The 72089-nt window shown below is 43.9% G+C and overlaps 1 protein-coding gene across 1 annotated transcript; it reads left to right on the forward strand.

Annotated features, from left to right (window-relative positions):
* The first annotated feature begins 19127 nt into the window (after positions 1-19127).
* On the forward strand, positions 19128-47302 carry LOC144827091 (ly6/PLAUR domain-containing protein 2-like). Its single transcript, XM_078685534.1, has 3 exons — positions 19128-19188; positions 36852-36971; positions 45875-47302. Exons 1-3 carry the CDS (start codon positions 19137-19139, stop codon positions 46102-46104), a joined length of 402 nt encoding a protein of 133 aa, XP_078541660.1. The 5' UTR covers positions 19128-19136; the 3' UTR covers positions 46105-47302.
* Positions 47303-72089: the final 24787 nt, after the last annotated feature.

A 72089-nucleotide genomic window follows, 5' to 3' on the forward strand; every position in this document is an offset into this window, starting at 1 on the left:
AATGGCATTATTTTCAATAAAGCCATTCAATTGGCGTTGTACCAATTTCTCAAGCATTTTTCCTGGCACTGCTAATAAAGAGATAGGTCTAGGATTACTAAAGTCCTCTGAAGCTCCGTTAGGTTTTTTTTTCAGGGGGAGTAGTGTGGCATGCTTCCAACAGTCAGGAAACACCCCTGAGGCAATAGAGGTGTTCCAGATATGTGAGAGTGTATCTAGTAGAAAGCATGACATCACATTCCAAAGCTTAGGAGGACATGGGTCATCCGGGGCACCCGATTTGCATTTTTAAATTTCTTTCAGTGCCTCTTTTTGTGAAATAGGATGGAACCGTGCTAAAGACGGAACGGGCGCGCTGACCGAAACCGAGTCCGATCTTACTGTTGCCACAGGGTCCGAAAAGTTGTCATATACTTTTACAATTTTATTGTCAAAAAAGTCCGCGATATCTTCGCATAGGGCCAATGACGGAGTAACTTCTGTCTCGATTACTCTCGGTTTAAAAAAAGACTGAACTATCTTAAAAAACTTCTTTGCTAGATTGCTCAGCTGTCTGAATAGACGAAACAATAAATTGTTTTTTGGCCGATTTTATCGATTTATGGAATTTATTAAGAGCTTTTTTATAGCATGCTTTAGCTATCTCACAGTAGTTCGCTCTCCATTGCCGCTCCAATCTCTTACAATTGCTCTTTTCTTCCATCAGTGTCTTAGAGAACCAAGGGGCTGATGGTGATTCTCTACGTGACATAGACATTTTTGCTGGAGCGACAACATCCATCGTTAGTTCTATCCACTGACTCATTCCCAACGCGTCTATATTTGCGTCTGTCGTAAGAGCTGGAGGATTAATAGCCAGGGCAGGGCCTAGGGTATTATCAGATAGATTTTTCCACTGTCTACGCCTAAAAGAGCATCTACCATTGACCTGGTGACAGAAGGATATTTTTACTGAAAATGAGATCAAATAGTGATCAGACCAGACCAATGGTTGAGGTGTCTCCGCTACAGTTTCCTGAATATTTGAGAAAATCAAATCGAGAGTATGTCCTGCCCTATGAGTGGGATCAGAGATTATTTGTGTTAGGTTGGCTGCTTCCAAGGTTGTAATTATTTGGGCATCCTGGGGGCCACTGGGCCTGTCAGCATGGGCATTAAAATCACCCAATACCAAAAAACGAGAATGAGCTAGAGATCTTTGAACAATGTAATCAGAAAGCTCACAAGTGCTTTCTAAAGAGCAGTCTGGGGGCCTGTAAATTATCAACCCGGCTAGTGATACCTTTGGATTGACTTGAAGGCAGAAATAAAGACCCTCAATGCCTTTTATACCGATGGACATAGAAGAGGCTACTGCATAGCTTTCTTCAAAGATAAGAGCCACCCCGCCACCCCTTCTAACCCCCTCCCTATTAGAGAAAATCATTTTAAAGCCCGTCGGGACAGCTAGTGAAATAGAGGCCATATTATCTTCTTTCAGACAGGTTTCCATAAGAAACAAGGCATCCCAATCTGAATCTGCGAGCAATAGCCAGATGTCATCTACATGCCTGGGAAAAAATCTGCAATTCAGTAAGCCTGCCCGGAACAATGTCTTGGGATTGCCTACAACAGTGTTAGTCTTATGTTGTATTATCGGATCAGCTACTGTGGAAACGGTACCCATTGCCATACCACATAGTAGGCACTCCGGATGCAGCTCTGTGTTTGCAAGGTCAAATCTCTCTGCCTTACACAACATACCTGTATTCATAGCTATTAAATCAGACCTGGACCAGTATACCCTCTCGACTTCCCTGCTCATACCGGCAGAATGGCTGGCGCTGGCCGCGATCCGAAAGCGGACGGGCGCAGACGAGCTTGCCGAAGGCGCGCCATCGGCGCGTCCGCTGCACGCGTCCACTGCGCGGCCGAGCCCCCATCTCCCTTTATCAGGCAAGAACAGGAAGTGAGGCGAATGAGGGGGAGGAGTCGCGTCCCTCTGTTCAACCGGCACCAGGAAGCCGTGATGGACCGGGGAGCGACAAATAGCAAGGGTGAGTGGAAGGGGGATGTGCAAAAAAGCAAAGCACACAGTATTTTTAAAAAGCTCGGGCCAGCTCCTATTCGCACTCGTGAATCTGTCAAAGAGAACTATGTCAGATGCAGAAATATCAATACTAAAGCGTGGTTTAAATGTTTGCCCCATACAAAAAATGGATATAGCCTCAACACGAATTGATTTATATCAATACATTAGGAAGATCAAACTGGCAAAAACTTTCTCAGAAAACCAAAAAATGCGAGAATATAAAAAAACAAAAAAAAACAACTTCTGGACTCACTGCAAATGATGCGATACCTTTGCTCACCCTATTCAATCTGGACGCAACAAACAATGATGATAGTGTGGACCTCAACACGATATGTCCACAATTAGGATCAAGTTTGAGTAGAATGTAACCTAAACGACTTGCGCCTGGCAAAATAGATACCTTTCATGAGGCGGTGATACCTGACATCTATATTATCAAAACATTTAAATACACAGATAATCTCAATGAACAAGAAAGAAAAGCATTAGTAGACCTAACCCAGGACAATCAATTTGTAATAAAAATATCACAGATAAAGGAGGAAATATCATTATCTGGAATAAAAAAGAATACATAAAAGAGGTTCATCCAGCATATCCAGCAAAGGAGAGCTAAGTTTTGTCATTTGAGATGTCATCAGTGATGCCACTGACCAAGTCATGAATGATGTAATATGTGATGTCATCAGCAGTGCATTGCGGGGGTGGAGTTATTTTTACCTGAACTAAATATAACAGCAGAATTTCTATGGTTTTGTACAAGTGAAATGTCCAACTAACTATAATGTCCCTGAAACCTATGTTTTTTTTCTGTGAATTTGTAAGGTTTTTTAAATGCTAATTTTTAACTATAACGTGCCTGCAACCTATGGTTTTTTCAGTGAATTTCAATGTTTTTTTACCTGCTAATTTCTAACTATAACGTCCTGATGCTGTGAAGATGTTGCTGAAGACGATAAAAGGCTGAGGAGTCACTGCATCGCATTTCTGGTAAGGAGCGATGTGATGAACATTCCTTCCACAACAAACGGTGGACGGCTGAGCACCTTCTAGAGACTAGGTGAGGCTTTAAATATGATTGCCACACACAAAACGGCTGCTACGTTTGTTACGCGTTCCGACGTAACGCAAGGGTGATGACATTTTTCCCACTGCTTTGGCCGCTAACGATTGGTGTTTTCAGCGCTCCTCAGCCTCAGGTTTCAATCTTCCTGAGTCCTGAGAGCGCATTAGAATCGCTGCTTTGAACTCAGCGCTTGAGCACAAACGGAACAGAAATTAAGCGGTCAAAAATAAAATACAAACAAGTAATTACGTTCCAGTGTGTTTTCACATTTAAGGCTCACAAAATACACTTGCAATAATGAAACGAACCATACATACAATTCTCAATAAAAGTTTACCCTGCTACAATCATATGGTGGTGCTGGAATGCATGGGAAAGGGGTGGGTGTTTTAGAGGGATGAATCCTGTCCTGTCAGAGGGACGGGGGAATCATGACATCGCCCCACCAGCAGTGCACCAGAAGCCGCATTTGCAGAGTCATGTAAAAAGGGGCTTGCCGTCGGACAACCTCTCTACAACGCAGCTCTGTGGCACTTACTGAAGGTACCTGGCAGGCTAGCTGCTCCCAAGGGACCCTCAGGTTTCAAGAGGGCTTAATCCCCCAAATTACAACACGCCTGGGGTGTGTTTGCACCCTTGTAATATTAGGCCGCCCCCTCCCTCCACCATTGTGCAAACGTGCCCCCTTGCGCGTTGTAAGTTGGGGGATTAAGTCCCCTTGAACCTGGAGGGTCCGTGGGGGCCAACTAGCCCACTCGGTACCTCCAGTAAGCGCCACAGAGCTGCGTTGCAGAGAGGCGTGAAAAGGGGCATGTCCTCCGACCACCTCTCTGCAATGCAGCTCTGTGGCACTTACTGGAGGCACCTGGTGGGCTACTTGGCGCCCAGAGACCCTCAGTGTTCAAGGGGACTTAATCCCTAATTTACAAAGCCCCAGGGGGTGTGTTTGCTTACTTGTAATATCAGGCCCGCCCCCTCCCTGCAACACTGTGCAAACACGCCACCTGCCGCATTGTAAATTGGGATATTAAGTCCCCTTGATTCCTTAGGGTCCCTGGGGGCCAACTAGCCCACCATGTACCTCCATTAAGCACCACAGAGCTGCATTGCAGAGTGGCGTAAAAAGGGGGCATGGCCTTGGACCACCTCTCTGCAACTGAGCTCCCTGGCGCATACTGGAGGTGCCTGGTGGGCTAGTTGGCCCCAGGGACCCTCAGTATTTAAGGGGAATTGATTCCCCAACTTACAATACGCCAGGAGACGCGTTTGCAGAGTGTTGCAGGGAGAGGGCGGGGCCTCCAGTGCAGTGACAGTTTTTTTTTCGTTTTCCTGTTTTCGGAAGGGGGCTGTGTGGCCCCTATTCTTTTCCCTTATTTGGGGCCCTGGTGACTCCCAGGGCCTGACTCATATTTAAAAAAAAAACAGGAAGGGGTCCATATGGCCACCAACAAAGGCCAATTTCTGCCCCAGGGACCCCATCCCCGGGGCATGGCCATTAATATATATATGTATATATATTTTGGTATTTTTTAAGGAGTGAGGCTGCGTGGCCCCCACCTGAGGCCTCTGTTAGCCCCGGGGACCCCATCCCCCAGTGCTCTGCCTCCTTTTAAAAATTTTGATTGAGGGAGGGGGGCTGCGTGGCCCCCCTCCCCGGCCACCTCTGGCCCTGGGGACCCCATGCCCCAGGGCCGGCCCTATCTGTTGGAGTCCTCGGGGGAGCACTAATGCCCCCACAGTCTCTCCGGCTCCCTGCCTCCTGCGGGAGCCAGCATTGATTTTCCACAAGGGGGACTGCTGACATGCAGCTCCCCTTGTGGAAAAGCAATCCTACTTTGATTCTTTGAAGCGAGAGCAGGTTTCACTGAAGCAAAGCAGCATTTGCAATGACAGGGCGGGAGCCGCATGGTTCCTGCCCTGTCATTGCAAACAGCAGTGTCCCGGGGGTGGGCACCCCATGACACTGCAGGACCCGGCCCTGGGGGGTGGTGGTCCCCAGGGCAAACAAGGACTTCTGGAGGGGGGCCGCGCAGCCACCCTCCCTTTGTCAAAATAGCCCCGGGGAGGTGAGGGTCCCAGGGACTGTGGGTGTGCTACGGACCCCTGAATTTAAATAAGTATGTGCCCCGGGGAGGTGGTAGTCCCTGAGGTAATGTGGGGGGATATTGCCCCCACACATCTATTTTTTTTTAAAACAAGAGTTTCGGGGAGGTGGCAGTCCCCGGGGCAGCGTGGGGGGGTTGGGACCCCCATGCATATATTTAGCAAGAATCCCCGGGGAGGTGGTAGTCCCTGGGGCTGCAGGGGGGCGTGTGCCCCCTGCACATTATTACCATAGCCCCCTCGAGGTGCGTTGGAGAGTGGTATAAAAAGGGGGCGTGGCTGGTACCACCACTCTTCAATGCAGCTTCCTGGCACTTACTGGAGGCACCTGGTGGGCTAGTTGGCCCTCAATGACCCTTAGGATTGAAGGGGACTTAATCCTCCAACTTAAAACACGCCACAGGATGTGTTTGCACACCTGTCAAATCAGGCCACTCCACTCCCCTTCCCTGCGCAACTGTGCAAACGCGCCCCCTAGTGTGTTGTTAATTGGGGGATTAAATCCCCTTGAGTCCTGAGGGTCCCTGGGGTCCAACTAGCCCACCAGGTACCTCCACTAAGCGCCACAGAGCTATGTTGCAGATAGGTGTTTAAATGGGGTATGGCCTCGGACTACCTCTCTGCCAGGCAGGCCTGTGGCACATACTGGAGGTACCTGGTGAGCTAGTTGGCCTACAGGGGCTCCCAGTATTGAAGGGGAATTAATTCCCCAACTTAAAACATGCCACAGGGCGTGTTTGCAGAGTGTTGTTGGGAGGGGGTGGGACCTCCGGGACAATGTCGGTCTTTTATTTTAAAAATAATTTTTTTTAGAAGGGGCTCTGTGTGGCCCCCTTTCTTTTTCCTTTTTTTGGGTCCTGGGGACCCCATCCCTCAGGGCCTGACCCCATTAAAAAAAAAATCTGAACTGGAAGGGGGCCGCACGGGCCACCCCTCCTGTGGGCAATTCTGACCACGGTGACCCCATCCCCCGGGGCATGGCCACATATTTTTTTTCAGGAGTTGGCTCATGGCCCCCCGGGGACCCCATCCCCTGGGGCTGTCCTTTATTTATTTTGGGATGGAGGGGGACCACGTGGCCCCTTACCAGGCCACTTGTAGCCCCGGGGAGTTGTCAGTCCCGGGGGCGTATGGGGAGGCTCAAGCCCCCCAGGCAGGTTTAATTATTTTAAAAAAAAATAGAAGTCCCGGGGGGTGGCGGTCCCCAGGGCTGCGGGGGGCTGTGTGCTGTGCCCCCACAAATATTTCAGAAAAGCACCTGGGGCTGGCGGTCCCCGAGGCTTGGGGCGGCCTTGGAGGCCCCCCACAAATAAACAAGCTCCTGGGGGTGGCTATCCCCGGGGCTGCAGGAGGGCCGTGTGCCCTTCCACATTTTACAAACATAGCCCCGGGGAGGTGGCGGTCCCCGGGGCTGTGGAGGCCCCTGCTAATATTTTTTACAAATGCCCCCGGGACCTGGCCCACCCGGCGGCCTCATTAAAATGAAGCCCCCATGAATTTCGCCGAAATTGAAAAACAAAAATATGCATTACTTGGGGAAAACACGTTTTGGGACCCTTTTTTTCTCAGCCCCCGCTTGTCAAATCACCCCAAAACTTTTAAGACAGGAACTGCCCAAAGCGGGCCACTAGTTAAAAAATTTTCGCTAAGATTTGTCAACCGGCACCAAAGAAATTAAGAAAACTAAAAACACTTTTCCTATGGAAACTAGGTCCTAACTATAACTACCTACTGGCGTTTTAATTACCTATAATATACAAACCATTTTGTTATAAAGGTACGCGTGGTAAAGGCACATGTGTGGTACAGCTTTGTCTCATAAACCCAATGCGTGGTAAAGGCATTGTGAAGTAAAGGATGTGTGCTAAAGGCATGCATGTTAAAGGCATTTGTTGTAATGTCTTACAACCCATTCCACCATGCTAGAGACTCACTAGAGACTGAAAGTGTTCTTGGTATAGAAGAATTTTGTCTTTATAGGAGTCCTGCTTCTGACACCATTGATCTTTGTTATAAAAGAATGTGGCATTACCCAAAACATTACCACATGGGATGGGTATGGTACAAATAATTAAAAAGGCTCCTGCTGGCAGGCGTATTCTAATATTAAAACAATACCAATTCACGTGCAAGTAAACAAATACACAATATCGCAGAGACACGCAAAAAACAGGGGATCTGGTTTGGTCTATTAATATTGGTGGCTAATTTTTCAGTGAATTCTCTGAATAATTTAGAATGAGTCAGCCTGGGCCCTAGACATCTTTCTTTTTTTAGTTCTTAGTACTTATGCTTCTGTTTGGCCAAAAGTGGATTGAAATTAATGCCTTTATCTTTTGAGCAATGCTATAAAAAAGATGAAGTGCCACTCGTGGCTCTACGATGCTGCCTTTATATAATAACTACTTTGACCCTTACTCTTATATGACTCTCTTGTGATGGCAGGTTTTTACACTGGTCCTTGGCTTATTCAGTCCTGATGATGGTTTTGTTGAAAAACTGAAGAGATTGAATTGCTAAGGCTACAACCTTTTGAAAATGTACAGTGCCTCATCCTTTACGACTCATGTAGGATGTTGCCATAGGGCGCAACAATGTGTTTGTATCTTTAAAATGTGTTTTATGTGATTGAAAAAAATATTTTCAGACACTTTTTTGTGTAGCCTTATTCGAAATTATTTTTGTATTAACATATGTTGGAAATACATTTGATGTGTTGCTGTGTATTTATTGCTCGATTTCATGTGATTTGTTATTGTTATTGTTTTAACATTAGAATACTCCTCTGGGAGGGGGATAACTTTGTTCATTATTCCACTCATCTTCCTAGCACTGTTGTATAGGGCCGTGTAAAATCTGATATTTGGAACTCTAAATATGCACGAGTCCCTAATCTGAACATTGGATTCTACATCACTTGTAATTGGCGACATTTGCAGAGTAGATACTCTCTTCACCTAAAAAAAACATTTTCATTCATCAATAAACTTCAAAGTGAATTCAAAAATCTTTTCTCACTTTCTGCTGGTTTCCAGCATTAATTAGTTGATCATTTTGGTAGGGTTGTATAAAGACTCCCCTTTGTCATAGATGTGCTGCAACTACTACCATGTACTCAGGGCTGACTTTAACCTGCAGGGTAGGGCTCTGTATTGGTAATGAGTTCGATCAACTACAAATCTCGGGAATTTCCTCTCGTTGTTGGGAATGTGGAAATACACATCCTTTAGGTCGACAGTACACAAATATTATCCTTTATTCAATACAGGAAACATTTGGTGACATGTAAAAATGCAAAATGTTTCTTTATTGATGTATTTATTGGTGCCTCTGAGATCTAATATTGATCTTTAATCCTAGTTTGTGCTCTTTTTTGGTACCAAAGAATGCCTTTTTCTTATTTCCGATCTTTTTAGATGCTCTGTAATTTCCTTTGAAAGTAGCATTTGAATATATTTCTTATATTCGTAATTGAGAACTTGTGGTCTTCTTTGGTGGAATTAAAGAATGGGGTGCTTGAAAACTTGAAGCATAATCATTTTTCACAGCATTCAGCACCCATCTGTATTTGATTGTGCTTTGCCAATCTGTGTTTGATTTGTAATACTCCCCACACCAGAATGATGAGAAGAGAGGGTTTGTCATTCTAAATGGATCATTATAACACTCTTCCTTTCTCCATTGCCTGGACAACAATCCACATGTTTCGAGGAAGACCAATATTAGGAATGTTCCTGTGCCATAGCTATTACACCCTTGTGGTGTCAATCTCAGCTGAAATGCAAAAGAAATTAAAACACAGAAGCAATGATATTAGCAATCAATAAATCAGTCAGTAGATTTGTAGATCGCTTCTTGTCACCCTTGAGGGTATCCTGGCGCTGGCAGAGTCCAGTTGCTTAGCCAAATAGCCAGGTCTTCGTGGACTTTCAAAACTTTGGAAGAGATGAGGAGATTCAGAGATGAAAGGGTAGCTTGTTCAATATCTTTGCTGCTAGGTGAGAGAAGGAGCGACCTCCACATCTGCTGCCACGCTGGCAGCGGGTGACTGTTAGGGAGATGGAAGTGGAGCTGAGGTGTCTGCTGGGCTGTTGGAAGTTCAGGCAGTGGTTCAAGTAGGCTGGTCTGCAGTTGTGCAAGGCCTTGTTTGTGTGGGCCAGTAGCCCAAACTGCCATCCTTTCTGCACCAGAAGCCTGTGGAGTTGCCTGAGGTCAGGGGTGATAAGGGTTCATCTAGGGAGATCCAGGATGAGCCTTGCTGTGGTGTTCTGTATGGATTGTAGTCGGAGGAGAAGGTGATCTGTGATTCCTACATAGAGAGCGATGCCATATTACAGTTAGCTGGAGATGGGGGCTTTGGTGATGGTGTATCTTGAGCTTTAGGGTAGCCATTTGAATATCTTACCAAGGATGCGGAGGATGAAGAAGCTCAAGGAGCAGGCGGAGTTGATCTGAGTTGTCATGGTTAGGTTGCTGTCCAGGATTATGCCTAGGTTGCTAGCATGTTCTGAATGCAAAGTGTGGCCAAGCAGATATTTTATAAGTCTGGTGCACAGATATCTGTGAGCCATCTGACGAAAGGCCCAAATTGAAATAACTAAGGCTTTATAAGTGGGAAACGTCCTTAAGGACGAAGCCAGAATCATGATGTGCCTTCAGAGTGCCGGCAACAGTGGTGTTGGAATTAAAATCCAACAGCTTCCCTACTGTTGCACAGACTGGAGTTGGAATAGTAAGTAAACAAATTGTTAAAAATGACTTGTGTGTGAAACAAATGCATGCTAAAGACGTATTCGTTCAAATGACGGAGTTCCTAAGAGATGCGTGAAAAACGCATGCGGAATTCCATCATACATTCTTTATAAGTGATATGTTTACTGACAGGAAGCCAGTGAGGCGCTTTCAGATGTAAATGGACTAATTGAGGTTCAGGCAGACCAAAAACCTGACTGCATTTTGCAAAATCTGTAACTGATTAAGTAGATAAGCATAAAGTTCAGTCTTGTCTTGGCTCGTGCTCGTTTGTATTTACTGCTGCCTTTGTCGATCACTTTGCATTTGTTGTGCTTGTTTTCTTACTGCACCTCTTGCATTTGCTCGTGCTTGTTTGGTGTCTATCTCTTGCATTTGCTTGTGCTTGTTTTCTTATTTCACCTCTTGCATTCGCTCGTGTTTGTTTTGTGTCTATCTCTTGCATTCGCTTGTTTTCTTATTTCACCTCTTGCATTTGTTTGTGCTGCTTGTTTACTTGTTTAGCCTCTTGTCTTGGCTTGTGCTTGTTTCCTGGTTTCCCTTTTGCATTTACTCGTGCTTATTTATTGTGAACTCTTGCACTTGCTTGTGCTTGATAGCAAAACTGGAGGTTGCCTGACTTCAAAATGGCCGCTCCTTGTCCCCAACAGGGGATTGGTGGTAACAGCCTGATCTCAAGATGGCCGCCGTACTTGAAATCTCGTTTCTCACGAGATTTGGCTCCCTCTAATGAAATTCAATTACCGGCAGGCTTCAGACACTCACCGGGCATGTGAGGTCCACACTGGATGGTGGGGCCTCCGCTCTCTGCCGCTTTCACTCGCGCAGGATCTCCTCCCAACAGGTAGGACCCGGGTGGGCTCCCAACGTCGCTACCGCGCCTGCAATTCCTCACGCATCTGGGGTAGGCACCCAGTCCTCAACGCTCGATCGCGCCAGCTGCAGTACGCTCCACGCAGCTTCCAGGCCACGGAGCTCCGGGACAATTACCGCGATGCCGTCGCCTCCTGCTCCGCCGCGGCACTCGCTCAGGGACGGTCAGTGTGACGGCGACTCCGCTCACACGCTCCACTTAGAGATGGTCTTAAGGCCTGGGGATCAGCGCACTGGAACAGCGCAGTAGATCCCATCCTCGTCGCCAGCTGTAGCGTCGTGCTCCACAATAACGACGCTGCACTAGATTTAATTCTAAAAGCCCTTTATTACACGTCCATGCTGTTCCCTGTCCCTACTCTAACTAACTTCCCCTCTGTCCCTGACCCCTCCTGTTCCTGTCTTAACTCCACCCCCCAAGCCCTAGACTGCATCGCACAGTCTTACACCTCGGAAGGAGGATGACCTGTAAGCACTCTCTCTCTCTGACAATGAAGATGCGGAATGTAGAGTATGCTGAGCAAGACCAAAACTCCTCAAAATAACGTGCTTGTTGCAATTCTTTCAAAATAAAAATAGTTTCCTGATCAATCTCTCCCTTTAGCCCACGTCAATAATACACTCCAACCTGGTGAAAATGTAAAAAACGATTACAATGGCATGGAAGAAATCCCCACAATCGCTGATCGAAGTCTTGTGTCATATAGTGACAGTGTCCATTTATTTTGTCAAGTGCATAAACCACCTTTATTAACCAATTAGTATTACATTCCTCCCAAAATTAGGTAATTATTCAGATTCATTCATTTTATCATGTTTTCTGTTGACCTTTCTGAAATATCAGTTCTTGCTATTTTACACAAGTGTACTGCTCGCTACAGGGAGTCCTAATGTCATCCAATTTCTCCCAGCCTGTTTTTTTGATGTTCAAGTTACTTGATCCACTGACATCTGTTCTGGTTTATTCAAAGCAGAGTCATCAAGGTGCAAAGGTTTATTGATAGTGGCTATGGCTTTTTTAACAACATTCTATAAAACTGACACTATTCCCCCAATGGCTACTCAACATAGTATATCTCAAAAAGTAATGGTCTGAATCACCATTATCTTGAAAAAAGTGTTGGTCAAACGGGATTATATGGCTAGTTAGACATATACCATGCAGTTTTGCTTCGATTAAAGATATTGTTAGCCATCTATCATTTTTGCTTGATATGATCACAAACAATGTTTTTCTTGTTCCGCTGCAATAGACCAATACTTATTTCGGAGATCACTAATATTTTATATTAGCTTTGTTAAATTGCATAGGTATGAAGTCAACATGTTTTGGAGGTCAGATCTGCCACATTTTTGCAGGATGGATCCATATTATAGATTACCATTTTCTGAAAAAAAGCTCTTGCTCCTTCTTTTTGCCTAAAAAATAATCCAATGAGGATTCAGCTGTAATTGCACAACACGAACATTTAAACTTGTCACATAAAACATTAAAAAGCCAGACTGTTTTCCTAAAATTACAAATTCAGGTGGTAAACCTGGGACTGATTGTATCAAGTAGTAATGTATACCCTCGAGTAAAAATTTGATACATCCACTGAGATAGATTCGTTCCATATGTGATTGTAGTATTTAGAATATGGGGCCAAATTATAAATTATATTAATAATTTATTTAATTATTTAATTTAGTGTCCTTATATCATTTATTTGGGTACTATTATTCCCCTGGAATATGTGTAAAATCTGTGTCTATCCCACTTTCTTAATGTATCTATTCATGACAACCACACTATATGCATCAGTAAAGACATAATGCTTGTTGTTGGTGTTTTGCGTAAATTGGCTGGGTTTTGTAGTCTAGAACAGTGGGTGTTAACCTTTCGACTTTTGCAGATCCCACCTAAATCCCTACTGGAAGCCAGGGAGCCCCACCTAAACAATTTCTACGATTTGAACCTCAAAATAGCGTAGAAGAATACAGAAATAAATATACATCAAACAAAAGCACAGGCTATGAATATTGTATCCAATTCCCAAACAAAAAATATGCAAAAATCTAAATTTAATTTTGGAGCTTTTCAAAATGTAGTTTAATTTCTAAAAGAAGTGATACAGTTGGGCCTGGTTCACAAAGGTAAACAAAGATGAAAGCCTAACTTCACGACTTTCAGTATTCACAAAGGACATTTACGAGTAGTAAAGTTAGACTTTTGTCTCAGTTAAACTTTAGTTTTGGTCTTAAGTTTTAACTGAGACCAAAACTGAGAAAAAAAAATGAACTTTACTACTTGTAAATGCCCTTTGTGCATACCGAAAGTTGTAAAGTTCGACTTTTGTCTCAGTTTACACCTCGGTCACAGGCCTGCACTCTCCCTGCACTCTCCCCGGCAACTCCAGTCGCTCCATCGCCACGGCTGAGCCCCCGGCCAGGGATTTCGAGGCTGCTGTGGCCCGCCTGCCGCATCGCGGTAACTGTTGACTCTGCTGTATTGTTATACTCTTGCTCATATTGTGCTTTTCTTGCCCCTTTCACTGCATAATTTCCTGCTCATTTTGTGCATTTTTTACCACTTTCACTGTGTATTCCCCTGCTCGTCTTAAATCTGCTGTATTGTTATACTCTTGCTCATATTGTGCTTCCTTGCCCCTTTCACTGCATATTTTCCTGCTTATTCTGTGCATTTGTTTGCCCTTTTACTGTGTTCCCTCTTGCTCTTCCCCTACCTATTCATCCTCTGTACTCACTGCCACTCTCTCCCCTTGCCGTTCCCTCTCCCGGATTCCTTCCACAGCTGAGCCGCAGCCCCTCACCCTGCCCTCACCCGTTTCGCGCCTCCCAGTTGAGTGTCCCTCCCCTCCCCTTCAAAATGCCAACCACTGTGCGGTCGAACCGCTGGCGTGCCGAAGGCAAGCCCGTCTGCGCCCATCCGCGTCCCGACCGTGGCCACTGCCAGGAACCCTGGTCCCCAGAGCCTCACCATTATGATGCCGCCACCCTCCTCACTCTCATCCCCGGAAGACACTCAGACTGCCAGAACTCTTACTGAAAACCACCCACGGACCTTTCTCCTGCAGACTCTGCCATCGTTCCTGCACCATCAACACTGCCCCATCCCCCCGCAAGCTTACGGGACGCCCAGGACACTGAAGGCCTGACATGCATTCTCCTCAAGGTGCGCTCCCTCCACAGATACGCTGTAGAGATCTGGGACCTGATCGACACCCTCACGCCCGACGTTGCCTTCTTCATTGAAACCTAGACCAACACCACCTCTGGTCCAAACATTGCCATCACTATCCCCGATGGTTACAAGATCCAGAGGAAGGACCGCCCACACTGCCCAGGAGGTGGACTCGCCATTCCGCACAAGACCTCCCTCCAACTCTCCACCTCCAGCATGAGCGACCCCCACTCCAGCACAGAACACCTCCACTTCCAGATCCAGACCTCCCCCAGGATGACAATTCACGGCACCCTCACCTACAGACCCTTGGGACCTCACTCCTTGGCCACAACAGCAATCACCGACCTCGTCGGACCCCATGCCATCACCTCCACAGACTACAATCTACTCAGAGACCTGAATTTCCCCCTCCACAACCGCAGCGACCCCGACTTCACCAGCCTCCTCGACAACCTCTCCAAGTTTGGACTGAAGCAGCTCGTGAACACCTCCATGCACAGAGCAGGACACACCCTCGACCCCATCTTTGCAGGAGGGCTAAACGTCCACTTCAGGTACACCATGCAGTCCCCCTGGACCGACCACCACTGCGTAGCTTTCACCTTCAACACCACCACTGCACCCAAACCGGCCCCACGCCCACCACAAAGGAACTGGAGCAAAATCACGGAGGTACACCTCAACTCCACCCTCCTCCTAGACCCCCCTCCGCCACAACAAACGCCAACTCCACAGCCAAAGAACTCCCTCAATGGATCTCCATATGCGCCAACAAGATCGCCTCCCTCCGCAATCCTGCCAAACAACGCCCCTCAAGGCCACCTGGTTCAACACCGAACTCCAAGCCGCCAGGCGCACCCTCGAGAAAATATGGCAAAGCTGAAAGACCACAGAAGACCTAAACCACCATAGGAGTGCCCTGAAGAACTACCACCAGCTAATAAGGGACACCAAACGTTTCTTCATCAAGAACAAACTCAACACCAACACAACGAACGCCAGAGAACTCTTCAACGTCATACAGCAATTCACCAAACCCGCCAGTGAGGCCAAGGACATCACACCATCCCGGGAACACTGCAACAAGCTCAGCACCTACTTCCATCAGAAGATCAAGAACCTCTACGACCACTTCAGTGACCAATCGCCGTTCACCACCCCTTCCCCCTCCGCAGACGACCAGCCAATAATCACCACCTAAACCCCCACCACAGTGGAACTCATCACCACGACCATGAGGAAAACCCGGTCTGGAGCTCCACGGACCCCTCTCCACCTCACATCTACCAGAAGGACTCCAACAACCTCTCCGCCGAACTAGGATGGACCATCACCACCTCCCTCCAATCCAGCACCTTCCCTGATGACTGGAAGCAGGCAGAAGTCAAACCCCTCCTTAAGAAGCCCACGGCCGACCCCATCTCTCTACTCCCGTTCGCCATCAAAATCACTGTAAGAGTCATAAATGCCCAGCTGGCCGCATTTATAGAAGAGCACGCCATCCTAGACTCCTCCCAGTCTGGATTCTGCAGCAACCACGTCACTGAAACCGCCCTCCTCACCGCCAGTGACAACATCTGCATTCTACTCGATCAGGGACAGACAGCGGCCCTCATCCTAATAGACCTCTCCGCAGCCTTCGACAACGTCTCACACCACACCCTCGCAGCCAGACTGAATGACGCCGGGATGCAAGGAACCGCCCTCAACTGGATTCGATCCTTTCTCTCCCGCAGAACCCAGAGGATCAGACTCCCCCCTTTTATCTCTGAACCCACAGAGATCAACTGCAGAGTACCACAAGGATCATCGCTCAGCCCCACGCTCTTCAAAATCTACATAGCCCCCCTCGCCGCCATCGTCAGACAGCATGGTCTTAAGATAGTATCCTACGCCCATGACACCCAACTGATCCTCTCCCTCATGAAAGATCCCGAGGACACCAGGTTCAGCTTCCATGAAGGAATGAGAGACGTCCCAGCCTGGATGAAGGACAGCTGCCTGAAGCTCAACACTAAGAAAACTGAGGTCCTCATCCTGGGACCCTCGAACTCCGCCTGGGACAACACATGGTGGCCCCTGGCCTAAGGAGTCCTCCCACCCAGACAGACCACTCTCAGAACCTCAACATCATCCTTGACTCCTCTCTCACCATGACACGCCAGATCAACGCCGTTGCCTCCACCAGTTTCAACTGCCTCCGCATCCTCTGAATGACCTTCAAATAGATCCCTCCTGAGTACAGAAAAACCATCACCCACGCACTCATAACCAGCAGACTGGACTACGGAAATGCCCTCTACGCCGGCATCAACAGGACTCTCCTACACAAGCTCCAAACCATCCAGAATGCCGCGGCCAGACTCGTCCTCGGGACCCTACGAACACATGACGAACACATGACACAACACCTTCGAGACCTACACTGGCTCCCGGTCGAGAAGAGAATAACCTACAAGCTTCTCACCCACACCTACAAATCCCTCCACAACATTGGACCCGAATACCTTAACAACAGAGTCTGTTTCCACGCACCCAAAAGAACTCTCGGATCCGCCGACCTCACCCTAGCAGAGACACCCCGGATCCAAAGAAGCAGAGCAGGAGGGAGGACCTTCTCCTACATTGCAGCCAAAACCTGGAATTAGCTCCCAGTCAGCATCAGATGCTCTCCTAACTTGCACATCTTCAGGAAGGACCTCAAGACCTTGCTCTTCAACTGAGCTGGAGCTGCCTGAGCGCCTTGAGACCCTCACAGGTGAGTAGCGTGCTTTATAAACCCCTGATTGATTGATTGATTGAGGTTTCCTTTCTGAATTGAACCCATAGGCTGTTTTGCTCCTAGTGCACACTCTATTTCTGTTGGTATCAATCAGTGTTGATTCAGTCGAAGTTGAGAATCGTCAATACTAAATCTGTTTGCTGTACTTACGCTGCTCCCAAAAATCATATAAGGAAACAAACTGAGCGGCTCATTTACATGCCCATTAGGCCACCAGTGTATCACTTATTTTGATGTACCGGCAGAGCAATGGGCTTGCCCATACTTACAAGGTCCCATAAAGTCACCCTGCTTGACTTTTAATAGCCTTGTAAATATAGGACCTTCTCTCGCATTACTCTGCTTGAAAGGGGTGTTACATGGGTGTTACTGTGGGTGTAACCATGCATCATCCATGGAACCAGACACATTCCCAGATTTTCAATGTTTTGCAAAGCTGGGAATGCATCAGAATCCTACACCTCCCCGGGGGGGGGGGGCGGCATAGGAGTGGCACAACGAGGTAAAATACTTCTTTATTACTCCTTGGTTTTTCCTCTTTCTATGTGTGCTGCATTCTGCAGCATGCATAGAAAGAGAAAAATGCCATCAATGATTGATTTTGTGCAGGAAGGTGTCCCTATTCGCACAAAAACAATCATCACACAACGCAGACACCCTTGCAAGGGTGTCTGTGTTGTTGCACAGCTGCTGTTTGTGCGTTGGCACAGGGAAGACGGACAAGAATGTGCCAAATCTTGTGGATAGGGCACATTCCAGACATTTTGTTTTTACGCACAGGAGCACAGCAGGATGGCTTGCTGTGCTGCTGTGTGTCAAAATATAGTAAATGAGGCCCTTCATTTTTAGTTTAAAAATTGTTCATTCATTAACATTTACAGAACAATTAAAAAGCTATAATTTTTATTTGTATGTGTACTTCATTAATCTCCTAATGGTATTTAATTTTCTAAACAGTGGGATGCCCACTGAAAAGGCGTCGTGAGCCCCTAGGAATCCACGTACTACAGGTTAAAATCCACTGGTGTAGAAATTACAATGGTCACTGACTAACCTGCTCTTGTCTCCTAAGACCATTAATAGTTTGTAGAACTGGTGAAAAGTAAGCAGATGCTTTGATTTTTATGAGTGGGTCTTGTAGTGTTTTGCAGAGTTAGGGGTCATGGGTTTACTGCGTACCAGTTCGTAAGGACCAGAAACCAAGCTTTCCTGACAAGCACATTCATTGTTCCCAGTTACTTGTCTCTCCTTTTGTCTTCCCGAGGAGAAACAGATAATGCCACACATCTTTTAGAATGACATTATATTTTTGACTGGTGCATCCGTATTTTGCTACAATCAGCACATAACAACTCAGGTAAAATACAAATCAACACTTTTATGTTTTAGTCTCGTTTGTGGATAAATCTCTCTTTCATTGCTGTGAGTATATCTGATTGGCAAACTTGTAATAGTACCCATAAGTAATTCGGTTTACAAATACTACTCCCACTAGAGACATCTATGGGATGAGAGCTGAGTTTTTTAGATGCGTGACTCCAACCACCATTGCCTACTTCCAAGTATGGCGGCAAGTTCAAGAGACCAACATATGATTTAGACTGTCCGGGGACGGGGCCTATCTATTATTGGATATAACAGTGTGATCCTGAAAATCGTCAATTAGCACAGTAAGGCTTTAAATAAGGAGATTGAAACAAAAATAGTGTGTGGTGCATTGAAGATGTTCTTTTTATATATGATTGAATGAATTACATAATTAAAAAAGCGTGCTAGATATTCAAAGTAGGACACCCTAGTGCTTATACAGAAGTGTAGATGCCTGCAGTGGAGCACCTATAGAAGAGAGTAGCACTCAATACATTGAAAGAAAATGTAATTTATGAACTAGATATTGTTTGCGTTTGTACAGAAGGGAATTGGGTGATTAATTAGGAACCACTGGTTATGAGAGTACATGGCCTTATTTTTATGGATTGCCACATATACCATTAAACAAGAGTGGTGGAAAGGGGACAGAGGTGGAGAGGCATGGAACACAAACCTGTTCTTCCACATCCACCTTAGGCCCTCAAATATGAGAGTTTGGCTTGGTAATGGAAAAAATACATATTGCAGGCTTAGGGTGTAGCTTGCAATTTAAGAAACCACAGGGTGTTTAGCTCGGCCTGATTAATGTCATATTTCATCATGATATTTGTTTATGGCTACATGTCCTAGTAAGTGTTTATTAGGCATGACCTATAAACTCCCTGGAGCTCACAGTTCTGAGACATCAGTCCACAACCTGACTCCGAAGATGAAGCCAAGCCTGATTGTGCTGCTGGCAGCAGCCCTGCATGCCCAGCTAGGTAAGACTTACAGGCTTTTTATGCTGGTATGAAATCAGAGAAGCAGGCGCAATAAATAACATTGAAGATATAAAACGCATTTTTATTTAGGCATAACATTTCTATGAGTAGTAGTGATGGTAGTATTAATAGAAGTCATGTGATAATAGAAGTAGTGATATTATATAGTAGCAGTAGACGTTGTACATTATTAGTAAAACTTAGCTATGGTTATAGTGGTAGTAATGGTACTAGTATACTTTTTAGCAGGAGAGGTAGGACTCATAGTCATGAAGGTATGCAGTCGTAGGTGTACTAATAGCAGAAGTTGTGTTAGTGATAGCAGTAGTCTAGAAGTACTAGAAAAGCACAAGTAAACAAAGTTGAATAACATTATTAGAAGTGGTAATAACAGTTGAGTAGTATCAATAAAGGAAGCAGCAGTGATTATTTCTTTTTTTATAGCATTAATTACTGACTAATGCCTGCATTTGAGTTCTTTTAAAGGAGTGTCAATGTTTGCTCCAAGGAATTAGGTTAACTGGCTTTCTAAATATGGTGTGTCTGTGAAGGTTTGTGCATGCTATTTGCAACAGTTTCTGGGGAAGAGGTGATAGTTATTTCAGTGCAGTTATACTGGCAGAACATTGTCACTGCTGGCACCCGCACGGTCCACTGGGCACCATAGCATTGTCAGTATCTTATCTTTGTGCATTAAATGCAAAACAGAAGGCATTTAGTAGTAGTAAAGTTAGGATTTTGTCTTAAGTTAGGATTTTGTCTTAAAACCAAAACTTAAGACAAACTTAAGTTTAACTTAAGACAAAATCCTATAACTTAAGACAAAATCCTAGCTTAAGACAAAATTCTAACTTTACTACTACTAAATGCTTTCTTTGAATAGCAAAAGCAATAGGTTTGGGATTTTGTCTCAGATTAGTTCTGCAAATCAGCCCCCTTAATATCTGTGAGCCTATAAATTTGAAACAAAGTGGTAAAGCCATGATTGGAACTGGGGTCCCCAGATTCCAAACTTAGAAGATCTAGCCACATCTCTTCCCCATGAACTGAATAGCCTACAAAAGTGATTTCACCAAGTTGTGGAAACAGCCACCTGCTGTATACTGTTACAGGATGTGAGAAGTGTGCCGTTTCATGTGGTTTACCCCCTTTTTTTTGCAGAGTTTTATTGCTGGTGTTCATACTTTGCACACTGGGGCACTGCTGTCCAGTGCCAAAGGACATGCTTTGACCCCTAAAACATTTAGAAATTGGCTAATCACTGATGGGTGTTTTTACCGCTCTTAAAAGGTGATAGTATATTGTGTCGAAACTGTACCCAGGGTATGAAAAGTTAATTGTCTCATGTGGACTGCTGCCCTTATTGTGCCTTCCACTGCAGTCCTTTTTCTGACAAACATTGTAGCTTGTCATCTGCATCCTAAATCTGAAGTGTACCCTGTTAAAAAAATGGATTTTTGACAGGTGAAAACCTACTTTTTAGGTATTAGTAAGTGACACCATTAAGGCTTTGTAGTTCACAAAATAGAGTAGTGGCATTTAAAAGTTTGACATGTGGAAAATAAATGTAACCATGTCTCGACAGTGACACTGCGTCTGGATTAAAATACTAATACTGTATAATGTGAATGGAACCAGCTAAACAAATAACTAAACCACTATTATGTTTGTCATAAAAATCCAATGCAATGGTGAAGTTACAGTTGTAATTAATATTATGGCAAAGGCGAGTAAATAGGATGTTAGGACAACTCTTGTGTATCAGTCTTGTTGCTGAAGGGGCATTTTGTCCAACCAGACTTCTTTCCTTGTGGGTACAGTGCCTGACTGCCTGCCTCCAACTGGATTTTAGTGTTAATGCAAGAGGGTGAAAGGATTACACTGATACACAACTGGCTCATACCCCCAGACACAGAGCCCAAGTTTAGTGTGGCAGAAGAACTTTTCCATCTTTGGTTTGCCCTGCAACATTGCATTTTGGGCCTGTTTGCAGTAAAGCAAACAGTAACAAATGTAAACGTAGGTAGGTCAGGGGCTGGAAACATTTACTCCATTAGTCAGAGAAGAACTAGTGTCTTATGAAATTACCCTCCCACATGTTGATGAGCTGGACCCTCACCCAGCCTTCCTTAAAACTGCTAGATTTGTGAAAGTATAGCAGGTGGACTGAGACTGATGCACTTTACATCTGTGACCTGTGATTATGATCTTAGGAGGTTGGACCCCCTACACTTGAAAACCCGAATCAGAAAGATTTCTAAGGATTAAAAGACTGCTCCCTTGGGCCAGGAACACAGAAAAGCCGAAGAGGAGAATCCTGTGAAGTATCCCAGCTGACCAGAGACAACTGAACCTAATCTGGACTTTGCTGTTGCCCTTTTTCTGAAACCCTGAGTTTCCTCCAGGAGTTCCTGGGGGCCTCGGAAGTGTACTTCTTTTGTCATTTGTGCACCAAAAGAAGTTGGGGAACTGTAAAACAACTTTTGGTCCAGAGTTTCATTGAATTTCAAGTTTGTTCCACGCAGAGGAGAGTTTTTCCTCAGAAATATGAAAAAGTCTTGTTCTAGATAGGGACTGACAAATGTTCCTAGTGGGGCCTATCTACATAGTGTATCTGGACCACACTCCATTCTTCATTAGTTGTGGTGGACACAAATCCACCCCAGGTAATTACATAACTTTTTTACGTGCATGATATGTTTGAAGCTACCCAGGAACCTAACATGTCCGCACTAACCATCAGTTGCAGAGCACAGTTCTACCATATGTTAGCTACCACTTTTTACCAACTCTATCACATGGCCTTTCCAAGTGGTTGGACATTGGCATGTTGATGCAGTACCTGACATCAAAATAACAAAAATCTTCTCCAGTAGGTTCCTCTTAAGAGCTGTGCTCAACTACATTTTCAGAAATGCATGTGGATTTCACACTGAATTTATTGGTCATATCTTCTGTCCAAATTTATATAACAAATGATTTCCATCAGAAATTGAAAGAGATTTCAAAGTTCTCTTACCAATGTGGCTAAAATGCCCATCTGAAATTCCATCCTTGCCAAAGTAATCCATAACAGGGTCAGCCACGCATCACCAGATGCATGTTATTGTGACATTCGTAGATTACAAAGTCATTGATAAGGTATAATTGTTTTAAAATATTTATTTGTAATTCATCCAAAATTGGCTATTACAGTCACATGAGAGCATTTTTGCTAGTTCTAAATAACTTTACAAAACACCGTTTTGACATATTAAGGCTGAAGCCATAAGCTTTGGGCGAATGAGTAAACATCTAAATAGAATGAAACAATGATTGACACATGGCATTCACCTAATATTTTCCATAAATGTAGTTTGATTTACCAAGCCAGATTGCAGTATTTGCAGTGGACTGTTTCAATGTGTGAAATTCATGTACGTATTGGTGTCTCATGCCTAAATATTTCAAGGAACAACATTGAACATCTTAAATGAAATTTCACTCTCAATGACTTGGATATTCATCGTGTGTTGTGGTAATGTGACAAAAAGCTCTTTGCGTTTAGTGATGCATTGCTGTGAGAGACCTAAGCTTTTTTCTGTGTAAATAGCCTTATCGAATACAAAAATTGTACAAAAAACATCTCCTGCATAAGAGATAAATATTTTGTACTTATTTTCCGAATAATACGGCTAATATATAAATGAAAAAAGATTATATTAGTGACTAGGGGCCATATGTATCAAGCTAATTAGCATTCGCAAAGGCGATTGCACTTAAGGAATCGCAAAATCTGCGATTCCTTAAATGCAATGTATCAAGGAAATATTCATGCAAAAATGCCCATAAGGATTCGCAGATTACCACCAACTTGAAGTTGGTGGTAAATTGCGAATTCTTTTAAATAAGAAATTTATTTAAATTCCAAATGTGCCATATGACGCTCAAACATGCCCTTAGGGCATGTATGTGCGCCATATGCCCACACATGTCAATTTCAGGGGTGCAGCAGGGTGTTCTTGTGACACCCCTGCACCCTTGAAAATAATCGCAATTTGCGATTAGCAAATTGCTAATCGCAAATATCCCCTTCATTCCTATGGGCCTCCTGGCCCTTAGAAATGAATGGGAAAATTGCGAGTAGCAATTTGCTAATCGCAATTTAGGAATGTGTAGGAATCGCTAAATATAAGCGATTTCCTACATACATACCGTTTTGCGATTTCTAAATAGCGATTCCTTAAAAATCGCTATTTAGGAATCGCTAAACGGTATGATGATACATATGGCCCATAATGTATTATTATAGCCACAAGGATTATTCTTAAAAACAACAATATTTTACCAATTTTATATCACAATGAAAAATAAGGTATATTGAAAGGGTATAAGGGACAAAGAATTACTATTACTCTGAAATGAACATAACACAAATGCATAATGATTATGTTCAGTAATTCAAAACCAAGACAAAGAAACTTTCTTTAGCTATATAAGTTCAAGGAGCTTTAGCAACCTGTCCACCTTCCATGTGAAAGACTTATCATCAGGGAGAGGTGTGGGACAGCGCCAGGGCGGCTGACACTGGAGCTCCAGGCTCACGGTTCAGTTGCCGGCAGCAGCTCAGCTCAGCTCAGCTCAGCTCAGCTCAGCATCATGTGACTCTGGCCAATAGTTCAATTAATCTCCCCCACAGACCCCAGTGCCTTGAGACCTTAGGGGGGATTAGTTCGCTTTACAAATACTGAGTTATTTTGTGTTAGAACTGGCAGGGTTTGAAAAGTCATGCAAATGTTATCTGGCATGTAGGTCTAGTGACTTAAATAATCTTCGCAACCTAACTGGAATGCGCGTGACACATAAATCTTATTTCACAAAGCCGCCTTTTTCTTCATTATCACAAAAACACCTTCAAATATGTGCTTTCAGCATGTCTGCTGCACAAAAAACAAAATGAATAATACAAATCTAGTCGCATATAGGGTATACATGACCATTGACTTGCCTCTTAGTTTGGTAACAGCAATGTCATCAGGGCGGGGGCAGGAACGTTTCTCAGTTCATGTTTAAGAACTCTCACTTTTAATAAATATGTTACTAAAACATGGTGTTGTAGTGTACTATCATTTACAGTTAGCACATTTTCCATTGAAGTGACCTCAAAATTCCCACTGACATGCAGTTTTACTGATAAAACTATATATCTTATAAATGATAATGTTTGAAAATCAGGTTTCTGCAAATATTTATCATTTTCACGTGACATCACCAAGTAAAATATGCTGGTTTGTTTTGATCCTACTAAATCTTTGCTTCCATCACACTTCTTTGCAAAAAAGTGCTCTCCTAATTGCTGATATATATTTTGAAATAATTGTGCTGTTCATTTACAAGCTATGTAAATGTTGTATGCCAGAAAAAGATTGACATCCTACAGCGTTTCATTTCACAAAGATTGCCAGACAGTTCAATTTACAAAATCCTTTACCTGTGCCATCAGAGAAAGAAAAGTAGACACCAATCTCAAGTATAAAATAGGCAGCAATTTGTAAGACGGCATAAGCTTACATTTGACCTCTGTCTTGAATTTACAGCAAATGTGGCAAGATAAAAACAAGATTTAAATGTGTCTTTGTTGCTCATTCACTTTTTGAATTAACAGAACACCTGTTTTCTGTTAGTTCAGGCTCTATTGCAAGAAGTGGCCAGTAGGCCATAAAAATAGCTCGAGCTGATTAAATATGACTCGTTTGTGTGGAGTGAGAAGCAGCGGTGGGGGCAGGCAACTTGTCCGGACTCATAGCCCCAGGAACCAGCGGGGCTGCGAGCGCACCAGCAGCCCCTCCCCCTAAGCGCCAGGGGCTTAATTACTTCTCGCGCCTCCCGCTTCGCGGGAGACGCTTCGTTTGTGTGGAGTGAGAAGCAGCGGTGGAGGCAGTCAACTTGTCCGGACTCATAGCCCCAGGAACCAGTGGGGCCGCGAGCGCATCAGGAGCCCCTCCCCCTTATTATCTGGATTTAATCGCCTGCAGATTCCCGCGTCGCGGGACGCACGCGGGTGGGCGCGGGGCTAAGCCCGGGCAAAGGGCGGGCCGTCTTGGCCGTCGGGGGCCGGAGGAGGCTGGGCTGGGCCACCCCCATTTTTATCGCCTCTAGAAGGTACTGTTGACACTGCACGAGTGCTTTAATAGCACAAGGACCCAAGTAATGGGGAAAAGAAAATGTATGGAGGGAGGGAGTGAGGGCTCAAGTGTGTTGACAAAGGGGAAGAAGCCAAGAAAGTCTAAGAAAGTAGTAACGCATGCAGGGGGGAACTGTGTTATGGACTGCATTGACAAACTAATTGAGGAATGTGGAGCACTACTTACAACTAACCACCTCCCAAATTGGAAGCCAGAAAAGGGTCCTAGGAGCCCCGTGGAAGTACTGAGGGGGGGATTAAACAAGGCCCAATAGTGGTCCCTGACATGTTCCTAGGGAAAAAACAAGGTGATAGAGCTGAAGAACAAGGGAATGCTGAGGGGGAAAATGAGATCACTTACACTGGTATAGAACATAGAGCTATTTGCCCCCCCATGGTTTATCCAATTATTGTTTGTAAAAATAGGTTTTCAGCCCTAGCAAATACTGATAGCTGTAGTTCTACGATTGATGGTGAAATAGCCCAATCCAGCACACGTGAGATTGATGTTCCCCAAGGAGCTAGTAAACTATCACTGGGGGGTCTTCTTGATCCTTTTGTTCCTGCAGAGGAAGACAGCACTGCCCTGACCATTGTGGTCAAACAATTATATAAACTGGTTGAGGGCATGCAGGTTAAGATCGAAAGCCTTACCGCCACAGTAAATAACACCATGTTGGGTTGTAGTCCCTGTCCTACTTGCTTAGTAAATAAGAAAACAAGTGGTATACCTATAGATCAGGGAAATGTGGCAGCCCAACGCATTGTGTCTCACACAAGCAGAGACAGTGTTTTGAGTCAGGCTGGTGTTTTGTATAGTGAAGCGGCTAGGGCAAGGAAGGGGTTGTCCCAAATCCCTTACACTAATGTTGTCAACAATCAAATGCAATGCCAGGGGAAACAAAGCTAAGGGAAAGAAGTGGTGATTCCAAACTGAGCGGTAGACATTGTAACCAACCGAGCATGTCCAAACAAGCTAATAATAAAATTGCTGCAATGGACAGAGGTGATCAACAGCACCATACTTATCTGAATGAAACACTGAAAGTTTATGTGGTGAATGTTCCAAAATTGGACCCTGGTAGGGACCGAGAATCAAGTGAATCTCTAACTAATAAGGCAATTCACTGGATTAGGCATACCAGGGGTTGTCAATCGTGATAAGAGATGATAATGTCAGGGCACAAAGGCTTATCCACCCAGGGGACAAAACCGACTGTATTGAATTGGTCTTTAAAAAGGCAAACATGGCAGAAAATGTAATACTGTTGGAGTTTAGAAGTTGCTCCCCAGATCATTCTGCCATACAAATGAGATCTTCTCCCCCCTAACATTGGCTGGCTAAAACTGAAAAGCGAGTACTCGAAAGTGAACAAGGCTGTTCGGGCTTAGAGTCTAATGATTGACTACTAGATAAAGGTGACCAAATAGGCCTCTCAGTCTGCATTGTAGCAGAAAGTCTGCATGTAGACCCTAACCCAGGCATTCTTTCCACACCAGTAATCCGGTGGTTATTGGAAGATCACGATAACCCCATGTCAGGTTGTGTTCCAGAAGGACCAAATTTAAATATGAATCCTAACCTTCTTGATGGCCTTGATAAATTTGTTTCAATCTTATCTCGGAATGGGCCTTGTTTATCAATTTGTATAATATCTGTTTATTCCAAGAAACCTGGCTACTTGAAGCACAGCATTTCCCGGGGTTTTTTAATTTCAGCGTACCCGCGGAAAAGGATAAAAGAGGGCGACCTTCAGGGGGTTTAGCTATCTGGATCAGGCAAGACCTAGATGTTAGTGTAAAGGCGCTCCCTTCAAACCATAGGGTTATACAGATCGTCACCGTTAAGTAAAGACACGCCAAACCTGTAGATATCTACAATGTATATGCGAGGAGTACAGGGGGCAAGAAATCAGAGACTATTGCCGCCCTAGAAGAACTTATAGAAAGATTCTCCACGCAATCACATATAATTGTAGCAGGCAATTTTAATACGACTTTTAAGCCGTTGTTTAGTGGCGATTGGCACCTCACAGATGAAAAAGATAAGCAGTGGGAAGTTCCTAAATTAGAATTGGAGCCAGTAAAGAGGTGGACCGAGCTGGCAATCCAGATTAATTCAATTTGCTTGAAAAAGGGGTTGAGGGCAACCAATGGCAGGACATCGCAGGACAAGTTGGGTGCTACTACTTTCAAGAGTGGTCTACAGGAAAGTAGAATTGATTACATCTTAGTGAGTCTTGGAATGTGGAATCACCTAGAGGACATGATGGTTGTCGATCGGTTGGAGAGCGATCACAACCCTCTATGTATGTACTTGTCATACTGGAAGTCGCCTACGGCTGCCAGGGGATCGATTGAAGTGTTCTCCCCAAATATAGTTCTTGCAAATGACATGCACCACATAAAATGGGCTAAATTTTTAGAATGCCAGGAGCATATAGATTTTATTTCAAGCAAGCTAGAGCAAGCAACAAGGGAGTTGGGGGCACATGCCAGTAGTGGTGGTACGCACCTAGACTTAGAATCTGGTACTAGAATACATGAAACATTGTTTAACCAATTAAAAGGTCTGTTTGTCAGACCATGCAAGGAGAATAAGGCACAAATTCACCACTTTCCACGCTGGTATTCCAAAGAATGTAGACAAGCACGCTATGATTTGGGTCAGGCTATTAAGTTTGGATCTAGCATCGCTGTACGCCTTGGAAGAGCAGCCTACAAAAATGTAATATCCAAATCAAAGCGAGCTTGGGAAGAGAAGAGGTGGCAAGAGCTCAAGGAAGCTAGTGCCCCAAATAATTCTAAATGTTTTTGGAATATACTTAAGTGGGGCTGTGAGGGCCAGCCTGAAAATACGCAAAACTTGGTAGGACAAGAATAGTGGGTGGCTTATTTTAAGCCGCAATATGCTAAAAGTGTGGAACCAAATACAAGTCCAGATGTTATACACACACCCTTTTTGGAAGATACATTTAATATTGGGGATATAAATTGTGCCATAGATTCTGTGGTACCAGGTAGGGCGCCAGGTATAGATGGCGTCCCAGCAGATATCTTCTTGCATGATAGAGAATCTTGGGGAAGGTACATATTATTGTTGGCAGATCTAATAGCAAAGGGAGCACATATACCCGAATCGTGGAATGGCGACGAAATTATACCAGTTTTTCAGAAGGGGGATAAGTCACTCCCCGGTAACTACCGCCCAATCAGTCTGATTGATACCATGTAAAAGATCTTTGGTAGACTGATTTTAAAGAAAGTGCAGGAATAAGAGCGCGAGCAGAACATCTTATCCCACCTACAAGTAGGATTTAGAGCCTGTATTTGTACAGTTGTCCAAGTATTGCATTTTGCAATGCTCTATTGGAAGACTGTTCAATTCGGTGGGGGTAGTTTATATGCTGTCTTTATTGATTTAAGGGCAGCCTTTGATCTTGTTCCACGCTCGATCCTGTGGGCTGTTTTACATGACATGGGTATGCCTCGTGCCCTTCTTTCACTAATTATGAGACTCTATGAGCATAACTATGCGCAGATTAGACGGGGTTCTCCTGGAAGCTTTACCAGCCAGTTTCCAGTAGAAAGAGGGGTACGACAAGTCTGTGTGCTAGCGCCATCTCTGTTTTCTCTATACATTAATGATGTGGCCAAACTACTGATTGAAGCTAATGTTGATGCCCCAACTCTAGCAGGTGCGAAAGTACCCATTCTAATGTTTGCTGACGATTGTCTAATTATTGCTAAGACCCCGATTGGCTTGCAAAAAGCGCTAGGTATTTTTGAAAATTTTTGCACCAACCGAGGTCTGGAAGTAAATGTTTTAAAGTCTAAATTCATGTCTTTTAACCCCTTCCACGCTCATGACGAGCTGGGCTCGTCATGAAGTAGCCTCCTCGCACGCTCATGACGAGCCCAGCTCGTCATGAAACATGGGAATCAACAAATCTCAGCACAGGAGGGGAATATGCTGAGCATCCATGGGGTTAATCAACATAAATCATACGAGGGCAATATATTTATGAATGAATTACTCCTCGAGCAAGTCAAGGCATTTAGCTACCTGGGTGTTAGTATTCAACATGATTTGCGATGAAACCAACAGGCTGAGTAGGCAACGCTCAAGCATCCCCAACTGGCTGGAGCATTGAGCTTAGAACATGCTAAGTCATTAACAAAACCAATTGCCCCTGCTCTTCGTGTTTACGACGCCAAGGTGGTTAGCTCAGCCCTCTACGGGGTAGAGATTTGGGGATTTGAGAATCTAGGTAAAATGACTGCATCTGAAAATAGGTTCCTACTCAATCTTATTAATTTACCCCAGAGTACCCCTATGCATCCTGTTTTCTATGATTTAGGAATGAGACCAATTGAACTTATTGCCAACTTGCGACCAGTATTATACTGGAGGTGCTTATGGTCAACTCCTGAACTATGAATATTTGCTGCAGGACTCATGAATATAATCAAAAGTGATACCGTTCACAAAAACAAATGGTTATCGGGCGTTGGTGGACTGCTTCTGTCCCAGCAGCCTTGACCTCCAATGCATCCTAAAACCAGGTCTGGACATCGCCAGATCCCTACAGGGTATGTGATAAAGGTCTGACCAAGGCCTTCAACGCAGTGGGATTCACAGCTTCCTTTCTAGATAACCTCATCATTTCTCTCCCTACTCCCAACCAGGAACTAGGGCCCCCTTATGGGTCCTAATGTGACTTATTTTATGTATTTATTTGCGTGTTTGTATAGCGCTTGAATAAACTCCTGAAGGAGTATCTCCGCACTTATGACCTAGTGACTGAGGATCTGTTCATATGAGCATGACAACCCATAGGTTTTTGCTTTGCCCTGGCTTCCCCATGGATGTCATTTAGGGGTCGCCAGGGGTCGCAGCTGCAAACCCTGCTTGTCTCTAGCTACCTCTGGAACTCACTGCCTTTGCAACCCCTGGCCACAGAGGTGGAAAAAAATCAGTGCCTGGATCACAGGAGGAGCTCACCCTGATGTTGTTTGGAGCTCCATTTTTCTGTCAAAGTTTATATTACACAAATAGTGAATAATATTATTTACTATTAGTGGAATAACAAAGGGTGTCTAATTGGCTAGAATATTAACCTATATCACAGTTAAGGTAAGTAAAAATACCTTTAATTGTATGCATGCTTGTGGGTGAGTGTGTTTATCTGAGAGTGTGTAATTGTGTGTGAATGTTTAAGAATGTGTGTGACTTAACGTAAAGGTCAAATGGTGTGTGATGTCACTTCCCCTACCCCTGGCATTTTGGTGAATTCACACCCATGGGCGTACCATAGGTGACTTCCCAGGGCAACGGAGGCTGGCGCTTGCATGTATGGCCTGAGTGTCTCGATTGTGGAGGTGTGTTAGTTGTGCTGATGGGGTGGCACTGGGGGAGCACTGCAACCTGTGACCATCGATAGGGCTGTCATCTCTAACTTCTCAAAATTGACTCGTTTAGTGCACAGTTCTGACATGAATATTGTTTGGATGGGGCGAGTTTCCCAGTCTCTGCCAGGAATGGGAATCTTGGGGCTGGAGCCAGGATTACCCAATATGTTATTAATACTGAATGGACTGCTGGGGATGCAGATTTGGGGGGTGGAGGGTATCTGCCTAATTGCCGCCTTTTACTCTTCTGAACTCATGGCAGGGTGGGATAGTGGTTTCCCCCGACACATGCGCTATAATATGCGGCCATGCAGCTACAATGGTCTAGGATGTGGTTGGTGGTGATGCAAGACATGGAGGCAGGGGCCATAGTGGCATATTTGGGGAGATTTCTCATACTTGATTGGTTACTAAACACAGATAGTGGGAGCACAGGGGACCACACATTACTAAAAGTGGCAAAATGGTGCTGGAGGACAGCAGTTTTCCCCCTCCTTGTTTGTATGCACCGGATCTTCCACCGTGGTCACTGTAGGGGAATGCTAGGCTGGTCCAGATCTATGATGTGTGAACATGGAGAGAAGCAGGGATAGGCAGCTGGGTTGATTTTTCACTGAGGGGAAATTGAGCTCTTTCAAGAACCTGGTCAATTTTTATTGTACAATACCCTGATACAGCAGGAGACTGTCAGCTGGCCTGGTGGGCAAGAAACTCCAGATACCTCAACACTCCTGCAGGTTGTGTTCACTAACAGAATCTCAAGGTTGGTGATTACATGTCTCTATCCTGCTTTGCTACAGATTTTTGAGACACAGCCGGATGGATTAAAGGAATGGTGAGAGGGGCACATAGTACATGAACTGATTCCTATCGGGTGGGAATGGTGCCTCGGTCGTGTGAAAAATGTCTCCAGAAATTCCAGACTGAGATGAACACAATTTAACCACCTTCAACAAGCACACCTGACCCCCAAACAGATAGGGCATATGTGCCCAGGAGCATTCATAAGCTGCCCCCAGTATAAGGCACCAGAAGCAAACTTATATTCACATGGTGTTGCTCTTCCCAGTGATAGAGCACTACGGGGCACGGGTTTGGGGTGCTGAGATGCTTATCAAAGTTGGCAGGTGGATTGGTTCCCGGGTTTATAAAGACTTGCTTACTAGGTTCCTCAGTTCTTACCAAAGCTACTAAACATGTTTGAAGATTTGTGGACCTAGCATTGGTACTGGTTAAGCAGATCATATTCATGTCCTCGAAGGCAACGGTGGCCTGGACCTCGGAGATCTATGCAAGTTGGCTACCACCGAAATTAACACCCTGTCAGCCCTCCAGGTGAAGGAGTTTTGGGAGGCTGGTACACACAGTGGGACCTGACAAAGATAGAAGTAGCAAACATACACTGTATCAATATGTACAGCAGGCAGTTCCAAGCCACGAACACAGTAAGGAATGGAAAGGGATGAAGCATGGTTAAATTCAACTTGAGGTTTACGATCTGGTGCTGTGACCTGACTTCCTCTCATTACCACCCCATGCAGGACTGGATAACCCTGAGTCCACATAATGAACGCCTCCATACAGGAACCATGCAATAAGCCAAGACTGACCTATAGTTGCTATCTCACAGAATTGCTTTCCTAGGCTCATTTTATTTATTTATTTTTAAATTCTTTTTATTAACAAAAGAAACAAACAATACATATACAAACATCGACCAGAGTGCATCGGGTGACTACTGTTACATATATATAGATACAGACTTCCAAAGGAAAAAGCAGTCAATTAAAAAGAAGAAAACGGGCCTAGGCGTCCTCCTGATCCTCACTAGCGGGATCCAATTCCGGTGGTTCACAGATATTGCCTCGATAGGCATTCCAGGTTCCCCAGATCTTGGTCCATTTGCGGGGACGCCCTCTGGACACATACACCGACTTCTTCTGAGAAGCACCCCAAAGCTGTGCTATATTCCGCTTAGCAACCGCACAAGCGAGAGCCACGGCTCATTTTATTTTTAATGGTTAATTAGTTTATGCAACTGTTAAAGTTTAGCCCAGTCAGGAATGTTAAATGATGGCTATTCCATTGTAAGTTTATGTTATGTAGTGCTATCATAAACACTGAATAAAGAGATATGGTAAAAAGAAAAAGAAACCCTGGCCCTATTATTGTTCCAAATGTTGAATGGACAGTATCAGTAGATTTAAACAATGTTTAGGTAAGTTGACCAATAACACTCAAATAGCGTTAAGTGAATAGGGGCGCTGATGTAAATCCCAGATGCTCTGTTTTCTTCGGGTGAAATTGTTGGATAGCAACTGCAATGTTGATCAGAACCTCCAGTGAGTGGTTTGGGTCTAACCAAGGGTCCCAACTCCCGGATCAAAGGGTCTAGGATGTTGGTCGTAGACCTTGAGAACCCAACACATAGAGAAGCTATAACAAGGTCTGCAGCAAAGAGGAGAAAAAAGTAATTCTAAAGTACACTACGATGCTCATGATGTTGAGGCAAATACTGAACAAATACAGAGAAAAAATATCAGTGAATGGGCAATGGTGGGCGATCATAAGGAACTTAAATCTGAATGACTTCCTCAGACCCAGAGAGGAATTATGATTGTTGCATTTCTAGTGCTCACTGGTACGGTACTGCTGCATCTAGTAAAAATTAATTTAAAGATGGGTTCACCAATTAAACTTACAAGTTAATTGGTAATTTGTAAATCCATTGTGGTAATGTTTGCCTTGAGTATTCTTTCTATGTTTTCCCATGATGTGACTTGAGTTATCAGACCCCTCTTACATTTAGGTGGGGTCATTGCTCCCCCACGCACCTAGCCACTTTCTGCTCTTCGTATATCAGTATCCCTAAAAGTACACACGCCTGAAACGGTCAGCTCCAGGGCATAAAGTAGAACCTCCCACTCATGTCTCAGTAATGTGAGCTTTGCAGGTTTCCTACAAAGATTACCCACTTGAGGCCCCGCACAATCAGCCTTGACATCAACTCGGCTGTGCTTGCATTAAAATAAATTTGTACCCCAAATATTGCCTGTCCTGTTAGTAGTTTAGGATGATAGCTACCTCAGTAGCACACTCTACTTGGCTTCACTCATTCCTCCTTCCTTTGTGTTGCTTCTGCATTTTTCCTACTGAAAGTTGAGGAAGAGAGACAACATATTGTTAGATTTCCATAAATGCAATGAATATTAACAAAAGCCACACTCTTTAAGGAATCTTGGTATTCTTTGCAAAGTTCTGCACCATGAATTAGAATTTCCCCAGATGCAGTAAAGCAATGTTCCAGGAAACAATTTTTGGTGGTTGGTTGGCAGTTGTTTGGTGTCTTGCCAGGATTCAGGATTTGGTAGGCTTGTGTTGGGTGTGTAAATTGTATCAATGTGGTCTTGCTGGGCCACTACAAGTGACCTAGACCTTGGGGTCTATGCAGGGATCTTTTAGGGGAAGCTCCAATTCTAAGAGAAGGCTCAGCACTGCTAGGAGAGTATCAGATCTTATCGCTTTTACTTGGAGAAGATCTATGCAGATGTGGAACTTTTTCCTGATACATTTCAATGAGACCCGGCCATTATTTAACAGGTGAATGTTAATGTTAGGCGATATGAAATGTGGAATGTGCAATGAGTGTGTAAAGCAACAGTTGGGAAGGAGTGAAGGGATCTAGGTATCTTCAAGCATATTATGGGTACAATGGTATTTAACTGCAATATTTTGTCACTTAATATAGTGGCATACCCGCATTATGTTGCCTCACTCCATCATGAAGAGATCATGGAATCAGAAGACAGGATCTTATTATGTGCACCCTACAGCATACCAGGCGTCTAGTGTTACATCAAGGGCATGTATTTGAAAGGCAACACAGTCTATATGGGAAAACCTTCTGCGGGCTCATTAGGAAGATTCCAGTTCAGGTTCTACATCTGGCTTGGTTACTGAATCATAGAGCTTAGCAGCAGGGTTTCACAAATATAGAATGGATAACCGGTAAGAAAGTAGGGAATTTCTTGTCGCCTTCATAGAATATGGAGCCACGAAAATATGTTATATGAAAGGGCAGCATAATTCAGTAATTATGTGTAGTTGGAGCAACCAACAGCACACAAATAAGTTACAAATGTACCAGACGCATGAGTACGACAGCCAGTTGGTAGACCAAGAGATTTATACACAGTAGGTTAGACATGTAAAATATTTGCATTTTATCACCAATTTTAAGTTAGGGGTAACTCATTCGCATATAGGAACAAAAACTTTTTGTTTTTGTTCTTGAAACTCATCCCACTTTCCTTTAAAGAAAATTAGCTGCATTTAAAAGAAAAGCCCTGCTTTATTTAAAAGCAAACACTGACATAGTGGGCTGCTGTCCCCTGCAGGCTACCATCCCTGTGTTTTTAGCGATTCTGAATGGGTTGCAAATTGTGACCTACCTCATAAATATGAATGAGGTAGCTCAATAGCGGCCTCCTATAAAGAATCGCTAAATTTTTCAAAGACACATTAGTACATAGGTGTTTGCGATTACCTAATAGCGAACCACAAAAGTTCACTATTAGGTAATCGCAAAATGAAACCTAGGTACATGTGGCCCAAGATGCTTGCCTTTGTATGTTGTATATATGATATGCAATGTAAAGGTATTGAGTGTGCTTAGAGAGTGCCAGTTATACCTGAAAGAGCCAAATACTATCTTAATGTACAATGAACCATGGATTCGTTCTATACCTTTAGCTTTCACATCCGTATGGTTTACGTGAAATAGAAATATGCCATTGCTTCAAAAACGCACATCTACAGCTGAAAAAAGTGATATAATGAACACCCTAATATTGTCCACTTTCTGATATGAATGAATATCAGATATTTGAAATGACTGAACGGCTGATGATAATACTACAAGCATCAAGAGATCAAGAGGCAGTGGATACTTGCCATCTCAAGAACCCAGACCAACCCCTCTGTGGACAGAGCCTTCTCAGTAATTGCCACCAGAGAATTGTATACGCTCCCTAATGAAATTCAAACAATCTTCCAACTATTCCCCCCTCAAAAACGTACTTATTTAAGCAGTAGTACTCTCTGGCACCCAAGCACCCTCACACCTTTATTTTCTACGCGGTCTAGACATCTCATCTTGTATTTTTCTTTTTGTTTTCATTTTGCTTTTTAGTGCCAAGAAGCTTCAGCGTGTATGCGCTTACAAATATAGGAACAGTGGAATGTTTAGAGTGGCACCAGGGTTATAATGGCTGGTATAAACCCAGAGCTCCAACATATGAATATTTGTCTTTATGTTTCCCCCTTTTTAGTTTACAACATTTTACACTTAGTGGGTGGAATGTTCTAATAGTCTTATATAGCTTTACAGCTCCAGCTCTGGCCTATAACTATGGTACATGGCCTTTAACAACTGGTATAGCCCTCTGCAGCGGGTTATAAGGCTAGATTAGAACATTGGAATGTTGAGAACTCAATTGAAGACAATGGAGTACCTCTGGGCTTATAATGGCTGTCATAGGCCTGGAACTCCAGCATTTCAATGTTTGCCTTCATGTTTCTCCCTTTTTAATTTAGAACATTCTACCCTTACTGGGTGGAATGTTCCAATAGCCTCATAGCCCTTCAGACTCAGGCTATACAGATTGTTAAAGGCCCTCATTCTTGTCATAGTTCCTCGCCTGTGACTCAGACCTACAACTCGGGTTCAGTGCATTTAAGAACTGGTATAGCCCTCGGAAGCGGGCTATAAGGCTATATTAAATGGTAATAGTTCTAGTCTTGATTCTAAGATATTGTGGAAAAGATAGGGTGGAGTTTGCCTGTATTGTTGTATAGATATTCTAGTACAATTGGATGTTACCTTTATGATTATTGGGTTCTATCTGTAAAATTACCTGAACAGCATGAAAGATACCAAAGTGCTACAGCACAAATTGTTGCATTGTTTACTGGGACACATTTAGGTCCTGTTTGCTACACAATCTCTCACATTTGAATTATAATCACTGATATACATTCCCCTATAGACGTGCAAACCCATGACAAATTCCATGTTTTTCTCTTGCAGTTGATGCTCTCCTTTGCTACTACTGCCCCATGCAAATGCTAGCTGCAGAATGCACTGAGATAAGAAACTGCACCGGGCAGTTACAGTGGTGTCAGACCAAGCTTTATTCAGATGAAATTGGTAAGATTTTATGTTATATTCAAGAAGAGAAGACAGAGAAACTGATTACTTATTGCAGAAATTGCATAACAGTACAACAGAGTGCAAAAATGCAACAAAAGAAAGAAAGCTATGGTGAAGTGGGAATGATTTCAGGCAGTGGTCTTCAAACTCTGCAGTGGGCGCCCTGTTGGGGGAGCTTAAATTTATGTCATGGGTGGCTCCAGACTCTGGCTGATAGGACTTGTTACCCTGTCCAACGAGCTGAAAGTACTGCTGTGATATGATGTAAGAAAGCTTTGGCCAGCCTCTTGTGAAAAATGAGTGTACAATAAACAGCCCTCTCTAAAGTCCTTCTCACATTTTGACTCCTTTGCTTAACAACACATTTTTTATTTCACCTATGATGAATTTATGACGTTACAACGCATACATGTATTTTACATTGCGTTTGTTACAGCGCAAGTCGATACAATGACTTTTGCTGGAGGGTGCTGGATTTAGGAATAGTGTGGTTTACTATTCCAAATCCAGCCTACGTTACAGTAGGGAAGGTGTTGGAATAGTAAATCATACCATTCCTTAGCTTATAGCGCCATCCAGCGCAAGTCGTAACGACTTGCGTTGTAATGCCAGTAATGTAAACATACCACGGTGTAACATCCTTGTTGAGAATGTCGTTCTCCCCTATGGCATTTACTGTATGGTTCATAAGGAACATTGCTTTTGGGCTATTCTTTTTAAATGGCCTATTTATCATTTTGAGGACCCCACTACAGGTATTTCATGTGAAAAGGGATGGGGTGACATTAAAACGTTTGAAGACCACGGATATAATGAATGATTGATGATCTAATGAATGAGTAATAGTGTAATGAATGATTGATGATATACTAAATCATTTGCTGCAAATAAGTTATTTTGGAGGGTGAGAAAGCAGATGACATGTCTGATTTGGGTGAGTACTGCATTCTAGTTTTTTGGTGCTTTTGCACCTAAATGTGTTTATGGTGTACTTCCCAAGACAGGGAAATTGTTTTGCTTCTATGATGTATGACACCACCAGAAAATGTTGGACCAATCACAAAGAAGTAGTATTGCTGTAGTGCTAGTTTGTTTAGTCACACACGCATTTATTTATTTTCCCTATAGTTTGGAATATAGACCTGTATAAAGAAAGGTTTTCATGTGCGGAAAAAGAGTAATTATTGAAAAGAGAAGCCACAAAAAAGCGAAACATTAATAAAGGGTTAGCTTACAATTTATGAGACCAATTTCCCAAGGCATTTATAAGTAAGTGTTTGGTTAAAAGATTCTTAAATGAGGTTAGAAAATGGCCCCTTGGAGTTTGCATGAAATTAATAAATTTTTGGGTGGATAAGTGTGGTGCTCTATAGGTACACCTGCTGTCTTGGAGAAGGTGAACGATTTCAAAGCGCGCCGTTTCAGGGAAGCAAGAACTGGAGTGATGTGGTAAAAGTCAAAGAATTGCTCAGTAGAGAACTGCCTGGAAGTGTTCTCGACAACGTTTTGGAAGCCCCCCTCCTCACCCCGCCCCCTTATTTGGGCTATTCTGTCATCAATATGGAAATGGTTAGAGATTGAAAAGCAACTTTAGAGTGAGCAACTATGGGGCTGTTTGGTTTTCTCTTCCTTGAATTTATCTTAGGCCTGTCTAGTAATTTATCATCTCTGTTGCTTTTTGAAGCGAAGCAAACAAGAACCAATGGGATGAGAGAACTAAACTTAGTTGACAAATAAGAACATTGATAAATATGCAAATGCACCAAAGAACAAACATATATGGCACACACACACACACACACACATATATATATATATATATATATATATATATATATATATATATATATATATATATATATATATATATATATATATATATATATATATCACAAACTGGTTTCTCCTTCCACCTCCACCAAAGCCTCGGCGGCGAAGAAAGAGACACGAACCGCTTCTGTTCTCAGGCAAGATGTTTTATTTTAACCTAGCAGCAGTCAACAGATGACGCGTTTCGGGCTCAGGCGCCCTTGATCACATAAAGGCTGTATGAGGTTAAAGCCATTTTTAAATAATATGCCCTTCCCACCAAGGTCACGTGTTCAGGAAAGTAAACGATGGACATAGCAAATAGACTACATGATTTGTGCTCAATCAATGTAATTTAGCTGTCCCAACAAGCCATAAATTATTTTTGCATGACCTTAACACTGTTTCCAAATACATCATTATATACATGGGAAATTTCTCTTACTGTATTATAGCGTCATAAAAGCTTTTTCTGAAATTACAATTTAATTAATTTCAAAGCGCAAATTTCATTTTCGGCATTTTGTCAAACATTCCTGGATAAATCCACATGCACTTAGAAAAGTGCAAAAATTCATAATAGCTGCATGAATGCAAATAGCTATAAACTGATTTGTGACTTCAGTTAAAAAAGGGGATATACAAAAAGATAAGTGCATGGTAAAGCTGCTTTCCAAATTTTCCTACAAAAATATATGTACCCTGTGCAAATGATGTGTTACGTGCAAAACATGTTAAAAATGGTGGAAAGATAAAGATGCATCTTTCACCCTGACCTCAACTGAGATAAGACATAATGCAATGTCTCTAGCATAGTGTAAAAAAGTGAGGTGAACACTAAACAATCGTCATAATTCTTATGTCAAAGGACATTCAACGTCTCTATATTGACCATGAATTTGACAATCCAAACACAATCAAATAATCGGATAACAATATCACGAGTAAGCGAAAAATATATATATATATATATATATAGAGAGAGAGAGAGAGAGAGAGAGAGAGAGAGAGAGCGAGAGAGTTAGAAACACACAGGGAGAAGTCATGCAAATACGTACCAGAGACAACACAGACAAGGAGCGACAGGGTTACAAACGAGATGTGGTACACACAAAAACAGTTAAGAAAAGGAAGGAGATAAAATAAATATAGGTCAATCAGATACCATCAGCAGAAATAATAATCAAAAAGCATAACAATAAAGCAAAATCTCAAACAAGGCAGCACAGAAAGAACCATGGCCCAAGGCAAAAAAGAAACAGAGACTATTCCAAAAGCACAACGCCAAAGAAATACTCAATAACATGCACTGACAAAGACCCTAGGTCTCATTTTTTAAAACAAGCATTGGTTAAGGCTTAACACTGGCATGGAACTGAAAAAACACGCAAGGCATATTGGCTTTGAGAGCGGTTGTTAATAATGTGCACTCAGTTCCACTAATCACCAGTGTTGTGGCACTACTCCCAGAAACATAAGATTTAAATAAACAGAAAACCAAAAAACCCTCCCTTGGTGTGTTTGGACAGACAGGGGCAGAAAGAGAAATGAAGCTGCGACAGAAGGGCTGTGAGAGACGTTGGGGTAAATAGGTGAGAGAAGAGTAAGAAAGAAGAGAAAAGACGTTGAGAGTGGGAGAGAGATAAAGGAGAGGAGGGAATGAAAGGAGTGAAGAGAGAGATGAAGCGAGAAGAGAGAAGGTATATGGAATTTTCTACTGAAAAAGGGGCAGTCCCAGCCTCCACCATCCTTAAACCAGCAGGGGAGTTTGAAACCTTGCCAGGCAGGTTTTGTAATCCAGCTATCTGAAGTGGGTTAGTTGGTTACATATGTATTTTACAATGATCAGAAATGGGAGAATTGCACACGAGAGCTGAATAGAAACAAGTTATTAATAAAGGCAAGATGTTTGAATGGTTTGTGAGCATTTTCCACCCTAAAGTTGTGATCAAAGAGGTCTACTGTTTAATTGCTAAGAAATAGCAGTAGTGTTCATTTGCTAAGAAACTTTATTTTTGCAGTCTGCACTATATTGAATAGCTCAGGTCAGTTTTCTTGGTTGTCAGAATGGAATGCCAGTGATGTAAGCAGACAAAAAGTAAAGTATCATCTGTTGGTGGAGACAGTGGAAACGATAATAGTTTGTCAACGGGATTCAAAGGAGAGAAGGATTGGGGGAAGATACACTTACAAATAAGCATTTGCAATGCAATTGATCTAATCTTTGGGACATTATGAGTGTTCAGCCAGAGCTACTGCTCTGCTAATGCAACAACAAAAAAGGCATGCACTACGAGACTGGCACTGCATTCCATTTTGTATTGGATTCAGTGGGCCGAATTCACAAAGGCAAACTGAGACAATTGTCTAACTTTATGACTTTTGGTATTTACAGACGTCATTTACGAGTCATATCTTTACATTTTCAGTCGTACCGGAATCTACGCACCCGAACCGTACTCTCTGCACCTGGGCCATACTCTCCGGCTCCAGCGGTACTCTCCGGCTCGGGCCAGATGAAGTGTAGTCAATGGGCCGAAATACTATTTTTTTTACAAAAAGGAACATTAGGAACGTGTGATAAATGGCAGAGGAGGTCATGAAAATCAGTTTGGACAGGGTAAAGGGTAGTACAACCATCTCCAAGATATCAGTCACTAGAAACCCAACCTGCAGCATCAACTGAGCTGAAATATGGTCTTATGGCTTGTTGTCTCTTTTTAGGTCTTGAGAGATGTTTATGGCTGAAAAAGTGGTCTTCCAGCTTTTGTCTCTTTTTAGGCTGGCCTAAAGACAGCTTTAGTAGCTTTACTAGCCGCATGTTTTCCCAAAAATATAATACAAAAATATATGCATATATAGGGGATCTGATTGGTCTGATGACATGTCAATCAAACTTTACTCCCTCCCAACTCAACAGAAGCTATATAGATCAACAGCTGTCCAATACAGCTATTGGCCTTGCACATGAACACATACACTTCAAAAATAGTTTTCAAAGAGTAGCATTTGTTAGACACTTGCACCTCCCAATAACAGATAGTCCATATGTATAGTAGGGTTTCATCAACTATTGCTATAGCCCTCAAGACATTTATAGTAAATTACAATGTTGATTCCTCACTATAAACCAGCTCTGGTATTTGTATTTATCCTACAGAAAATACGCACACATGATTAGAGTAGGTAGAGCATATATGCAGATTTTTAGAGTGAAACCAAACCTTCTTCAGGTTTGGGATTAACATTTCATCCATTTGTATCTGACTCTAGAGAGAGACATCTGTTGGTGCATTAATGGTTATACCATTTTGGGAGGATTACTACTCAGCTCGTGAGACAAAAGTCCATTGACTGGCTTATACAGCTATGAACTGGCATTGTCAAATAATTAAGCCTATGGAAAACAGGCACAAATGATTAAAATTGGAAAAGTGTGTTTGCAAACCTAGATATTAAAGCCACACTCCCTCATATTGGTGCAGGTTATTTGAATCTCATGCATCCGACTTGAGCAGTTCCACAAAGTGGAACTGCAGCTTCATGAAAGAATTTCTATGATTTTGCATTTGACTCAAGGGGGGTATCTAGCAACCATGTGTGGAACTGTAGCTTCACAAAATAATTACCATGCTTTTGCTTTTGACTTGTGAGGGACACCTAGTGATAACTAGTAGAACAATGACTTAAAGTAAGAATTGAAAGGTTTTTGCATTTTACTTAAGAGGAACACATAGTAATGGCTTGTTGAACTGCACATTCACGAAAGAATATCAATACTTTTGCATTTGACATGAGAGGGCCACTTAGTAACAACTAGTGAAACTGTGGCTTCACATTAGAATTTCAATACTTATGTATTTGACTTAGGAGGGACAACTAGTAACAACTTGTGGAAGTACAGCTTCACAAAAGCATATTTAGGCTTGTGCATTTGATTTAGGAGGGACACCTAGTAATGACTAGTGGAACTGCAGCTTCATAAAATAATGTCAATGTTTTTGCATCTAACTTAAGTGTGAGGTTCAGTAACGCCTTTGGGAAATGCAGTTCTGGGAAATAATTTTGAAGATTTAGCATCTGACTCAAGAGTGACCTCTAGTAACGGCTTGAGAAATTACAGATCCGTGAATATACTTGTGTTTAAAAATCTATAGTCATTGGAAAAAACAGCAGTTTATAACTGTCAAATTGCTATGGTTTTATGTGGGTAAAATTTGCACCTAACTATAATATACCTGTAACCTTTGTTTTTTCCAATGAATTTTTATGTCTTTTTTAACATAAAGTAATATATAATTAAAGGACATTTATGCAACCATTGCCGCCCACGCCCTTTGGCCGTGCACAGCAGGAGTTGTGGCCACAGGGGCTGGCCACAGCCAGGCCCTAAGGCCAACCCTCCACACATGTAACCAACTCCATGCTGTGCACAGCCATTCGGCTGTGTGTGGCAGGGGTATGGTGTGTGAGTGGGTGTGCTTTTTTCCCATTGGGATTTGGGTCCGCGGGTACCCGTGGATCCCCTACGAGGATGAGTGGAGGATCGGCATTAATAGATATCTATGAATGTCTTTCCATAATAACTCCCAAACTACTGAACAGATGTACACAAGATTACAATAAGAGATCTTTCTGGACCAAGTTCTAGCTTTCTGCCAAATTTGGTGTAATTCCGGTCAGCGGTTCAGGCTGTGTGTCTAAAAACTGCAGAATCCCCATAGATATTGCATGGGGAAAAAGTGTTTTGGGACTCCCCCTTTTTATCCGCCCCCACTTGACAGATCGCCTTGAAACTTTTCATGCAGAACTAGGCAAAGTAGGGTACTTTTTTGGAAGGTTTCGTGAAGATTGGTCAAACGATGCCAAAGTTATTCGCAAAACAACTTACTCCCAACATAAGATAGCATGCACACGAGGGCTGTGAGTTTACAGCTTCTTAATTAGTTAGGGCCTCCCACGACCCAGCAGCTAGGTGAGACGCGTTTCGGCTGCCGCAAGCAGTCTTTGTCAATCTATCTATCTATCTATCTATCTATCTATCTATCTATCTATCTATCTATCTATCTATCTATCTATCTATCTATCTATCTATCTATCTATCTATCTATCTATCTATCTATCTATCTATCTATCTATCTATCTATCTATCTATCTATCTATCTCTATCTATCTATCTACATATATATACATATATATCTATACATATGAGAGAGAGAGATAGATAGATAGATAGATAGATAGATAGATAGATAGATAGATAGATAGATAGATAGATAGATAGATAGATAGATAGATAGATAGATAGATAGATGGATTTGTATATATATTCACAAGCCTTCAGTTCCTTAAATTGTTGCTATAGGTTCCTCTTGATGTAGAAATTGAACTGCCATCTAACAGAAAATATTAAAGCGTTCATCCCGAACAATAAATCTGTGAGTTTTACCAATTAGAATACCAAAAGTGTGATATATGACTTATATGCCCTTGTAATCACAAGCATCACAGAGACTATACCGCTAGTAGAGCACTATATCAGCAAAAAAGCAATATTGGCAACACCATATTGTGGGTTTCCCCAGGCAATAATCTCAATGGATGAGGTGTTTTAAAAAAGAAGCCGAAATGTACTTGAAATTGGCCTCGAGGCAGGGGCTCGATGAACATTCCAAAACCCAAAACATCATATAAACATCAGAGTTTAGTACAACAATAGACACCAAGTACAGTTTTTAATGTACATACCACACGGAGTTAGGGTGGTGACGTTATATTATGCATGGCTCCCCCATAACTTCTCTATCCCTGCACTTTTGATCTTAACAGGGGGAGAATTAGAGAAAACCACTTGAAACATAAAAGTGTATATCACTGTGAAAAAAGGGATGTTTTTCACCTCGGGTTTCTCAGTGACGTTGTTTATTTGATGTGTCCCTGAGGATCTATTGACTTGTATTCACAATTACAAATCTATTATTCTATACATGCACCAGCTTTGCTAGAGATTTCTTGCTACCACCAGGGAATACACTAGTGTTGGGGAAGTTTCAACATGTGAGGCTTACCTTGGTTATAGGGGGCAAGCATTCAGCTCTTTGAACTGCAGTGGAGATATGTTACAACTGCTATTCATGATCGCCTAGGAAAGTGGGTGGAAAACCTCACAGCCGTTACCTGACCCTCTGATCTCCTATTGGACCCCACAGGCAAAACATTTATACTTCCATTTCCCACTCCTTGCTTGTGTAAGGTTCACATCTCCAATGCTGTACCCTTGCACCATCCTGACCACTCCTTTCACTCCTATGACAGCTTGTTCTCCATGCCCTGCCTCTGCCTAGCTGGAAGCCTTTACCTGGTAATTGCAGAGAGGCTTTCTGCAGGAACCTTCACTGCTGATAGTCTGGACATGTTAAACCTCACCTCAAGTGAAGTCAAGAACCTTTGCAAAATCAAAGTTGCTCACCTTCAGAATCAAAGTATATAATATTGCTGACTCCTACGCAAGAGCATATTCAGAAAACTTCAAGTGGTTTAGATATATGCCAGGGTTTAATATCTTCTATCTTGGCAGTTTTTAAAATTCCATCTTTGTAGATTTGTTTCCAGTGCATGGTGGCTCAACATAGCCCTGTTTCTTCACTTCCATTGCTTAAGACATACAAACTCATTGGGAGAATCCACTAGAGAGATATAGTTGTAGATACACAACAAGTGTTTTGGTTTTAAAAATGTGTATATCCTAATTCTGTAAATCAAGAATTGCATTTAACAATGTCAAATTAAATTTATGACACTTTAAAGTAACTCAAGTGGCAAAAGGTTTGATGAATAAGGACCAAATTCAGTTTCTATTGGTGGGCATACACTCAATCACAAATAATGGAGCATACTGATATAGTTCCAATAAATTTTGCAGAACGTTTTTTTCAGTCGCTCGGTAGATGATAATGAAACATAGTAAATTATTGATATCAAAAAAATCTGACAAGCCTCATTGTTTCACAATCAGATATTTAAACTGTGTGAACAGATATCATATTTCGGAGTTAAACTGAGCTTTTAATGGAGTGAAATTTCTTTTGCAGCTTATCCATATCCGGCAGATGGGGGTGTTGTCAAAGGCTGTGTTAAAGACTGCAAACCATCGGATGATAGCATTGGAGTACAGCATCCCACTTTCTGCTGCAATTCTGATCTTTGCAATCGAGCTGGTATCAATGGCACGAGAGATGATGCAAACAGCAAGGAAATCAGTTACGCTCTATTGACTGCGTCCGCTGGATTGATCAGTGTGCTGCATCAGACAGGACTCTAGTTGCTTTGTACCTCCAAGTGGACTTTGATACTTCAAGAGGGTTGCTGCCTGGAGGAAAGCACAGAATGTGGAAGACATGCACATACAGGCAAGAACAGAGCACAACTTCCCCACTGTCACTGGCTCAGAACTCCAGTATATGGTGGTGATAAAGGCAAGATTTCATCTTGTCAAGATCTCTCTTCAGATTCTTCTCATCTTCTACTTTTTGATGCAAAACTGTGACAATTTCCTCAAGCCTGGTGCTGTCTAATAATGTATATTAAATGACTATTCCTACATTGTATCTCATTTAAGCATGAAATTCAGTCACAGCGAGTGATGTAAAAGTGAATTGTTTTTGCACCATAAAAAAGAATACTGGGCCATATGTACAGTTACATTTTCCAATACAAACAGAGTGGGTAAAACCATTTGATACACCTGTCCCACAGTGTCTTAAAGATTTTCTATTTTGCATATAGAATTTTACCATTAGTTGTACAGCACAGCACTTGGAAATCAAAAACAGTCTAGATATCATTATGTATAAAGGTCAACACAATAAATGAATATGTAGATACCCAGACTAATAAAAAATCATGGGTTTGCTCTTGTATCATACGCTGATGATACACAAATAATCGTCTCTGTAAGTGGATCCCCTAACACCACTGCAAGTAGGTTTCAAGACTGCATGAGTCACATCGGGAACTGGATGTCAGACGATTGTGTGAAACTAAACTCTTCTAAAACAGCGGTCCTACCTTTTGGAAATCATCCCCACTTTTGGACCAACAGCTAGTGGCCTGTTCAGCTTGGACCACTACCCACATCTGTCTCAAAAACAAAAAATCTTGGAGTTATTATGGATAATAAACTATCCTTTGAGGCTCAAATTAACTCCACTGCCTCCAGCTGCCATCTTATATTAAAATCCTGCGGATGATCTAACCCTCAATTCTGTTGGAACTCAGGAAAACAGTTATATCCGTCTTGATATTGTCAAGACTGGACTACTGTAACGCCCTACTCACCAGCGCACCAAAATGCAGCATCCAAAAATTTCAGATCGTACAAAATACCGCAACCAAGGTCCTCCTTGAATTCCCTAAATCTGAGTCTATAACTGCCATTCCTCCCCGGTTACATTGGCTGACGGTAGCAAAACGGATTACATTTAAATCCCTTTGCATTGCATTTAAAGCACTTAACCAAATGGGTCCTACCCAACTAGCAAGCTATCTAAAACCATATGTGCCAACCAGACCGTTAAGATCAACAGAACCCAGGAATTTGACTGTTACCAGGATAAAAATAACCCAGTTGGGTGGAAAGAGGTTTGCAACCAACACTGCAAAGCTCTGGAACTCCCTGCCAATCTCTCTGAAGAGTAAAACAAACTTGTTAAAATTCAGGAAGAAATTAAAAACATGGGGGCATATTAACAATGGCCTGCAATAATCATCGCTGGCCGTGCTTAGCGATAATTATATTATCGCAGGCTATATCTGGAATTTATCGCCCTGATAGCGCGTAATTAACATCGCGTTGCTCCAGCGATAAAAATTCCAGAGATAGCGAGGTTATCGCCTTTTTACAGGGAACATCGCTGGTTTTCCAGCGATGTTCCTTGCAAAAGAGCGATAACCTTGCTGATACGACCCACTAAGTCAGGATTTTAGCAGACGTTGGGCCGTTTTCGCCAAAATCCAAAGTGTGCTAAAATCATGTGGGCTGCATTGTAAATATCGCGATGTAAACATCAGCAATATTTGCAAGGTAGTCCATCTGGGGTACGCCTAGTAACGTCCACTTTGCATCTCATTGGAGATGCAAAGGGAGGCATTGGGGAAAAGGGTGCTAAAATGCAATTATGCATGTTAGCACCCTCTTGTAAATAGGGCACTGGTTTTATCTCCGCTTTTTTGGCTTTGTAAGCCAAAAAAACAGGGATAAAGCCATTGTAAATATGCCCTATGCTTTTAGAGTTTAACTCTCTTATTCTGTCACCCAGTTGTTTGCATGTGTTTCAGGTAGCGCATAGACACCTCAGGGTACTGTTGCGCTTTACAAATGTATCATTCATTCATTCATTCATATACACATATGGTGAACAGTAGTCTTCCAAAAGCATCTAATCTCTGCTATTTCTTCAGCAAAAGTTTAGTGAATCTCAGCATCAGTCGCTTATGATGAAGAAGGCTTTTACCATACTACTGACACAGTCGTAGTGTACAGTAAAGAAGTGCAGTGCAACAATATTTACCTCAGTATTTCAGGTAATACAAAGCCATCAATAGATTGGTGGGGCTAGCATCCACCTATATGAAGAATCATCATTGGAAAATCAATTGCTGGAATGTAGACTAAGGGTCTGCAAAATTGAACTTTTGTGAAATTCCACTTTTACATTTTTAGACACAAATGCACAAAATTCAGTTACCGGCATCTGGCATGAAAAGTTAACAGATGATTATACCTCACTGTAGGAGATAAGTACAACCTCTTTAAGCCCCCTGGATTTTTTTATTTTGACTACATGGTTTTTAGAGTTTTACTATGAGTGAGTCTCATAACCTCTCATTTAATGCAAATTCTATAGAAATTGGCTGCATGTGGTTTTTGGGATAAGACTGCTGCAGCACTGCTAGAGTAAGAGGCTCTGACTTTGTTATGCATGAGTACACGTGTGTGCTCCCATGTGTGGGATGAGCACGGAAACTATTTTCTAGCTCAGCCCGGTATCTGCGCACAGGCATCCTGTTGCAGAAGTTACTTTTCAAAGCAGTTTTACCCCACTTAGGCCTACAGATTCCAGTGAGGTATCAATCTTTTTTTGTTTAAATATCCTTTATTAGAAACACAGGAGAAGCAGAGCATGAATTTTACAACATATATAGCATTACATCTCTGGGATGTCTGTCACGTTTACGGGGCATATCACCCAATGCAGTGGTTCATCGCTTCATATTTCACAGCTATTTTTCTCCATCACAATTATTCCAGGACATGTTAGCGCTACAAAGGATATACCATTCTGAATTAAACAGTGAGGGAAGAAGGGAAGGAGAGGGTACATAGGATCAAGGGGGGACTGGGGAGGGTCGGTTATGGTCATCGGATGTGAGGCGGCTAAGTTTGCAGCTAGTCAGGGGTGCGTCAACGCAGGGGGTCGTGTGGGTGTCGCTCACAACGGACTAAGGGAGTGAGCATGGCTTTTGGGGGGGGCAATGTGCCTGTTGTGGTAGTTATGTCTAGTGAGGGGGGTGCTGGGGGAAGCAGCATCAAGGCTGTCCGCACGGTGCATCGGCAGGGGGTACGCCGGTGGCACCATCCGGGTGTTCGGCCTCCGTAGGGTTCTGTGTTAGACGGCATTCCTTATGAAAGGAATTGAGCATTACATCCCAGAGCACCGCTATCGGAAACTGTCGGAGGCCTGCCGTCTCCTCGTTATGAAGGGTGGTGCTTTCCGCCTTCGCCCAGGTGTCTAGCGATGTATGCCAGTGTGCCGGTAATGGTGGGGTGGGTCGTTTCCAGTGTTTCGTGATCAATCTTTTTGCCGTGAGTAGGCCAAGGTCCCAGAAACGAGAGGGGACTTTATTCAATGGGGTCCACTGATAGAGGCCCAGTATGCATGCCTCCCACGTGTGCGGTATTGCCATGGCTGTGCATTTGCCTAGTGTTCTCAGTACCGCCCCCCAGTATGTCCGAATCTGTGGGCACTGCCATAGCATGTGTAGTAGATCTGCCCCTTCCAGGGCACATCTTGGGCAGCCGGCTGCAGCTCCCGGGAAGTATTGGTTAATTTTATTGGGGGAGAGGTACGCTCTATGCAGAATGTAGAACTGAATCAGTTTGAAGCGTGCGTTTCGGGGAACGTGTCTGGGGCCCAGCAGTATCGTTTTCCACTCCTTATCTGACCAGTTCCTCCCCCTGTCAGTTGCCCATTTGTCACGGAGCGGTTGCAGCGAGTGCTGCGTATGTGACAACAGCGCTTGATGAAGCCAGTGCACCACGTGTGTACCGTTTCCCATGACATGGAGGCTCTGAATCAATTGATGTGTTGGTAGTTCTGTAGTGATGCTGCCCCACCGCTTCGTGTATGCCAAAAGTAAGGAGGTGTGTTGTAAAAACTGTCCTGGTGGGAGGCCTGTGTCAGCAGCCAATGTCGCGAACGGTATCAGGACGCCGTCAGCGTACAGGTCTGCCATGGTGTCAACTCCAGTCCGCGTCCAGTGTTCCAGTGCCGTTTCCGTGACTATGGAGGCAGTCATGGGGGTGCCCAATAGTGGGAGAGCCGGGGCATATGGTTTAGTCAGTCTCGTAAGCCGCAGGCATCTGACATAACATCGTATCGCTACACCTACATGTAGTTGAGTTGATCTCCTCTGGCGTGTCAGGGGGTGGAACAGGGTATGGATTTGTGTGAGGGATAGTACGTCTGTAGTTGTGGCCGTGTCCTCCAGACGGTTTCCCGCGAGCCAGGCAGTGGCCCACTGTAGCTGGGCTGCGAGATAGTAAAGTTCGAGGTTCGGTACCGCGAGGCCACCCTCATCGACTGGGGCTTGTAGTTTTTGGAGGGCCACTCTGGGTCGCCCAGTGTTCCATATCAGGTCCCTGGTCATGGAGGCCAATTCTCTAAAGGTGTGTGCCCGCACATAAACTGGTATATTAGCGAAGTAGTATAAAAGCCTGGGGAGGATGATCATTTTCGTCAGCGTCACTCTACTCGGGACATTGAGCGGCAGGGACTTCCAGAAGGCAATCTGGGACCTAATAGATGTAATGGTGCGCGCCAGGTTGCCGTCCAGTATGTCCTGCGGCGTCCTGTATATGTACACGCCCAGGTATTTGAACGTAGTGTGGTGCCATGGTAGTCGCTCACCATTGATCTCGATACCAGGGTCCGGGATGTCTGGGTTGAACGAGTATGCCCCTGACTTGGCCCAGTTTACCCTGAGACCTGACATGCTCTCGAAGGATCTGAAGATCTCCGAAAGGTCTGGCGGTATATGAGTAAGGTCCCTGACGTACAGAAGGAGGTCGTCGGCATACAGCGAGACCGTGTGTGTGCCATCCGCCAGCGGGATTCCCCAGTGCATGCCCTTATTGCGCAGTAGTGCAGCTAGGGGCTCAATTGCTAGTGAAAAGAGCAGTGGGGATAAGGGGCAGCCTTGTCTGGTGCCGCGTTGCACCTTGATGGCATCGGATAGTAGCCCACCTGTGCGGACTCGCACTGTTGGGTGTCTGTATAACAGTCCCACTAGTTCAATATAGTCATCGCCTAGGTCGAATTTGCGTAAGACAGCCAGTAGGTAAGGCCACTCGAGCGAGTCGAATGCCTTCTCCAGATCAAGGACCAGGCAGCCCGACCGAGGCCAGTTTTGTGTCGCGTATGTTTGTACTCGGAATAGCCTCCGTATGTTGTGAGAGGTGCATCTGGTGGGCACAAAGCCGTTCTGGTCAGTATGTATCAAGTCAGGCACCAGTCCCGCTAGCCGTCGGGCGAGAGTTGAGGCTAGTATCTTGTAATCAGTGTTTAGCAGTGCTAGGGGTCGATATGAGCCGAGGAGTGTGTCACTTCTGCCCGGTTTTAAAAGGGATACTAACGTTGCCTCATTCATTGACCGAGGCAAGGTCATGTCCTCCAGTGCCGCCGCATAGACCCGTAGGAGCTCCGGAATCAGGATGTCTGAGCATGCCTTATAGTATTCCGCCGGCAGGCCATCGGGGCCCGGTGCCTTGCCATTCGAAAGGGCAAAGATGGCCTCACGGAGTTCCTCCGCCAGCAACGGTGACCCTAGGTCATCCCGCTGGTCGTCTGTCAGGGCAGGCAACATGATATTCCCTAGATACGCAGTGATGATAGGTTGTGTGGTCAGCAGACGGGATTTGTAAAGCGCGCCGTAATGCGTCGCAAAGGCTTCGTGGATCTGCGCCTGTGTGTAGACCATTGGACCAGCCAGCGGTTGTATCGCCGTCACTCGTGTCATATGATTCTCGCGTTGTATCAGCCATACCAGCAGTTTGCCGGTTTGTCTCCAGCGTGATGCGAGCGGGCTGAGTGGGCCTTGTAGTTGATGTTTTTCAGCCTGTCAATCAGTTTGTCGTGTTCTGCCCGTGCCTGTAATAGGTCAGTGTTGGGGTCTGTGGCTGTCGTCTGCTCTAGTCGCAACAAGTCTGATTCCAGGCGTCGGAGATCTGCTTCCAATTGCCGTCGTGAGTGGGCCTGTGTGCCCAGACATTGGCCCCGAAGGACCACTTTAAACGCGTCCCATTCTATCTGCGGAGTCGATGCCGATCCTGCGTTGTCCTCGAAATATTGTGCCGTCTGTGTGCTTATGGAACTCCTAAATGTACTGTCCAGTAAGAGGTTGGGTTGTAACCGCCACGTGGGTATTGGTGGTCTGGGTTGGTCCCACAGCAGGTCCAAGAGGTGCGGGTTGTGGTCGGAGTGTGTGCGCCCCATGTAACAGGTGTCCGTGACATTGGGTAGGAGTTCACTGGAGATCATGTACCGGTCTAGACGCACATGTAGGGCGTGTGCTCCTGAGTAATACGAGTAAACCTGGGAGTGTGGATTGCGGGCGCGCCACGCATCTCGTAGGCCCCATTGCGCGGACCACATCTGCAGCGCTTTCGTAGTGGCCTGTGCCTGTGAGTTGGGTGGTGTAGGGTGGGAGCGGTCTAGTGTTAAGTCCAATGAACTGTTGTAATCCCCGCCAAGCACCCAAGGGATTCCATGCCACGTGCGTAGCACGGAGAGTTGGGGGTGTAGTCCGCTGCTATGGTCAGGTCTCATTGCAGCTGTGTTGCCCCCGGGCCGCTGAGGCAGTCAGTTTCGAACGGCGTGGTAGAGTGCTGTGGACATCGCGCGGTCAGCTGCTTTAGTCCGCCGTCTGGGGGGTGACGTCAGGGCGGTCTTCCGAGGTCGGGGAGTCTGGCACTCCATAGATGGCTTCGTCGTCGCTCTGGATGTCCTGTGCGCTGCCGCCCGCTACCTCGCTCTGTGCAGGGGATCCGCTGAGCTCCATCACCAGGCGGAGGGCGTCTTGTTTCTCCTGGCGTCTGGCATCCGCTGGAGGGGAAGGTCTTGTCGCTGTCTGTGATTCCGGCTGAGAGTGCCGGCGGGGTCGCCGTCTCCGCCTGTGATTGCCGGGATGTCGCCGGGGCAAAGGGCGCGCAAGCGTTTTGGGTTCTGTATCAACCCCGCTGTCTAGCCAGGTTTCCGCCTCTGCGGGGTCCGTGAAGAAATGAGTCCATTCACCCGCTACAACCCTCAACTTCGCGGGAAAGAGCAGCGAGTATTGGAGGCCCATTTGTCTCAGTCGCTTCTTCACCGCCATGAAATCATGTCTTTGCCGCTGGACCTGGACAGTGTAGTCGGGAAAGAACATCACTGATGCGTTCTCGATCCGGACCTCTTGGAGTTTGCGCGTTTCTCGCAGGATGGAGTCCCTGTCCCGGTAGTTCATTATGCGGAGCAGCATTGGTCTCGGGTTGGAGCCCGTCGTCAGAGGTTTGGTGGGGACCCTGTGAGCACGTTCTATCACGAAGTGTGGGGAGAGTGATCCTTCCGGTAGGATACCTTTCAACCATCGCTCCATGTGTTCCTCCGGGGATCTCCCTTCCCATTTCTCCGGAACCCCGACCAAGCGTACGTTGTTCCTTCGGGTCCTGCCTTCCGCGTCTTCGGCTCTGTCCTCCAAGACCTCCACTCTGTTCAATAAGTCCTGTATGTGTTTGTGTGACTGGTCGGTTTGAGGCTGAAGTGTCTGTACTGCGCCTTCCAGGGCGGTGGTGCGGTCCGCTAGTTTTTTATGATCCGCCCTCAGGTGCGTGAGGTCGATGACCACGCTGTCGATCTTGGTGGCCAAGGAGGTACGAGTTAGGTTGATTGACTCCTCGAGCCTCTCCATTGCCGCCAACATGGTGTCTAGCTTAGCCGCCGTCTGGTCCGGGTCAGCGTTCTTCCCGGTCTTGTCCATCTTGGCCTTCTGGTTCGTGTTGCCGGTACCAGTCCTCGTTTTGGGTCCAGTAGACATCTGAGCCTCCTCACTATGTCTGGTCCAGTGGTTCGTCGCACTCTCAGAGGACCAGTCCGCTTGTGTGAATGTTCAGGTGCAGGGTAAGTGGCTCCCAGGTGGGTGTGCGCTCGTGCAGCAGCCTGCGGCGCTTGGTGTCTGGCGGGTTGGCAGGGTATGGAAGGGCTGGAGTGCGGCGCAGGCCCAGCGTGTGTCGCACCACGATGTGGAAGGCGCCGGTGTGGGTTTAGCGAGCTGTCGCGGCACTCCCGAGGATCCGTCAGCCGCAGGGGAGGTGGGCACCGCACCTCGTCCATGGCTCCCGTGCGGGCGTGCACTCTGGTAGCGGGCCGTGGCGCCTTGTGACTGGCGAGTCGATCCGGGAGGGCTAGGTCGTAGTGTGGGCCCAGCGTGCGTCGCACCGTGGTGGGTAGGCACTGGGGTGGGCCTTGCAAGGTGTCACGGCACTTCCGAAGACTGTCCAGGCGTGGGGCATGCGATCACCGCACAGTGTCCGTGGCCCCCAGGTGGGCGTGTGCTTGGGTAGCGCCTCGTGTATGGCGGGCCGGTGTGGCAGGGTCGGCGCACGGCGGAGGTCCAGCGCGTGTCGTGCCGCGGTGGGTTAGGCGCTGTGGCGGGCCACGTGAGCTGTCGCTGCTCACCCGAGGCGCGGGTGGTGCCGTGGGTGTTCCGTCTGCCGGGCTGAGGGCATCAGCATGGCTCACTGGCCCTGGCCAACACGAGGGTGAGCTGTCCTGTGAGCGCCGTTGGTGGGGCCGGCGGTATCACACCGGCATGCTGCACGGGACCCGCCAGTTCAGCCACAACCGGTCACTCTTTAGCGCCTCTCCGGTCCAGCGCTCAGGGAGGGGGCAGCCGGGTAGCGGATTGTGCAGTTAGGCTAGGCCAGGCGTCGCAGTCCGCCTCCGTACCTTTGCAGAGCGTCTCGTGGTCTCTGTGCGCGCAGGCCTCAGCCTCAGGCCCGCGCCGCCATCCGGAGCCTCGGTCTCTCGTAGGAGGTGCCCAGGACTGAGGGCAACGCTCGCGGCCACCGATCTGCGTAGTCCGCGGTGGTTCGCGGGTGTTCCGATTTGTCTCAAAATCGGCCAGGCGGTCAGCGATGATGTCCGGCGGCAGCGCTGGTGGTTTGCCGCCATCTGCAGGCAGCAGTGAGTCGGATAAATGCGCCGGGAAGGTAGGCTCAGTGCGGAGCTCTACTCAGAGGCGGCCATTCTCTTCGCGTGCATAGCCACGCCCCCAGTGAGGTATCAATCTTGGGGATAAAAATTTACACAGAGTTAAGATCCACTGTCATGTTTCTGATAACTGTACTTCTTGTGGCACTTTGAGAATCAACATATTTTCCTGGCTCAGTCATAATCAGATTCCATGCTTCTGTCCTCCAACTGAACACAGTTAATTATTATGCTTGCCAGAAAGAGGATCAAAGGCCTCCCCACACAATAGAGACATTATCAGTGCTTGGCCCAGTTCCTGGCAAAGGAAGAGTTGAAAAGACAATTTGCATATGCTTATTAACTCTTCAGTCTTCACTGGCCTGTCCAAGCCCTCAGAAACAAAAGATCAAGGTCAGACCTCTATAGCCAAACAAAGAAGGGGCTTCTCTTTGAGGTTGGGGTGGAAAAGAACCAGACTGCTGTGACTGAGGATGTTCGATTGTTTTAAAGCATTCCTAGAGTTAAAGCTTTTTCCAATAAGCTCTGGAGTGTGGGCGCCCTGTTGATTGGTGCAGTAGCAGTGTAGTAAAGATAGACATAAGAATGTAAGATATATGTCATTCATTTAAATGCATTACTGACCATGGTAATTCTTGACAATGCAAGGTGTTCCCTATTGATTTTGGGTTCAGGAAAGTTGAGGATGTGAAATATCCTGAGGGTGTCACACACAGTATTTCCATCTACCTGATTCAATATATTTGTAATGAATGCATAGTATTGAGTAGTGTGCATGTAATAAAGGTATTTTTCCTTATTAGAAGAAAGGGCACTGACCGGACAATTATTTATTTAGGGTTATATACCAGCAAGCTTGGGTTACTAGTCCACACCTTTTGAAAGGATGTGATGGTGGGGTGGACATTAACAGAATTGTTTCCGTTAGAGGGGCCACTTACCATAGTGTCCTTTGAACTCCAGCACTTCAGAAACTAGGCCTGTATGAGGAGAGAACTTCTCTACAGGTTAAGGGACTGTAACAAGTACCTTTACCACACCATAGAATGGGACAAATGGCTGGATCTTTCGTCTTGGTTTAACTGAGCCTTAGCAAACTCCGACCTTGTGCTCTTTATTTGTTCCAGCCTTGGGGTGTGAGGCCGTTTGGCTAATAGGAAATCCTGGCTTGCCAGGCATGGGCTCAGTGGTAGGAGGCCCCTCAGAGTAAGGCGGAAGGCAACAGTGTGCCCCTACAGAGAGACTTAGTAAGTTTCACAGGGGGCGTTGCAGGATCCCTAGTTGCTCTCCATCTTGAGAGCTTGGAGGCTAGAAAGTGGCTCAAGGTGGCCCAGTGGCACTTCCAGTTGACACTGTGGTGCTTGAGAGACCCCTTTCCTAGAATTTCAGGTGCTAATTTGGCAAGTGAAGAAGACAAAGATTTCTTTTGTGCCACGTTAAATTCTGCACCCTTTGTTCCACAATTTGTTCAAAGCAAGTTGCTGAACACCCCTCCAGCTGACCATAAGTACAGAGGTGACAAAGAAATTTAGGCAGCAGCAACACCCAGCTACAAGCTGTGTTCAGCATCCAGCAATGCACTGTAGGGCACTGCATGGAGTGCTCCTTCCGCCTCTGAATATGTCAAGTCTCTGGTATTCTCAGAGCACTGCTCTCAGCTCTGCTCTTGGTACTGACCTTCCCAAAGATGAAACAATTACTTGCAGCATCTCATATCAATTGAGGCACTTATCTGCCTTTTACACTCCCAATATGACGCCACTCTGCTGGGCCATAAAACATTGCAGTAATGTATTAAGTGTTCGGTACCTTTAACTACTTGTTGTGAGTGACCGAGCTCCTGCTTTGTGGAGTGAGCTTACTTGTCAAAAGTAACTGCATTTCCTTTAAAGTTACTGATTAATGGCCCGCGCTGCTATCCTGCATCTGTTGCTGAGTCTTCGTTGGGTGTCCGATGCACGAGGACAGGCTGATTGTGGGCTCCTGATTTATTACCTTGTAGTTATCTCTTCTTGGCTCCTGAATTTTCTATGTAACATTTGGCAATGCTTTATCAAGAAATTTGAGGCTTTTGATTTGAAAAGTTGGAACCTACAGCGTACTCCGGATAGCCCACGCTATCATTGGTGGAAGCCATTACCCGGTGAGTGCTTCTCCTGTATTTTGTGTATCCCACACAGCCCAGGACTACTTTGTTGGCTATTTCAACCTCACTTCCTAATTTTGGATCGGTGTGCTCAATTGTTTAATCAACACAGGTAAGCCACTGAGTAAGCACCCTTGTGTATGAGCTTGATATAATTTCTTCAGTGTACATGCCTAGCCTACAAGTAAATACTTAGCTGGACAAGCATATGTCCTCCTGGCACTTACTTTACTCGTCTGATCTTTTTCAGCTTTAAATATCGATGCTGTGCCAACACGCTCATATTTCAATGCGTGTGATATCACAAGTTTACAGCAATGTGTCTTCATAACTTGAGAACTTAGAAACACCTATTGGCTTGTCAGAACTGTGTAATTACCCATATCATCTTCTCATTGGATGGTGGCATCTTAAACAATTGTTTTCAGTGGCTTCTAACAATTTAGCTCCAATCTCACCATTGCTACAACATCCTGGCAATCCCTTAATTTAGCGGAATGCTTGGTTAAGATCTTTTGAGAACTATCTAATCAAATTCAAATGTCAAATTTATTGTTTGAGTACTTAAAATCGTGACAAAATGTTAAAACCATATGTCTCACGTGTACATGTATTGATTTAAGGAGCGGCGAAAAGGAACTTTGATTAGTACAACAGCAGTGCAATAGTCTAGTAGTAAAATTGGGTAAGATTTAAAAAATTGTCTTTTAAAGATTTGCAGCCAGATTCATCAAGCAAAATTGTGATCGCAATAGCTGCGAATTAGCTATTGCGATCGCAATTAACAGAAAAGCAATTCATGATGTGAAAAACACAGAAAATGCGAATTCGCAAAAAATAAATTGTGAATTCGCAAAATAAATCGCAGAATCTAGGAGGAACCCCTATAGCGAATCGGAAATAGCGAGAATCCATGGATTCTGAGATTTCTTTTGCGATCTCGCTAAATAATCGCTAGCGCTATTCATGAAAACTCGCAATTAGCAAGAAAGCTGAAAATCGCTATTTGCGACGCGCAATTTAAGGAGAACCAAAAGCAGGTGGTAACCATGAAGGAAAATAAAAAAAATTAAAAAGTTGCTAACGAGCCACAGGTGCAGTCCTGAACAAACACACTTAAGGAAACACAGTAGGAGCATGAGGACTCACACAATGCCAGGACTCTACATGGTGGTCAGGCAGTGAAGGCTCCAGGCTGTAGCATGGAACAGACGCAGGATCCAGGAGCGAATATTCCGCCAGCGGGTCACCCTCCTGGGCCAAACTGCGGAGCAAATATACTCAAAGTACCGCCTGAATGGGGCGATGATCATCAAGCTGATCCGGGACATAGACCCCCTGATGCAGCACCCAACAAGGAGGACCAATGCCGTGCCCACCCATGTCCAGGTCTTGTGCAGCCTGCACCTACTGGCCTCTGGAAGCTTCCAGGGGATAGTCGCTGTTGCAGGGGGGATATCCCAGAGCACCATGTCCCGCTGCCTAAGGAGTTTCCTGGACGCTATGCTGACCCGGCTACACCACTACATCTCATTCCCGACCACCCAACAGGACTTGAATGAGACCAAGCTCCATTTCTACAACGTTGCGCAATTCCCACATGTAATAGGATGCATTGACTGTACCCACATCCACATCTGCCCACCAGCACAAACGGAATACATGTACCGCAACCGCAAGTCCTACCACTCCCTCAATATCCAGATGGTGTGCAACGCTAAGACATTCATCACGGACATAGTGGCACAATACCCGGGGAGCACACATGACCCCTTCATATTCCGGCACAGTGGCATTCAGGCATTCACACACGACAAGCCAGGGGAGACTTTGGCGAAGGACACCTACTAGGTAAGTACACATGCCCCCAAATAGTACGCTGTGATCATGTCGCTGCGCAGAACAGGCACTCACCCTCTGCTCCTTTCATTTAGGTGACAGCGCCTATGGTCTCCGCGAGTACCTCCTCACCACATACCTCAACCCTGCAACACCACAGCAATGGCGTTACAATGCTGCACACATACGCACAAGAAATTGCATTGAGAGGACATTTGGCCTTTTGAAGAGCAGATTCCGCATACTTCACAAGACTGGTGGGGCCATAAAATACGAGCCTGAGGTCTGCTGCCGCATCGTGGCCGTGTGTGCAATACTCCACAACATTGCTACCAAGCGCAGGATACCTGTCGAGATCTCTGGCAGTGAGTCGGAAGGGGACAACCGCCCACCTGCACATGTGCGTCATGCACGCGGGGGGAATCCTGCAGAAGGACACAGGCGCCGCAACCACATTCCCCTCACACAACACTGTACTCATGCATGACAAATGTAATAATGGCATGAGTCGGATTTACGTGAAACCGTAAATTCTTATTGTTAATTCACAATAATGTGGCCTTTGTTGTCCATGATTGCACATGGGAACAGTATTGCGTCATACGTCCCCATGCAGGGGTAGAGGGCTTGCTTCCAGATTCTGCATGGCCCTGCAGGCAGAGTGAAAAGTGTCACTGGAGTCTCCGTCCAGACGCACCCAGTTGCCTCTCGCTGTGCTTAATTGCAGTTTGGCCCGTGATGCTGCAGTGGGGGCATTCAATGGCCAGGCCAGGATCCCGTGCATGGACAGCCCTGCCCGCGCGTGTTGAGGCGTCACGCTGCTGGCGCGTCAGTCCGCTGGACTGCGACCTGACTGCGGCTGTGCGCCTCGTCTGCCTCCTGGCTGCTGGTGGTGTGGCCTGTACCACTGCTGTGGGTGTCAGTTGGGGTGGTTGCTGGGCACCTGTGGCTGCAGGGGTGGCCCTGCCCACATGGGGTGGTGGTGGTGGTACTCCTGCAGGTGGCTGAGATGGTCCTGGTTCAGGTTGGCCCTCACCCTCGGTGTCCTCCGGGTACTCATCTATATGTAGGGCCTCGCTGTCGGTGCTGGGCTGTTCTGCTGCACCTGTGATGTAAATGTGTGCATGATTAATGATATCGCTTGCACATGAGATGTTGCTACATGCATGCAGGCCTGCTTTCCCTGACTGGCTTTTGGAATTACTTTGAATTGACAGGTCTGCCTGTATTGGGCTATCTGGGAATTTTTATTACACTACAACTACCACAATGCAATAGGGCATTTCAGGTGTGCATGGCCTGCATTACTGGGGTTGTCAAATTGCTAGCTCAGGGGTCATGGGCATTGTTAGGGGACGGGCTCGCAGTCGCATGGCACTTACCTTGGGATTGTTGGGTGGGTCGGGACGAGTCAAGCTGGGTGACCCCCACGCAGGCTTCAGGAGTCAGGGTGTCCTCCACTAGGTCCTCCAGTGGGGTGTTGGGTGTGGCAGTGGGGTCTCCTCCACCGGTGGCAAGTCGCTCCCCCAGCCTCTCCGCAATTCGCTCTTTGGCACACCTCCGAGGTCGTACCACCTCTTTTTTAAATCGTCTATTGACCGCTGGGTCACCCCGACAGAATTTACCTTGGCGCGGATGCGCAGCCAGATGCGGTGCTTGTCAGCCTCTGGCACCCTCCTGGAGTCCTTGCCAAACAGGCGTGCATGGTCCTTACAGACCCCCTCAATTAGGAACTCAAGTTCTTGCTCCGAGAACTTAATCTTCCTCTTCGTCCCTGGGGCACTGCTCCCTGCTGCTTCCTGGGACATTTTGGAGGTTGTGGATGCCCTGCTGTGGTGCTGCAAGTTAACTGTTGTGGAGCTCTTCACAGTACTGCTTCCACTTTCAGGCTCAGTGATCTGAATGAGGGAGGGAACAGCCTACTTCCTGGTTGTGATGTCATCATTGGGCTCGAAATGCGACTTCCCGTTTTTGCGATCTCGCAGTTAGCGAGATCGCAAATTGCGATTTCGTTAATTGCGAAATCGCAATTTCAACCAAGAAATCGGCCGAATCTGCGATTATTATGCGATTGGGGCAAAATCGCAATCGGCAATTGCGGCTGATTGCGATTCGCATTTTTTTCTCGCATCTCTTCATGAATACCATTCTGCGAATTCTAAATTGCGATTCGGTAAATATCGCAATTTGGAATTCGCAGGATGTTGCATTGATGAATCTGGCTGCAAGTTCATTAAGTAACATGACAGTCACGGAGCGGTTTTAAGAAAGTTTAAAAAAGGGAGACAAGTCAATATGACAGCTGGTTTTGAAATGCTGAACACGGTGTCCATATGGCCCTTGCTGAAGGGGGCCGGTGGCCGCTTGAGTTATTATTGCAGGGTGATATCCGGGCCAACCGGCAAAAGAATTACTGCCTTTTCTTTCCCCGATGTTTTTGCCGCTCTGGCAACAAATTTGGTAAACCGAATGTTATATTTTATTGATTCATAGCTGCCATTATTGCCTGGTGACATGTACAAACGCCTAATTTAATCCACTCCGCTCTCAGTAAGGTCCTTCTGTCATGTAACAGAGCTGGGCATGCGCAGGCTATGTGCTCCGGACTTTCAGAGTGGTAGCCGCATTCCCTACATTCGATTTTCTGATTAAGGCGCCGCTGTTGTGCTAAATGCTTTAAAAAAGGCCATTTGCCTAGCCTTAAATTTGACCTTCCGGAAGATTGAATAAGTACTTGATAGGTAGGATGACTCAACTCCCGGTTTGTAATCTGAGACAACGGCCCAAGCATGCTTCCCTCTGGATAATTTTGCTCTAATCACAGTTTGAGCTGATGGCTTCAAACCTAAAAGAAAGTCAGCTATTTTGTTTAGTCATTTGGGAAATGAAGGGCAGCACGTTTTTAATAATTTACCTCCAGCTAATGCCATATATGGACAATACAGAGATTCTAATGATTCTAATGATTATTCTGAAGTGATTACAAAACTTAGCATCAAATTCGCAGAACAACCTAGTGTTCTATTGGAGAGATTTAAATTTTTCAAGAAGAAACAAACAACTGATGAAACTGCTGAAGATTTTTTATCAGCATTGAGGGCCTTAGCTGCTACGTGCAATTTTGGATCGTCCATTGATATATACATTCAAGGGCAGTTTCTGTGCAGCTGCTTTATCAAAATGATACAAGAAAGGCTATTTAGTTCCAAAGACCCTCTGTTGGCCGAGGTTGTTGATCTGGCCAAAATCATTGAACATTCGATAATCTCCAGTCGCATGATGGTTCAAGAATTCACTCAGACATCCTCTCCAAATGTTCATGCTGAGGGGTAGTCTGATCATGTTGATGCTGAACAAATTAAGGGCAAAGGGCCAGATGTACGGCCCTTTCATTCAGTGCCTCGCAAATTAAACTCATTGCGAGTCGCAAAATTACAAGACGCAGAATGAAATGTACAACAGTGTTACTACACTGTTTTGAGATACCCAATGGGGTCGCAAATTGCGAGGCTCATTAATATTAATGAGCCTTTTGCAATTTGCGAGCCCATTGGGATTGCCAGCCCTTCCATGGAATGGTGGCCTGCTGGACCCAGCATACCACCATGTCTGTGGCTGCTTTTTAATAAAGCAGCTTTTTTTTTAATGCAGCCTGTTTTCCTCAAAGGAAAACGGGATGCACTTAAAAAAAAAAAAAAACTAAACGATTTTGTTTCATTTTTTTAGGGCAGGCAGTGGTCCCTAGGACCACTGCCTGCCCTCAAAAATATTTTTAGAGACAATCACAAAGTGGACCTGGGGACCCCTTTCAAATTGCGACTGCATTACCAACCTCTTGAAGAGGGTGGTAATTTGCGAGTGTTTTGCGTCCACAATTGCGGTCACAACACATTCCCATAGCATTGCGGAAGCAATTAGGAAGGAAACGCCCCTTCCTAATTGTGACTTCCAATTCCTAAATAGCGAGTAACAAATACATTGCGATTCGCTATTTTGGAATTGTACATGGCCAACAGTGATTGTGCATGCACAAACGGGTTCACAAACCAGTTTGCGCATGCAAAATCACGTTGTTCATCTGGCCCAAAGTCTGTAAGAATGTTCAACATAATGCTAACACTTTGTTTCAGGTGCAGATCTAAATCCCGTTTAAGCAATTATGCACAATGTCCAGTAGGTAAATGATGCAATAAGTTCAAGAAAATGTTCACAGTGTTTGCAGATCTGATAAACATCAGTGTTGATTCAAATGAAGGGGACTCTCCTGTGGATCTATCAAATATGGTACTAAATTTGGAGATGGACTACATGTCTACTAACAAAGTTATGGAACCCCTATGTCAGGTAACTCTAGGTTCCATAATAACTCTTAACATGATGTATGAGTCGGGTGCACCTGTTACTATCATATCTAAAACTTTATTTGACCAAAAGTGGGGATCTGATATTATCCTGATCACACCGGACATACATCCCAAAGCTTATGGTGGTTTGGATATCGATATGGTTGGGTTCAACATAGACACTGTGTCTTGCCTTGTCAGTTCAATGTCAAGCGAAAATCTTCATTGAAGTCAAGGGCAGACATATAGTTGGATGGCAGGACCTTTCAAAACTTGGTCTTATGCTTGTACCTAGTGCTGATCCACTAGTCAGGGTTGCAAATGTATCTGTACTCACTATTGATGATATTAATCCTACTGAAGGTATTGTTAAAAGATTTCCTGAAATTGTTTCTAGTACAATTGGGCTTATCCAGAAATATGTGCACCCAATTAAGTTGAAGAGGCATGCTTGTGTTAAACACAAAGCCAGACATGTCCCCTTAAGTGATACAGCTGAATTGAAAAAGCTATTAGAGAAGTTAGTTGAAGATGGCATTATCAAACCCATTGACAACTCTGAATGGGTGAGTCCCATTGTAATTGTACACAAAAAGGGTGGTGAGATTTGTTTTTGTGTGCTGATCTGCGCAGTCTCAACAGGAACATTGTGGTTAATTGCCATCTTCTGCCCAAGATTCAAGACCTACTAGCCAGCACTGGAGTCTCTACATTTTTCATATTTTTGGATCTCCAATCAACTTACGACCTGATCCTATTAGATGAAAGGTCCCAATATTTTATCACCTTTGTAACTCCTTTCAGAGCATTTAAGTTTTGCAGACTGCCTTTAGGGTGCAAGCGTTTAAAGATGATTTGCTGATTTTTGCAAAATCTTTACCTGAACATATCCACACTCTTTAACAGCTTTCACTAACTGTAAAGAGTTTGGTATCACTTTTCACACAGATATATGTAAATAGTTAGCAGAAAACATTGTCTGCTTAGGACGCTCTATCTCTTATAATGGTATTCCTCCAAAATGTTTATTGATGAAAGCAATTTAAGATGCACATACACCGAGTGACAAAGATACACTTTTGTCCTTTCTCGGGCTAAGCGAATACTGTTCAAAGTTTGTGCAAGGTTATACTTTTATTGTTCATTCCTTGAGGAATTTACTCTAGAAAAGAGTGATGTATATCTGGCCTGATGCTGTGCAAGAAGCCTTTCAGAAAGTGAAGAATCTCGTTATTTCAGTCCCAGCTTTAAATCAATTTATAGCAGGCAGAAAGTGCAGTTACCAGCCAAGTTGGATTGGGGGCTGTGATTTCACAGTTATGTCAGGACAAAGAAACACCATTGCGTTTGCCTCTCGCTCTCTCAGTAGTGCGGAAGCCAATTACTGTGCCATTGAGCGAGAGCAATTGGCATACTGTTTGGCAGTGGAAAGGTTCAAGACTTTCATTTGGGTTTCCTAATTTGATGTATTCAGAGACCACAAAGCAATGCTCTGCCTGCAGGAGGTTCTGCTGCATATTTGAAAACAACACTAATGAATCTTTGACAAACTATTGACTGGCAGCTACTTACCAACCAGTGGCTTGTGGTGAATGGGTTGGAGCCTAGTCATTTATAAAGCAAAATACGCCCATGGTTGTTGTAGTGTTAAAGACCATGATGTAGTGAAGAAGATACTTATATAGCTGAAATAAGAGTTGTTTGAAGTGGCACATAATGTATGGGGTAATTCAATGATGTCAATGTGTCTCCCCTGAAGCGGGAGGTACATTGACTGTCATCTTTACAAAGTCTAAGGGAGACCCAGTTCGACAAAGGCATGCTTCAGGTTTTCAGATCTAAACAAAAAAGGTACCCATGCTTATGGGGAGCAATTCAACATCACATCTTCCCCAATTCTTCGATGTGAGATACATATAAGCACCATTGGCTACAGAACTCTGTATTTCTCTCTTCAAGGTTATTTTCAGTACAGACATCAATAAAGAAAGGTGATCATCTACTTCTTATGAGATCTGTGTGCCTATGACTGGGACGGATTCTGTACTCTGGACACAGTGTTCAGGGTGACTTTGATAATGTCGCAGTATCAGCTAACATAAGGAGCCAATCAGATCCGACTGCTCTGTATAATCTGCCTTTCACGACTTTTATGTGCTGTTGAACACCTTGGATTTGGACTTCTCCCAGATGAGAATCTGAGGTTGTTATCTACCTGTTTAGGAACTAAAAAATAATTGGTATTTTCTTATGCATTTTACCTTCAACTTGAAGTTGGTGGTTACACATTCACAAAGTGGAAGGGCCTTCCCATTTGAAAATGGTTGAAAAAATATTTTTCAAGAGCAGGTAGTGGTCCCACGGATCACGGCCTACTCTTAAACTTTTCATTCTTTGTTTAAAATGCATCCCTTAGGGGCTGCATTAAAAAAAAAAGATTGCTTTATTTAAAAGCAATCAGTGACAGGGTGATCTGCTAACCCCAGCAGGCCACCATCCGTATGATTCTTGCAATTCCCAATGGGTAGCAAACTGAAAGCTATTTCATTAATATTAATGAGGTAGGTCTATATGTGACTCCCTAGGAATCACAAAAAGTGTGAAGTGTAAAATAAAACACTCATTAGTACATTAGTGTATGCATTTACCAAATAGCAAAACACAAACATGTTTAACTGTATTGAGGGGTTTATCCCAGACATATAGTTTTGGTGCATTTGTGGTGGAAATACTGAGAGACAAATTAAACATTGATACAAAATCTAAAAGTTGACAGGAATATTTTGATTCTAGGTGGCCTCTCAGTTGAAGAAGATGTTGCCAGATCTAAAGATACTGAGCAAGGTAAAACCGTTAAGCATGTAGCATGATTAGCAAAACATGTGTGTGTAAAGATGTAGAATTAATGTGGGTTGAACGCCTCAGGGGGTTCACAAGTTCTTAATAACGTTTTATCTCAGGTCCTTAATCTAGATGCACAAAGGTGGGGAAAGGGTCACAAGTTTGGCATCACCTTGTGGGGAGCGGGGGCATCAAAGTAATTCTGTGTGTATCACCTTTGTAGAGAGGTAGAATGATGAGGGATAACCTATGCGGTAGTCCTCCAGTAAGGATAACTGATCCTGGGCTGAAAAAGGAAGGTAGCTGTGGAATAAACTCGTCATGAAGTTTGTCAGTGGTGCTAATCTGCCACTGATTGACGCATGTAAAGTCCCTAGTGAGTTATTTTATTGTTTGATCAATTAAAATCTTTACAATCATTAGGAAAAGGATAATTAAACAACATCATAAAAAAAATCATAGGCTAAAAAAATTCAGTTTAAAAAGGATTAAAGTACTAAGCACAGTGATTCTTATCCAGTAGCAAACCCCAGACAAGGGTGTAGTAAAAAGGAGTCTCTTGAAAGACATTACCTTATCAAGGTGAATATTACAGTGGCTGTCTAAAGCTGCTGACTTGCGACCATTTTTTTCTTGTCAAAGGATATGTGAAAATCTTTAGTGAGAGACTGCATGTACGCTATAGTGCTAGTGTAAGTTCACCTTTTCGGCAGGACCTGCACACGATCCCAAGATTAGAGTTTCATCACAGTCTGCTTTCTGTAGGGGTCTTGTGTCCAGGACAAGTTGAATGCCCTTCTTTTCCGCTTAGGTTCAAATCTGGCACTCTGCCACGCGATAGTCCTGGTCAACGTCATCCAAAATACTGACTCTCCCTTTTTTTTAAAGTTTAGAAATGCCTTATTGAAGAGAATACAAAAAAAGCAATTACAAGTTGTAAAAGAAAAAACACAATCATGTCAAGCCAAGTGCATATAAATATATAATTAAGGAACAATACATCTTTCTATAAATAGAAGAAGAACATATTTGTATAAGAATGATTCAGAATTAGTAAAGCATACAATACTAAAGTAGGACCCTAAAAACTTGAATTGAAAAATATGAACACAATATTCAAAAAATGCATTTTATTCATTTTTAAGAGAAAGGATGAAAAGACAGTAAACAAGAGAAGAGAAGAAAGAAGAATAAAGAGGAAAGAAGGAAAGAAGAGAAAGAAAAGAAATAAGAAAGTAGGATATTGCATATATTTATAGAGCAAACATTAACAGTAGTGCAATAATAATAATAAACATTTAATAAACATTCTAGGGCCAGATGTAGGTAGCCAAATACCGGTCGGTAACGGCCGAATTCGGCCGTTACCGACCGGTATTTGGCTACCGAGATGTAGGGGCAGGTAAACTGGGCAAATCGGTAATTTTACCGATTCTGTAAATATACCGGTCGGTAAATTTACCGACCGGTATTTTTACAGAATCGGTAAAATTGATATGTAGGTGGGACTCTTCTGAGTCCCACAAGGCCTTAGAAATCGGTATTTTACCATCAAATTCAATTTGATGGTGAAATACCGATTCAGGTGTGCATGCACATGTGTGCATGCACACCTGTGCCATATGACAGGCAGACCTGCCCTTAGGGCAGGTATGCCTGCCATATGGCCCCCGAACCTTTTTTGGGGGTGCTAGAGGGTGTCAAAGTGACACCCCCTGCACCCTTGCCAAAAATCGGTATTTACCGATCGGTAAATACCGACCGGTAATGCCCCATTCATTCCTATGGGCTTCAAAGCCCATAGGAATGAATGGAGCATTACCGGTCGGTATTTACCGAATCGGTAAATACCGATTCTTAACGATTCGGTAAATGGAACATCTGGATGTTCCTACATACCCCCACTTCTTATTTACCGATTCTTAATTACCGAATCGGTAAAATTCGGTAATTAAGAATCGGTAAATAAGTTTTACCTACATCTGGCCCCTAGTCTTTATGGGGGTTCATAACTACTAACCATAGATATGGATTGAGCAGGTTGCCTAGATAAGAATGAGGTGAGTGGCGACCATAATAAATATTTTTTGATCATTAAAGGAATAGAGGTAGTGTGAGCTGGACAGCATTTCATTCAACTTATCCCATATGCGTAGCTAACACTTTTTCACCAAAGGACATATGTAAAAGATCAATTTTATCGTAAGAACAAGACCAGGATTTGGCATTGTTAGAAAACTTGAATTTATGTAGGCTCATGGGGTTAAGAATAATCTGTTATAGAAATCATATAATGTTTGGGTTGTGCTTGCCAAACGAAAGGAAGTGTGGATCTTAGCCCATACTGAATTCCAGGTTTGAGAGAAGAACTCTTCATGAAGATCCGTTTCCCACATTAGCTCTATTTTGTTTTAAAATCAGAAGAACCGATCAAAATCTTATATATGCCAGTAGCCTTCATTAGTGAAGAGAAATCCAATGTAAAAGGTGGAAAAGGTGTGGACTGTGTATGTGAAACAGAAGTGGAGTATTGGGAAATATGTAGACGAAGAAGAGTCCCAAGGAGTTGGTAATGAGTGGCGTAGTATGAAGATATGTCATATTTATCCTGGATTTCGGAGAAATATAAGAGCAAACCATTAGAAGTAGATGACCGACGGTTATAATCCCTTTGTTGATCCATTCTTTCCATAAAAGAACTATATTATTTAATTTTATGTGTCTGTTGTACCAAATTGGAATTTGTGAAATAATTTCAGAACATTAATTGGAGGAAATAATTAAAGGTTTAATAATAGCTATAGAGTGGGTAAGTATTGGAGAAGAACATACCTTTGGGGTTGAGAAATGGGAGCCATCTCCCTGAAAGCAAATAGTGTATATTTTGCTTGTTCCAGTTGACCCCAAACTGTTGATATTTCTTTTGGATTTACCGAGAGGAAAGTCCAAATATATTTCAGTGTGAAGGCAGAATGGTATAGCCTAAGATTCGGGAAGTTAACCCCTCCACCGTCTTTGGATTGATGAAGACGGGTTAAAGAGATTCGAGGTTTGTGTATGTTCTACAAGAATTGAATCAAGGAGTGGTTAATGGTTTTAAAAAAAGTAACTGGAAGTATGATTGTGAGCATTGACAACTAAAAGTTTACAATCAGTAATATTATCATTTTAATTTTAGCTAGTCTACCCCACCAGGACAGATCTAGAAGGGACCAACCCTCCACCAACAAAGCTATTTTTTCCTAATATCATTGAGATTAATTTTAATAATTTCTTTGATGCTATTTGAGTAAAGTATACATACACATTTAATAATTTTTTGAGTTTCATGTGAATCCAGAGTCCTTAAACATATCTGGAAGGCATTATTTGTTTAAGGACAAGGCCTTTGATGATTTATCTATATTGAATTTATACCCAGAGTATGAATTTAGTAATGATAAGAACTCAGGTAGTAATGTGCTGGGGGAAATATAAAAAATATCATCAGCATATGTCGTACATTTTATATCAATGCCCTTAAAGTGGAAGCCTGAAAACGTTGTTTCTAAAAAGGGTTCTAGTAATAGAATAAATAAAAGTGAGTATAAAGGGAAGACCTGTCTAGTCCCTTTATGAAGAGAACAATAACTGGATTGCTTACGATTGACCCAAATTGAGGTAGAGGGTTCTGAATAGAATAGCTGAATATAATGAGGACTAAATCCATGCCATTTTAATGCTCCGAACATAAATTCCCAATTCACCTGATCGAAAGCCTTTTCTGCTTCAAGAGTTATGTCAGCTAAAGGGGAATTCAGTTTAGAGGCCAAATGAATGATGTTAAGAAAAGTTCTAGTATTCGAAATAGAATGTCCTTCACAAACCGAGACTGTTGTAAGTCAACTAAATGAGAATGACAAGATTAATATGGAGTGCCAATAAATTGGCGAAAATCTTACAGTCCGTATTAATCAGTGAGAGAGGTCTATAGTTACTACATTGAGAAAGATGTGCACCTTTTTTTGGGAACAGACAACGCATAGCCTGGAAAAAACAGCCTTTTGTCCGTGCGGTGTTCAAAAATATTAGCAATAAGAAGTAATAAGTTAGAAATTAAAAGATGTTTGTCATGATGGTAAATGCACACAGAAAAGCTGTCAGGCCCGGGAGTTTTATCTTTTGGAAGTTGGTTGATGTCATTTAAATCTCTTGCTCAGAAATTGAAAAACAAGAGAGGATGAATCTACTATGCTATCTGGAGATTTAGGGATTGATTGAAAAAAAGCATCTCACTGTTAAGTTGAAGGAGAGAATTCTGGGGTATATAACTTCGTATAATATTCTGAGAAACACTCTAATATTTTGGAGTCACTAATATGCCTAATCTCATCTGTGTCGGTTATAGCAACAATCTTAGATTTCTGCTTTTTTATTTTAGGGTTAAACTGGAGTAGGCTACCACAAGCATTGTCCCAGGATTGTTTGTCATACTTCAGCTTGGCCTTAAGTTTAGACAAAGTATCATTGTGATTAGAATAAAAGAAAAAATATTCAATATCTAATACTTTAATTTGCCATAAAAGTTGCCCAGAATCCTTAAGAACCTTCCTCTTCTTTTTTGCGACAAAATCTATTATAAAGCCCCTTACAGTTCCTTTAAAGGTGTCCCAAATGAAATTCATCTGCATGTCTGAGGTGCAAAAATATTGTAAAATGTTCTGTAAATTGTTTATCAAGCAATAGGGCATTGTTAAATCTCCACCTGCGAGTAAGGGAAATGGAGGTAGGAGACTCCAAATGTAAAATGACGGGAGCATAATCCAAAATGAGTGTTGAACCGGCAAGTGTCAGGAACTGGAGAATAGTCCGGGTGAAAAATACATAATTTATTCTAGAATGGGTGTTATGAGCTGGAGAGAAAAAAAGTAAATTCTAAAACATCTGGATGAGAGGTTCTCCAAACATTAACTAACCCTTTAGAGGATATGGTTCTCTGAAAGGCTCTGTGTATTTTATGAGGAAAAAAATTAGTCTGAGATCTACGATCAAACAAGGGGTCCATAAATTGATTACATTTTCCCCCACTATAAGATTATCAAAAGCATGTGAAGATAACAGAGATGAAAAATCTTTCCAGAATAGCAAATCTACACCATTAGGGCCATAGACATTTCAAATAGAACACTGGGTATTTTGTATCCTAATATGTAACAAATGTCTTCTTCCAGTATCATCTTTAAACTCATTTAACAATTGAATATTTAACAATTTATGAAAGAGTATAAGAACACAGTTTTTGTTTTTTACAGCAGGGCAGCTGAAAACACTTGTCTGCGCATGGAGGCTATGTCCTGTTCTTCATTACGTTTTTCTTGCAATACAGCAATTTGACAATTTAATTTTGATAAATGTTACAACACCTGTTGCTTCTTAACAGGATTACGAAGGCCTTCAACATTCCATGACACAATAGTAAGTTACTCATGGAAAATAACACAATGAACAATTGAAGAACACACAATAAAAAAGCCACAGTAAATATAATGCTTATCCAACCATAAAGGTTCAGGTAGCAAGTGGTGACATTTGGCCAAAGGAATGAGCAGGTTAGCTTGAATAGCACTCCAGTGGC

Source organism: Lissotriton helveticus, chromosome 4_1 (assembly GCF_964261635.1).
Source record: "Lissotriton helveticus chromosome 4_1, aLisHel1.1, whole genome shotgun sequence".
NCBI classification, from domain to species: Eukaryota; Metazoa; Chordata; class Amphibia; order Caudata; family Salamandridae; genus Lissotriton; species Lissotriton helveticus.

Coding starts and splice junctions, on each gene's coding strand:
- LOC144827091 (XM_078685534.1), top strand. CDS start 19,137: ATGAAGCCAAGCCTGATTGTGCTGCTGGCAGCAGCCCTGCATGCCCAG. Junction 19,189..36,851: donor AGCCCTGCATGCCCAGCTAG/GTAAGACTTACA, acceptor TTTCTCTTGCAG/TTGATGCTCTCCTTTGCTAC. Junction 36,972..45,874: donor GCTTTATTCAGATGAAATTG/GTAAGATTTTAT, acceptor TTTCTTTTGCAG/CTTATCCATATCCGGCAGAT.